Below are 55,864 nucleotides of genomic sequence, written 5' to 3' on the forward strand. Positions count from 1 at the left end.
TAAGATGGGATTTTGTATTGATTGGCCTCAGTCTTAATATGATGAGCTCACATGCTCTGTGAGGCTTTTAGGGACACATTAGAGATGTGATTGTGACATGGAAACATTGATAGCATGGTTCTTGCCAGGTGATGCCTGAGAGAGTGGTATTAGGTCAGTTTTGTTGTGGAATGGGACCTGCTGGACTTGGGTGACTTACTTTTGATTCTGAATCATCTGCATCATTATCCACTAACTGAAGAACAGACAAAGTGTGGAGTGAGGAATGCTGCATGACAATATACTAATAAGCATATTATCATAAGTAGTAGGTTAACATAGATGACCAGAACTGGGGAAACCTGGGGCATTTGGTCCAATCTCATATAAATATAAAAATTACAAACTCTGATATTTGTATCCCTGAGATGTACTTTTATGCCATCATGAAAAATATATTTATCAATACAAGGAAAAATGCTTATGATATGATCTGACATAATGATCTTGAAGCTTGAGGAATTAACAAAGTTGTATAATATCTATTTTCTAAAATAGAGATTTTTATGCTTGAAAAAAACCCCAAACCTTTTCTCTTAAAGGGAAAATAACGTAGAGACTAATAGTTCTTGAGAATGTATTGGGGCACCTAGCAGGCAGTGTCTTTGTGTATACTCTTATTTAACAAAGAAACTTGGATTATTTTATCCATTTCCCAATAGCTCTGGGGTATTGTGGTATGCCACAATGTAACAGGAAATTTTGTCCATAGCACAGGATTCTTCTAGAACATGAAGATATTCTGCTTCATTTACTTTTGTTAAAAATTTTATTGAAGTATTGTTGATTTACAGTGTTGTGTTAATTTCTGCTATACAGCAAAGTGACTCAGTTATACATATATATATATTCTTTTCATATTCTTTTCCATTATGATTTATCACAGGATATTTATAGTTCCCTGTGCTATACAGTAGGACCTTGTTGTTTATCCATCCTATATATAATAGTTTGCATCTGCTTCCTTTACTTCTTATATCATGAGCCACCAGCCTACTTGATTGCTGTATTATTGCTACTTTGTTACATTGGAACTCTTTATTTCCTCTCCTTTCATCTTGAAAACATTTTCTTTCTTTCTTTTTTTTTTATTTTTTTTTTATTTTTGCCTGCCTCGGGTCTTAGCTATGGCTACATTTCCTTTAATTTCACCAGAAATATGTGGGTTTGCAGTTTCAGGGATCAGTGACATTCAGGGATGTGGCCATAGCCTTCGCTCAGCAGGAGTGGGAGAGTCTGGATTCTGCTCAGAGGGACTTGGACAGAGATATGATGTTGGAGAACTATAGGAACTTGGTCTCTCTGGGTAAGTTTACATCTCTCAAATAAATTAGAATCTGCTCCCTGAAATACTTTCTTCGTTGTACATTTTAGGGCTGTCTTAAGAAGTGAATGTGATTTCTTCTCCCTGTTCTCAAAGAAGTAGTTTGAGCTTTGTTAGGTTGGAACTGATGAAATGGCAGGATTAGAATCCTGGGGTGTTCTATAAATATTGACAAAGGTCAGATTTCCTGTTGTGTTTATGCCCAAAATGGTGAGCCCACCTGCAGGCAAAACAGCTAGACAAAGGTTCTGATTTGTTCCATCTGAAGAGCCTGTGCAATTTATTTAGTGGTGCATTAGATAAACATAAATTATTTAAAGCTGAAATTACATCATTTTATTTCTTCCAAAACAATGTACCTGATTTTGTAGTTAAAATTTATAATCCATGAGCTTTGCATTTAGGATTAAATGAATTATAAATATAGATGTCTCAGGAAACTTTCTTTTTTCTCTTAGAAAAATAATAATAATGTTGATAACTTGCATTGTTCTAACTGTGGACCAGTCACTATTTTAAGCTCTTTATAAACATAGTACTTCATAAGGTGATTGTGGGGGGAAAAAATCAGTTGATACAAATCAAATACAAATATATGTAATCATTTTAGATGAGAATGCTGAAGCACAGTGAGTTTGAGTTATCCAAGGTCGCACAGCTAGTACATGGCAGAACCAGGAATTTGAACCCAGGTGCTCTGGGTCCACAGTCTTTGTTCTCAGTTACAATGTTTTGCTTTCTGTCAAGACACAGAAGGTAGGTAGGTAGGTAAGTAGATAGGTAGATAGATTTCACTTAAAATAAGACCTTTCCCCTCCTATCTGGATTCTTGAATCCTCTTGCCATTCTCTTCTCTGTAGTGCTTAGCAATCATTTTGACCTTTAGTTTATTACAAATTTAACACAAGCTTAAAGTATTTTTGAATTCATCTTTTATTTCTCATTATATGGCATTCTTATCTTGTAAGCACGTCATTCCTGTTCTAAACCACATGTGATTACCTTATTGGAACAATGGAAAGAGCCCTGGATGATAGTGAAGAAAGATCAAGGGAGACAATACACAGGTGAGTAAGAGTATGTTGGGTAGAGAAGCCATCACTGCTGGAAACAGCCCATGTGGTCAGGGAGTAGGCACATCTCTGAGAGGTTGTTTGGAAGACCCTTCAAAGGCCTGAGACTTGGGGGAAAGATGAATATCTCACCAAATTTTCCAACTCTTTACCAATTTTAACATTCACTCTCATCATATTTCCCAGTCACTTTATTAGGCTTATTCTCTCTCCCAGTATAATACTTCAGCTGTGTTTTTTTTAATTTTTGAGTTTTATTTTATTTATTTTTTTATACAGCAGGTTCTTATTAGTTATCCATTTTATACATATTAGTGTATAAATGTCAATCCCAGCCTCCCAGTTCATCCCACCACCACCACCACCCCAGCCACTTTCCCGCCTTGGTGTCCATACATTTGTTCTCTACATCCGTGTCTCTATTTCTGCCCTCCCAACCGGTTTCAGCTGTGTTTTTAATTTGACTGCATTCACCTCCTCTTTTGCATTTAGATTTATTTATATATTCTGAGGTGGTGGTAACTGGACAGAGATAAGAACAAGAAGTAAGGGCTTAGGCCATCTGATTATGTAGAACATTCCAGGCAGAGTGAACAGCAAATGTAAATTCCTTGAGGTGGAAGTGAGCTTTGTGTGCTTCAGAAGCAATAGCAGAGTAAAACATAACTAATGAGGAGCGAGTAACAAGAAAAAAGGTAGAACGTTAGAAAGGGCCAGGTTATATATTTGTTAATTATCAGGAATTTGGATTATTTTCTGAAAGTGACTAGAAGCCATGATCTAATTTATGTTTTTCCAACTTTAATTTTTTTAAATGTCTATTAAATACAAGATAGAAACCAAACAACCACATTAAAATATACAGCTTAATGAGTTATTATAAGGCAGATATCCACATAACCATCGCCCTGAGCAGAATAAAACATTTTTTAAAAAATAATTTCAGGCTTACAGAAAAGTTGCAAATTGTACAAAGAATGTTCACATTGCTCTTCACTCAGAATCTGCCCTTTGGAACTCAGGGAAGGTCATGGCGGCTGGAGTCTTGCCTACAAGAAATGGGGGGTAAAAAGGCTTCTGTGTTCAGGAGCCCCACAGGGCCCTCAGTTTCATTATCAGTGAATTCTTTTTGTAATAGTGTCTTTTAATAATATCTTAATTCATTTCTCTTGCCTAGGGATTTGTTTTCTGTTTTTTGTTTTTGAAATCAGTTCCTACTGTGTGCCAGAGGGTTATAGCTCTGTGCTGAATGAAACAGGGGTTGGGCTTGCTCTTGGGGAGTGTATTAGTTGTCTACTGCTGTATGATAAACTACCACAAACTTAGTAGCTTAAAACTACACTTATTTATTATCACATAGTTCTATAGATCAGAAGTTCAGCATGTGATGGCTAAATCAAGGTACCAGCTATGACTGCAGTTCTTTAGGGCATGGGGTCCTCTTCCCAGCTCCCTGGTTATTGGCAGAATTTATTTTCTTCTTACACTTTGCATGTGGCCCCCCCTCCGTCTTCAAGCCAGCAGCTGGCAAGTCTTGTCCTTCTCACACTTTGAACGTCTCTGATTCCCCTTCTGCCCTGAGCCAAGAGAAAGCTCTTTGAAGGGCCTTTCCAGAGAATCCAGGATAATCTCCTTATAGTAAATCAACTGGTTAGTAAACTTGATTATATACCATTTTCCATGTGATGTATCATCTTCATAGGCGTGGTGAGGGCAAAGGACATGAAGGCCAAAATGCTGTCTACCACAGGGAGGGTTGGGAGAAATAAAAATCATAACAAAGAGAAATAATTATGCAATTGAAAACAGGTCGGAATGGCAGGAATGAAGCGTTAGGACAGAAAATAAAGGCATGGACATCGTTAGACAAGTTCAGCAGTTTCCAGTATTCCTGATAAGTGACATTTTACCTTAAACATATACAGGATGAGAGAGTTACAGTCTGCAAACGACACGTGCCAAAGGATTTTTGGGAGTTGACGCCACCTGCAGATGGAACCAAAAGATGAGAAAATTTGTGACACATTCCAGGTGCTGAAGGGGGGAAGTGAGGTAAATAGGGAACAAAAGAAAGGAATTATGACTTGATATGAGGCCTGATAGGTAAGCAGAGACCATATTATTCATGGAAAGATACATGGATTCTATCCTAAGTGTAAAGAGAAACGACTGGGGGTGGGTGGCGGGGTGGGAGGAGGGGGATGAAATTTCATCTATACCAGAAGCATTTGTTAGAAATGTTGACAATATTAGTGCCCAGGAACGTCCCCTGTGTATTCTGATTCATGGGGCCTGGGATGGTCCTTGAACATCAATTTTTGTTTTTTTTTTTTTTTTTTTTTTGCGGTACACGGGCCTCTCACTGTTGTGAACTCTCCCGTTGCAGAGCACAGGCTCCGGACGCGCAGGCTCAGCGGCCATGGCTCACGGGCCCAGCCGCTCCGCGGCATGTGGGACCTTCCCGGACCGGGGCATGAACCCGTGTCCCCTGCATCGGCAGGCGGACTTTCAACCACTGCGCCACCAGGGAAGCCCTTAGTTCATTTCTTAATGCACATCAGAGAATTCATGCAGGGGTTAAGCCCTATGGATGCAAGAAATGTGGGAAAGCCTTTAGTTGTGCCTCATACCTTGTTCAACATGAAAGGCTTCATACGGGTGAGAAACCCTATGAGTGTAAGAAGTGTAGCAAGGCCTTTAGTACTGGCTTATACCTGGTTCAGCATCAGAGAATTCATACTGGTGAGAAATCCTATGAATGTCAGGTATGTGGCAAGGCTTTTATTAGTCGCCATCAACTTACTGTGCATCAGAGGGTTCATAGTGATGAGAAACCCTATGAATGTAAGGAATGTGGAAAAACTTTTAGTCGTGCCTCATACCTTGTACAACATGGGAGAATCCATACTGGTGAGAAACGCTGTAAGTGTAAGGAATGTGGGAAGGCCTTTAGTTCTGGCTCTTACCTCATTCAGCATCAAAGAATTCATACTGGTGAGAAATCCTATGAATGTAAGGAATGTGGGAAAGCCTTTATTGTGCATGCACAACTTATTGGGCATCAGAGCATTCATACAGGTGAGAAACCCTTTGAATGTAAGGAATGTGGAAAGACCTTTAGATATAGTTCAGCCCTTAAAGCACATCAGAGAAACCATATGGGTGTAAAGCCCTAAGAATTTAAGGAATTTAGGAAGTCCTTTTTGTATGGCTTAAACATTGTTCAGCATCAGAGAATTTGTGCTGGTGAGAAACTTTTGAATATAAAATAGAAAATATTCTCTATTTGACTGTTAGAGAAAATAGAGAAAAATATTCTCTATGACAGTCAAAAGTCTGTACAGCTGCAATTGATGTGCTGTTTTTATTTTCTTTTCTGGTGGAAGTTTAGGTTCAAATGGGTCCCCAGAGAATATGCACCCTCAATCTGGCCTCTAGCCCTTACAGAATGGGGACAATAGTGACAATCTGTAAAGACAGATTAAGGCCTGGGGCAAAAGAGAAACCCATTAGGCTCAATTTTCTGGACTAGAATTTGAATTGTCTCAAGCAGACCATTATGTCTCTCAGTCAAGCTGGCTATGTGAGACTTATCAGAAACATGAAAGTCCTATTGAAAAGCTTTACCGGACACCCAGTATTGTGTATTCTGGGAACTCAAATGTGTACCTTGATTTTTATCAGTAATGTCTATAACTCCAAAGGGAATAAAGGGAATAAGGTGTGTCCTGGCAAGGTTGCACGTGGTCTTAGTATATGTAGAGACACGTGATTTTGATTTATATTTTGGATATCTCTGAGGCAAGAGATTCCCAGAGTTTTCTTACCCTGATGGGGGCAATGGCCCAACAGTTTGTAATAAATGAAATGACTGGGCCATTTGTTGGCTGGGACATTTAGTGCTAAAATGACTGCCTGAAGTTCAGTCAATTGTATTGATCCATAGGTCCTAACCTTTATCAGGGTCATCCTGACTAAGGAATGAAAGTAGCAACATTCCACTGATTAAAAAAAACAATTAAAACCGTCGATTTTTATGATGGTTCATAGTGTCATTTGTACAGTTTATGAAATCACATTGCTGTTCATTCAGTTAATCCCAAGGGGCTCTCCAGGTAGCCAAAGGGTCTGGAGCAAGAGTGACCTCTTCCAGCACTATGGCATCTGGCAAGGGACTGAGGAAAGGTGATACCACCCCCTCCTGGAGGTAAAATATACCAGAGATTCCAGGTTTGGCTCCATCTTGTCTTAAGGAGGTCTCAGTAGCCATGCCAACCTTGTGGGGTACTGTTCCCATGACCTAATGCCTAATTGGCAGCTGGGTATGAAGGGTCACAGGCTCAAGGTCTGTGAGAACCTCTGTTTCCAGGAGAGCTCAGTATGTAGTCAGTCATTTTGTTTCAATGCTGTATAGCAGAGGCCAAGAGGGGCATCTTCTTGCTTCAGAAGCTCTTGACCAACTTATGGCCATTATAGGTGGTCCAGAAACTCCAGGACACACGAGAAGAGGTTGCCGTGGCATCAACAGTGAAATAATCTTGGAGGGCACTAACAGATATGCCTGTTGATTTAAATTTGACATATTTTAGAGTCTTTGTTGGAGGGGGTCCCATTTGAGGGGAATCATCCTACCTAGTGTTAAGGGTTACATGATGATAAGGGTTATATAGCTACAGTAAATAGGATAACATGATATTGATGCAGGGATTAAAAACATAGGTCAAGGACTTCCCTGGTGGCACAGTGGTTAAGAATCTGCCTGCCAATGCAGGGGACACAGGTTCGAGCCCTGGTCTGGGAAGATCCCACATGCCGTGGAGCAACTAAGCCCATTTACCACACTACTCACACTCTAGAGCCTGTGTGCCACAGCTACTGAAGCCCATGCACCTAGAACCTGTGCTCCACAACAAGAGAAGCCACCACAATGAGAAGCCCACGCACTGCAACGAAGAGTAGCCCCCACTCGCCACAACTAGAGAAAGCCTGTGCACAGCAATGAAGACCCAACGCAGCCATAAATAAATTAATTAATTTAAAAAATAGGTCAATAGAACTATTCTGTTCTGAACCATTCTGAGAATCCAGAAATAGACCCAAACTTACCAAGTGATTTTTGACAAACCAACTAAATCAAGTAAATGAAGGCAGGGAAGTCTTTTCAACAAATAATACTGGAGCAATTGAACATCCATAGGCAAAAGAAATTAACATCAATCTAACCTCATGCCTTAAACAAAAATGAACTCAAGGTGGATCATGACTGAAATATAAAATATAAATGTATGAATAATTTAGTAGGAAACAGAAGAAAATTGTCAGAACTGATGGCTAGGTGAAGGTGGTTTGTTTTTTTTAAACACATTAAACAAAAGAAAAGGTATCAGAAAAAGGATCTCGGTTTCCATATTTAAAAACTAGGAAAAGAGAAAAGCAAAGAAAGGAGAAGAAATAATATACTAAAGATCTAAATGGAAATCAATGAAGTAAACAGAATAAACTGCAGAGAAAGTCAGTGAAACCCAAAGCCTTAAAGAATAATAAAATAGGGACTTCCCTGGTGGTCCAGTGGGTAAGACTCCATGCTCCCAATGCAGGGGTCCTGGGTTCGATCCCTGGTCAGGGAACTAGATCCTGCATGCATGCTGCAACTAAGAGTTCGCATGCAGCAACTAAAGATCCCACATGCCACAATGAAGATCCCACATGCTGCAACAAAGACCTGGTGCAGCCAAAATAAATAAATAAATATCTATTTTTAAAAGCTATCAACAACAAATCTTTAAATAATAATAATAAAATATACAAACCTCTAGCCAAGAGTTTATCAAATTAAAAAGAGTAAATACACAAATTACAATATCAGGAATGAGAGAAGAGACACCAATACAGATGTCATCATATAAGATAACCCGTATAGCCCTACACCTATTTATGAAATTAAATTTGGAATTAGAAACCTTCACACAAAGCAAACTTCAGGCATAAATGCTTCAGTGATGAATTCTACTAAACATTTAGAGAAAAAAACATACCAATTCTACACAGACTATTCCAAAAAATTGGAAAGACATGCTTTCCAACTTACTCTGTGAAGGTAACATACCAAAACCAGACAAAAGCATTACAGGAAAACCATAGACCAATATCCTTCATTAACATAGATGCAGAACCTGAACAAAATTTTAGCAAATCAAATCCAACAATATTAAAAAAGTAACATATCAAGAAAAAGTAATTTATACAAGAAATGCAGGGTTTGGTATATGAAAATTAATGTAAAAAAGATAAAACATACAATTGTAGTTGGGGGATCTAAGATGGTCCCCCAAATTCCTACTTTCCAGTATTCTCACTCTTGTGTAGCCCTCTTACATTTTACTAGAGTTGACCTATATGAATCATAATATAGCAAAAGTGAGGGCAAATCACCTCCATTTTAGGTTATAAAAGACACTGGTTTCCTTCTTAGTGCATTCTCTTGCTCCTGGATCACTTGCTTTATTTGAGAGTATCCATCATGATCATTCCTATGGAGACCCATGTGGCAAGGAACTGAAGCCTCCTGTCAACAGAAAAAACCTTGGAATTGAATCTTGTAGCCTCAGGCAAGTCTTCAGAGACTACAACCCCAGTAGACAGCTTGCCTGCAATTTCATAGCGGATATTGAACTCTAACTGCCTACCTAAACTGCTCCCAGATTAATGTAATTTTTCTGAAAAAAATGTAAACAAATATGTAGTGACAGACAGCAGATCAGTGGTTTCCAGCAGATGGATGAGTACAGAGGGAGATTACAAAGGGCTCAAGAAAAACCTTTAATTTCATAGGTAGAAACATGTATCAAATTTTACATGTTAAATATGCGTAGTTTAGACTTGAGTAAGGCTGGATTTTTTAAGCTAAGAGATACTTAAAACTCATCATTCATTATTTTACTACGTTTTACTATTATCCATGCTTTAAGGTTATTTATATTTAATGTATCCCCATATGGTAGAAACAGAATATGATGCTGTGCTACTACACACCTTGCCCTAATTTCACATTCACAGACATCATGTTGTATCTTGAAATTGACTGTGTGGTAAACACTACAACTCAGAGCTTGATTTATTGTTTCATGTGAAGATTTAAGAAAGTAGAGAGTATGTTAATAATTCAGATTAAACTTAAAGGTGTATTGTGTCTGTCATTTTCCATTGGGTACAGCACAGAATTGCAAGGAAATATTCTTTCAGTACGCAAAAAATTTTACCCCATTAAGCAAATAAATTACTGACGTCATTGATAAATGACTGACATTCCAACAAATTTCTTTGCAGTTTCAATGTATTCCTGTTAATGAAAATAGAAATATCAACCAATGTTCATTTTAACAATAGGCAAAAGATATAAATGGACATTTCACCAAAGAAGATATATGGGTGGCAAATAAACATAAAAAAATGCTCAAAATTATGAGTCATTACAGAAATTCAAGGTAAAACCACAATGAGATTCTACTACTACATGCCTATTAGAATAGCAAACATTAAAAACACTGATTATAGCAGTTGCTGGTGAACATGTGGAAGAACTGGAACTCTTTATTCAGTGCTGGGTGAAACACATATGGTATAGCCGCTTTAGAACACAATTTGGCAGTTTGCAAAATTTTTAAATATTCACCTGCCCTGTGACAAAGGCATTGCACTCCTACATATTAACACAAGAGAAATAAAAGCATAGGCCCATATGAAGACCTGTACATTCATGGTCATAGTAGCTTAATTTGTAATAGCCAAAAACCTGTATGTCATTTAACAGAAGAAAGTGTTTAAAAATTGCAGTGCATTTGATTAAGGAATCTGGGAGGATGGTAGAGCAGGAAGCATCAGGAACTTGTCTCCCCAACTAGACAATTGTATTGACAAAATGTATCTCACATACCTATTTTGGAGCTCTGGGGTCTGTTCAAAGGCTTACAACTTCCAGACGAAAGCTGAAGACAATAAATTGCAGTTTGGTCAATCAGCCCGTAGCACTGTAACAGCTACCCGTCCCCCACACACTTGCCCCATGGCTGGCAGTTCTGCATGTGTCCCTGGAGCAGCTTGCACGCAGTTGATGGGAACCTGGGTGAAACCCTGCTCTTTAAATATTGAGGACTTGTGCTCTGATCTATTGCTGCTTCTGACTGCAGAGGTGAAGACACAGAAGTGTGCAACCATTTGTGTAAACGTCATTGCATTGTTGAAAGCCCCTCCCTCTCCAGTTGAAGCAACTTCCAGGGGATTTGCACCAGCACATATTCCCCCCTTCATTTTTCTCTTTTCTCCTTTTGGAAGCCAGATTTTTAGGGCTAAGACATTTCAAAGCAATCACATATACAGAGGAATTTAGAAAGTCATGACACATGTAAAGGCACAAGCTCAGAAAAGACCCGAGAAGACCTTAAGTTTACACCTCAGGTTGATCACCAGCAGAGACAGCCTACAACAATTAAAAAATTTTTTTAAATAAAATGGCAAACCTTGCAGGGCAGAAATTGAGACACAGATGTAGAGAACAAACGTATGGACACCAAGGGGGGAAAGCGGCTGGGGGGGATGGGGTGGGTGTGGTGGTGTGATGAATTGGGCTATTGGGATTGACATGTATACACTGATGTGTATAAAATTGATGACTAATAAGAACCTGCTGTATAAAAAAATAAATTAAAAAAAAAGGCAAACCTTGGGGAAGGTGAAGAATCTGATTTCCAAAGTTACCAAATTATTAGATTCAAATGTCTAGTGTTCAACAAAAAATTACAAGCCATACAAAGAAACAGGAAAGCACAGCCCATTCAAGGGGGAAAAAAAAGAAATCACCAGAAACTGTCTCTTAAAAAGACCTGATGGCAGATCTACTAGACAAAGACTTTAAAACAACTGTCTTGTAGATAATCAAAGAACTAAAGACATGGAAATGGAAATGAAAAATGGAAATATCACCAAAGAGTGCCAGAAGAAGAAGAAAGGGGAAGAGAGATAGCTTGAAGAATTGATGACTCAAGACTTCCCAAATTTGATGAAAGATATGAATATAAACATCCCAGAGGCTCAATGAACTCCAAGAATGAACTCAGAGACCCAAATCAAAGCACATCACAATCAAACTGTCAAAAAAGAGACAAAAAATCTTTAAAGAAATGAGGGAGCAGTGACTTGGCACATTCAAAAGATACTCGATAAAATTACCCACAGATTTTTCACCAGAAGCCTTGGAAGCCAGAAGGCAATGGGTATGTTATGTTCAAAGTGCTGAAGGAAAAAAATCTGTTAAACAAGAATCCTATATCTGGCAAAATTGTCTTTCAAATGGGAGGGAAGAATTAAGAAATTCCCAGATAAACAAAATCTAAGGGAGTTTGTTACCACCAGACCTGCCCAGCAAGAAATGCTGAAAGGAGTCCTTCACGTTGAAATAAAAGGACATTAGACTAACTCAAAGCTGTATGAAGGGATAAAGATCTCTGGTAAAGGTACATACGTTGGGCATTTTTTAAAACTACTATTATTGTAACTTTATAACTCCATTTTTTCATTTCTACATTATTTGAGAAACTAATGCATTAAAAAACAATTATTCTTTGTTTTTGGATATACAGTATATAAAGATGTAATTTTGTGACATCAATAACTGAAAGGGTTGGAGATGGAACTGTATAGGAGCAGAGTTTTTGTATGTTATTGAAGTTAGGCTGGTATAAATTCAAATTATAGTGTTATAATTTTAGGATGGTAACCACATGATAACTACAAAGAAGATAGCTATAGAATATACACAAAAGTAAATGGGAAGGGAATTAAAATATTCACGTTAAAAAATCAAAAACAGAAGAAGACAGTAATACAGGAAATAGGGGACAAAAAAAAAGCTATAAGGCATATAGAAAACAAATAGCAAATGACAGAAGTAAATCCTTTCTTATCAGTAATTACTTTAAATGTAAATGGATTAAACTCTCCAATCAAAGACAGAGATTGACAGAATGGATTTTTAAAAAATGACCCAACTAGGGCTTTACTGGTGGTGCAGTGGTTAAGAATCTGCCTGCCAATGCAGGGGACACGGGTTCAAGCCCTGGTCCGGGAAGATCCCACATGAGGCGGAGCAACTAAGCCCGTACACCACAACTACAGAGCCTTAGCTCTAGAGCCCATGAGCCAAAACTACTGAGCCTGTGACCCACAACTACTGAAGTGCACGTGCCTAGAGCCCATGCTTGGTGACAAGAGAAGCCACTGCAATGAGAAGCCCGTGCAACACAACGAAGAGTAGCCCCCACTCACCGCAACTAGAGGAACCCTGTGCAGAGCAACAAAGACCCAACACAGCCAAAAATAAATTAATTAATTAAAAAAATAAAAATGACCCAACTATATGCTGACTACAGAGACTAACTTTAGATCCAAAGACACAAGTAGGTTGAGAGTGAAAGGATGGAAAAACATATTCCATGCAAATAACTAAAGAAAGTGAGGTTGGCTATATTAATAGCAGACAAGATAGAATTTATTTAAAAAAGAAAAGTTACAAGAGCCAAAAGATATTTCATATAGCAATAAAAGGTTCTACGCAGCAAGAAGATATAACAATTATAAACATTTATGCACCTAATAACAGACCAAGAAATTATATGAAGCAAAAACTGACAGTTAAATTAAAAGAGTAAATAGACAGTTCTACAGTAATAGTTGGAGACTTTAATACTCTACTCTCAATAATGTATTGAACAACCAGACAAAAAAAATCAATAAGGAAACAGAAGACTTGACAACACAATAAATCAATTAGATCTAATAGAAATGTATGTAATACTGTACTTGACAACAGAAGAAAACACATTCTTCTCAAGTGTGCATGGGACATCTCCATAATAGACCATGTTATGCCACAAATTAAGGCTTAATTGATTTTAAAAGATAGATATTACACAAAGTATCTTCTCCAACCTCAACCAGATGAAGATAGAAATTGATAATAAGAGGTAAACTGAAAAATTCACAAATTTGTGGAAATTAAACAACATACCCTTAAACAATCAATGGAACAAAGAAGAAATCACAGAGAATGTTAGAAAATAATCAGAGATGAAAGAAAACAAAACGCACAGCACACCTAGAAAAACAATAGAGAAAAGTCAACGAGTCCAGAAGATGGTTCTTCAAAAAAGATTAACAAAATTGACAAACCTTTAGCTAGAATGACTAAAGGCATAAATTACTAAAAACAAAAATAGAAGTACAAACATTACAACTGATTCTACAGAAATAAAAAGGATTACAAAAGTACTATGAACAAGTGTATGAAAAAAAGTGGATAACTTAGATGAAATAGACAAATTCCTGGAAACACAAAATCTATCAGGACAGAGCCATGAAGAAAGAGAATATCTGAATAAAACTGTAACTACTAAGCAAAATGAATGAGAGGATTCAATGAATTCATTCATTTGAATGAGTGATCAAAAACCTCCCAACAACAAAGCTATGGACCTGAAAGCTTTATTGGTGAATTTTACCAAACATTTAAGGAAGAATTAACATTAATCCTTGTCAAAAATTTTCCAAAAACGTAAAGGATAACACATTAATTCATTTCCCTTGATATCAATGCCAGAAAAAGATACTACAAGGAAAGTATAGACCTATATCCCTTATGAATACTGATGCAAATATCCTTAGCAAAATACTAGCAGACAGAATTCAGCAGCATACTAAAAGGACTAAACACCATGTTCAAGTGGGATTTATTCCTGGAATGCAAGGATCATTCAACATATGAAAATCATCTAACACCACATTAACAGGATAAAGGGAGAAAACAACTTGATCGTCTCAATTGCTGCAGAAAAAGCATTTGACAAAATTCAACACTCTTTCACAATAAAAACACTCAACAAATTAGGAATAGAAGGAAACTACCTCAACATAATAAAAGCCATGTATAAAAAACCCACAGCTAATATCATATTCAATGGTGAAGAACTAACAGCTTTTCAATCAGGAGTAAGGAAAGAATGCCCACTCTCACCATTTCTATTCCACATAGTACTGGAAGTTCTAGCCAGAGCAATTAGGCAAGAAAAAGAAATAAAAGGCATCCAAATTGGAGAAGAATAAGTAAAATTACCTTTGTTCACAGATGAAATAATCTTAAATCTAAAAAACCCTCAAGACTCCACAAAGTTACTATTAGAACTAATAAATTAATTCAACAAAGTAGGATACAAAACCAACACAGAAAAATCAGTTGCATTTCTATACACGAACAATGAACAATCTGAGTAGAAAATTATGAAAACGATTCCTTTTACAACAGCATCAATAAGAGTAAAACACTTAAGAAGTAACTTAACCAAGGAGGTAAAAACTTTATTTTAAAACCATAAAACATTACTGAAAAAAATTAAAGAAGACAAATAAATGGAAACATATCCCACATTCATGGATTAGATGACTGAATGTTGTTAAGATGTCGATTCTACCCAAAGCAATCTAAAAATTTCATGCAATCCCTACCAAAATCCAAGTAATTTTTTTTCTGCAGAAACAAAAATCTATGCTAAAATTCATATGGATTCTCAAGGGACCCTGAATAGCTAAAACAATCTTGATAAAGAAGATCAATATTGCAGGACTCACATTTTCCAATTTCAAAACTTACTACAAAGCCACATTAATGTAAATAGTGAGGTATTGACATAAAGAAAAAAGTATAGATAAATGGAATAGAATAGAGTCCAGAAATAAACCCTCCCATATACGGTCAAATAATTTTTGACAAAATCAATCAATGGGAAAACTGAATATCCACCTGCAAAAGAACGAAGCTGGACCCTTACCTTTCACAAAAATTAACTCAAAATAGATCAAAGACCTGAATGTAAGACCCAAAACTATAAAACTCTTAGAAGAAAACATTGGAAAATTTCATAACATTGGATTTGGCAATGATTTTCTGGATATGATACCAAAGGCACAGGCAACAAAAGAAAAAAGACAACTTGGACCTCATGAAAATTTCAAACTTTTGTGTATCAAAGGACACACTATCAACATAGTAAAAAGGCAACCCACAGAATGGGAGAAATTATCTGCAAATCACAAACCTAATAAGAGATTAATATCCAGTATATAGAATTTCTAAAACTCAGCAACATCAAAACACAAACAATTCAATTCAAAAATGGAGAAAGGACCTGAATAGACATTTTCCTAAGGAAGATATACAAATGACTAGTAAGCACATGAAACAATAGTTATCATCATGAATCATTACAGAAATACAAATCAAAACAAGATACCACTTCATAGTCATCAAGATAGATACTATCCAAAACAAACAAAAAACAGAAAAAACAAGTGTTAGTGATGATGTGGAAAAAGTAGAACACTTGCTGAAAATGTAAAATGGTATAGCCACTGTGGGAAACACAACACAATTTTTTTTCCTCAAAAAATAAAATATAATTACTATATGATCCAGTAATTCCACTTTCGGGTATATACCCAAAAGAATAGAAAGCAGGGTTTCAAAGAGAGATTCGTACACCCAAGTTCACAGCAGCATTAGTTACAATAACCAAAAGGTGGAAATAAATCAAGTATCCATTGAGGGATGAATGAATAAGCAAAATATGACATATACATACAATGGCATATTATTCAGCTTAAAAAGTAATGTAATTCTGACACATGTTATAACATGGATGAAACTTAAGGACATTATGCTAAGTGAAATAAGCCAGTCACAAAAAGACAATATATAGCTCCATTTATATGCGATAACTAGAGTAGTCAAATTCCATTACAGAGAGTAGAATATTGGTTTTCAGGGGCTTGGGGAAGGGGGAAATAAGGAGTTATTGTTTAATGGGTATAGTTTCAGTTTTGCAAAATGTAAAGAACTCTGGAGATGAATAATGGTGATAGTTGCACAATATGACTGTACTTAATACCGCTGAACCGTGCACCTAACAATGGTTAAGACAGTAAATTTTATGTTGTGTATTTTATATTTTTTAATTAAAAAAAAGCATAAAAACTGTGGTATTCATTCAACAGAGCACTACTCAGCAGTAAAAGGAATGAACTACTCATACACACAGAATGGATGATTCTCAAGATGATTATGCTATATGAAAGAAAACAGACCAAAAATAGAGTACAAATACTTTATGATTCCAATTGTATAAAATTCTAGGAAAGGCAAACAAATCTATAGTGGAAAAAAAAGGTAAATCAATGGTTTCCTTGGGATGTAGGTAATGGTTCCCTGGGGAAGGCAAGGAGGGATAGTAAAGGGGCATGAGGTAGCTTTGTGGGTGATAGATAAGTTCATTATCATAATTGTGGTGTTGGTTCCCTGAGTGTATACATATTTTAAAACTTACCAAAGTGTACGCATTAAATACATACAGCCAATTATTCCATGAAAATTATATCTCAACAAAGCATTAAAAGAAATTGTTGCACATAAAAATCTGATCTCCTACTCATTTTGGAAAACTAGAAGATTTGGCAACCCCATATTGATTCTACTACCTCTCTCCTCATGTGTTGGCAGCAGAGATGGCTGGCTATGTCACAAATGCCTCATCCCTGGCGTACAGGATCTACCTTCTCTTAGTCCCCATTTTCCTGCCAACCCAGCAATGGCTTTGACATGAATAATGCAGAGAGCCTGCAGTATTCCACAAAACCTTTAGATAATTTGCTCTGCCAGTGACCTTAGTCATAAGGACAGAGGTCTGGAGGTCCTGAGAACTTCTGCAAATCCTGAATCCTGCACAGTCACATTTAAGGGAACATTTGTGGATGCACTTTTAGAACAGGTACATTCCCTCTTGTTTGCCAACTGGACCCAGTAAGTCTTACAGTAGGTGACATATACTGGAACATTAGACATCAAGGGCATATAACTCCTTGGCAGGGGCCAGGTGAACAGTGTCTACTCAACAGTGCTAAGGAATAGGAGGCATCCCCAGTAAACAAGGGGCCCAACTCAGGCTGCTTCCAGATGCACTGGAGGTTGCACAACCTCCCCTTCCTCAGAGTAATCGCTGATTCACAAAAATTCATGCCATTCAGACCACAACATTAGGCCCACAAAGCCCTACAAGCTTCCCTAGGATGCCTTGGGTAGCAACACAAACGAGGCCAAATCTGGACTGAAAACTGCGCTCTGCCATCCTGCTCTTCCCTGAGGCAATAAATTTGGAGACCCCTTTGGTTTGGTAGACCTTAATTCTGTTCTCAACCCAATCCACAGTTATCAGAACACGGAAGATTAAAGGTGGCTTTATCAATAAGGCTCTTATCATCCAAACCAGAGCAATGTAAAGTAAATAGTTGTTAAGATGGGTAAGGTGGAAGCTGGATGAATCCATCATGAGCAACATACAAGATAAACAAATGTCCTTGAAAAAGGGAAACCTCTGCAAGCTGCCAGTAGAACCCAGCTCAGGTCTTCATGGCCAAAGATGGGTCATGTCCACAGCTAAACCAGTCACAGGGGGAGGGAATGACATCTTCCCATGGCCTCAGGCTACTCATGATTCCCTCCTGGAAAGAGCAAACAGAGGCCTGTCTTTTGTGAGCACAGGAAAGTGGCTGATGCACACTCTGGAGAACTGCCAGTGGGTAGAACTGAGACGACTTCTACCACAGACATTAGCAGTGAGAAAAACTCTGGCAAAGTTTGTGGTCAGAAAATGCAACCCTGCTCCAGAAAGCTTCCAATATATCTAGCATCCATTGGGAATCTCTCCAGCATAGATATTTGGATGAACAAGGTTCAACTTCTGGCTGACAGCTCCCTCATAAAGACCACTCTCAGAGTTAATCTCTAGTGGGTGCTGTCGTGCAGAAGAAGGAGGGTGCACATTCTCTGAACTCCTTTCTCTGGTGTGAATTTTCTGATGCCGGATGAGGGTAGACCTTTGGCTGAAAGCCTTTTCACATTCATTGCACTTATATGGCTTATCTGGTTTGTGAACTTTCTGGTGCTGCCTCAGATTAGAACTTTGTCTGAAGGTTTTCCCACATTCAAGGCACTCATAAGGCCGCTCACCAGTGTGAAGTCTCCGATGGTTATTGAAGCTGGAGCGTTGGCTAAAGAATTTCCCGCATTCAGGGCACTGATAAGGCCGTTCACCAGTGTGAAGTCTCCGATGGCTATTGAGGCTGGAGCTTTGGCTAAACAGTTTCCCACATTCACTGCACTCATAAGGCCGTTCACCAGTGTGAACTCGCTGATGTTTCATGAGGTCGGAGCTTCGGCTGAAGGCTTTCCCACAAACGCTGCACCCATAGGGTCGTTCACCAGTGTGAACTATCTGATGCTGAACAAGTCCATCAAAGTGGCTAAAGAATTTCCCACATTCATTGCACTTATAAGGTTTTTCTCCAGTGTGAACTCTCCAATGTTTAATAAGGCTGGAGTTGCAGTTGAAGGATTTCCCACACTCGCTGCACTCATAAGCACTTTTACCTGTATGAACCCTCTTATGATGAATGAGATTGGAACGTTGGCTAAAGAATTTCCCACATTCACTGCACTGATAAGGCTTTTCTCCAGTGTGTACCCTCTTATGTTGAATAAGATTGGAGCTTCGGCTAAAGAATTTCCCGCATTCGCTGCACACATGAGGGCTTTCACCAGTGTGAACTCTCTGATGTTTGATGAGACTGGACTGCTGGCTAAAGAATGTCCCACATTCACCACACTCATAAGGCTTTCCTCGATTGTGATCTCTCTGGTGTTGAAAGAGGCCAGCGGCGTAGCTGAAGAATATCCCACATTTGCTGCACTCATAAGGCCTTTCTCCAGTGTGGGTCCTCTGCTGAACAAGTGAGGATTTGTCACTGAGAGCGTTCTGAAATTCACTGCGCTTCTTACGGCATTGCATAGTGGGAAAATCCACCACGCCTTCGGAGCTGTGGTGTGGCTCCACTACACGGGGAGTGACCTGGTGCTGGAGAAAACCACATCTGGACACAAAGGCCTTCCCACTCTCCCTCAGTGTGAAAGGTTTCTTTGATGTGTCATCTCTGCAGCTCTTCACAAGCGAGGCGCTGCTTTCGTTCCTTGCGATAGGCTTGTCCACGTTCTGCTGCATCTGTGGTTGGTGAAGGTTGGCATTGAACTTTAACTCTCTCCTGTATGCCTCACACACATGTGGTTTCTGCCAGGGATGTGTTGCCTGGTGTTCAGCTGGGTGCACAATGTCTTTCAGGTGTAGGCCACACAGGTCACAGGGGTAGCCTTTCTGGGTGGATGGAACCACCTTGGGATTCATGTCCTGTGACACTTCTACAGAAACACTAAGCTCAGCAGGTGACTCCTCACCCTCTGTTCCATGGCAAAAATCTGAAAGTAGAAAAATGCTGGTGACAACCCAATCACAAATGCAAGTCTGATACAGGAATGAGTCCATGGGATTATTGGCAAGATGAAAGGCCTGAGGTCAGGATAAGGAATGGTATTCTCTAATGTGCTGTGCCTGGTAAGGTCACGAAATAGGGGAGGCCTTACCAGAAGCAAGGACACAAAGATGTGCACAGTATCAGGTGGAAAGGCAAGTCTCCTCCTCACTTCTCTACAAAGGCTTTTCAGGGGAGCCCTGGCTGCTGGTAACCCATGAGGACTGTGCAGAAGGATGTGTTCAGGCCCGGGAAAATCTGATTGCAACTGGCTAGCTGGTGTTCAAGGACTATAAGAGGAAATGTGTACATCGCATGACATATTAAGTGCAGGTCCACATTGGAGAGTGCTGCAGAGGGAGCTGTGGAAACAGTGAGGGACACAGCCAGGGGCCCCAAGTCAAAGCAGAAATGACAAGTAGGCAATGTGTCAAGAACAGGAAAGGAAAGGTAGAAGAGGTATAAGGCTTTGGCACCAAAACAACGATGAACACGAGAAAAGTGGCAGGTATGATCTGAAGACAGTAGTGATGTCACATGGTCCCCCATCTCTCACTTACCTGAGCCAGGCCCTCTATATGCCCCTCTTGCCATGGCTGACGTCATGTCCACTCGGTCAGGCACCCAGGGCTCTGCCCCCATCTCCAGCTGGGCAACTACATGAGACCTGAAAGATGTAAGTCCTAAGGGAAAGACAGGACAGGTAAGGGGCCAGCACTTGTCCTGGTGAACTACCCCACAACAGACCACAGGAAAGAAAACAAAATATTACAAAAGGAACACACAAGGGAGGTCTAGCAGGAACATCTCAGTGGTCATAGCAAATAGTAACCACCAGTACCTAGAATTCCTGGCAGTCAGGCCTTAGGAAATGTTAGTTTTAAAGGAAAAGAGCAGAACAGAACTGTCATAGATCTGGACGATCACCCAGGCGGGCAGTGGCTGAGTCAGATGGGATCCACTGGTCTTCCTTCTGGGACCCTTCCCCACAAGGCTTCAGGGCAGCACGTATTGGGGCTGCTTGGGGAGAGCGTGGGACCCTGCACACAGCTGAGCTCTGGAACCCACCGCACATATACCAGAAAGGGGGGAAAGGGGGACTTCCCTGGTGGTGCAGTGGTTAAGAATCCGCCTGCCAATGCAGGGGACATGGGTTTGAGCCCTGGTCCAGGAAGATCCCACATGCCACGGAGCAACTAAGCCAGTGTGCCACAACAACTGAGCCTGCGCTCTAGAGCCTGTGAGCCACAACGACTGAGCCCACGTGCCACAACTATGGAAGCCTGTGTGCCTAGAGCCCGTGCTCCTCAACAAGAGAAGCTACTGCAAGGAGAAGCCTGCACACCTCAATGAAGAGTAACCTCCACTCTCTGCAACTAGAGAAAGCCCGCACACAGCAATGAAGACCCAACGCAGCCAAAAATAAATAAATAAAATAAATAAATTTTTTTTTTAAAAAAACGTGGGGGGGAAGGAAGCAGTGCCCACGGTCCGGCTGTGGGACGGAAAGAGCCTCTTCTTGGGAAAAGAGGATGGGCAGAGATGAGCTGAGGACACCTGGGTGGGTGTGAAAGCCTTACCCAGTGAGGCTATCAGTGCAAAGTTCTCCAGCATCACATCGCAGTACAGGAGTCTCTGAGCCTCATCAAGGAGTCCCCACTCCTCCTGGGAGAAGTAAATGGTCACGTCCTCAAAGGTCACACAGTCCTGCCATGATGGGGACAGTTCATTCCATGATCAGCTTCTCTCCTCAGGACTCCCTGTCTATCCCCTGTTCACCCTCCTCCCCAGCTTCCCAACTCAGAGGAGATCCCAGGCCCTGGTTCCATGCCTTCTATGACTGCTTTTTCAGCCCACAGCAATGCTAGCAATGCTCTGGGCCTGAAGTGCAGGGCCCCTAGTGTCGTCGATGTCATGCCTTACAGATACAAACAGACATGGGCCCATAATCCCCAGTACCAGGGCCCTGGGGGCAACAGCTCACATGCCCTCCCCACATGCATATCACTCTTTGGACTGTACATTTCCTCAAACCCTGGACCTCACCACTTCATCCCCATTGTTGCTGTACCCCCTCCCCATCCCAGCCCACATCATAGCCATCTCCATGCATTGTCACTCTTTACATGGTATTGCTGGGGCTCAGGGTAGGCCACCCCAAAATGTGCCTCAATGTCATATTGATTATTTTGAATTAAATTTACTTAAGAAACGGCCAGCACAAGGGGGACACTCCTTTCTGTCTCCCTGAAAGCAAGAAATGAATCTCTCATGTAAAAGTAAATGAATGTCTCATGTAAAAGGGTGTCTTTCTACCTCAATCTGGAGGTAGAAAGACACCCTTATCACCAAAGATAGGGATTTGGGGGACAAGAAGCCTATATAAACAAACTTTGTTACTTCTTTAATTTACTACCTGAAGCCCAAACTCTGTTTAGATTTTTCACTGATTGGGTACCCAAAACCCAAGTTTCTTTGTCTAGTCAATTCCTCACAAATTTATTGTTTTTTTGTCCAAAAAGTATAAAAGCTGCCTGCTTTGGCCACTTCTTAGGTCCCATTTCTATGAGACCTCCATGAGCAGGAATTAAAATTTGTTTCCTTTTCACCTATTAATCTGCCTTGTGTCAATCTGATTATTAGTCCAGCCACAAAATCTCAAAAGAGGGGTAGAGGGGGAAATTTCACTCTTCCTGACAGTTGGTGAGCCAGGCAGGTGGCTGGCTGGAGCCTGCTTCCCGCCCTGAGGATGCTGTAGAGCCGGGGGCATCGGACAAAGACTGCAGAAGGTAATAAGATTTCTTACCCAGTCGGCCTCCCAGGTCTCTGCCTGCAAGTTCTGGTGGGAGGGAAAGTGGTGAGACTCCCCTTTCTCTGTCTCTAAATTTAGATTAGCAGGAGAAAATATTTGTGGAGCTGGTTAGTTCCTTGTATTAGTGACTTGGGAATCCTCATCCTTCACCTCCCAGAGATGGTCACTGTTTTTCTCTGTCTCTGTCTGTCGTGTTGTTTGTCACGAGGAAGAACCAGAGGGCAGAACACAGGCATAGGCCCTATGAGCCTGCTGTTCAAGCCAGCCTCACACACTGGGGAATTAGCAGTTCTCACCAGACCGGCATCTGTTTAGACAAACTTTGCTCTGGGTTCTTATTTTTTGCTGCGTTGGGTCTTTGTTGCTGTGTGTGGTGGCTTCTCTTGGCATGGGCTCTAGGCGCACAGGCTTCAGTAGTTGTGGTGCACGGGCTTAGTTGCTCCGTGGCATGTGGGATCTTCCTGGACCAGGAATCAAACCCTTGTCCCCTACATTGGTAGGCGGATTCTTAACCACTGCGCCACCAGGGAAGTCCTGCTCTGGGCTCTTTATTAAAAAAAAAAAAAAAGACGAGGTTTTTTCCTTCCATCTTGTTTTATGTCCTCAGAGCTTGGCTTTGTGTCCAGTGAGAATACCGTCTCTGGTCTCTACCATCCAGAAGGTGCATTTACTGGGGTGCATCTGGTGGCCAAGCTCTTTGTCCGGCCATACCAGCTCTCAGGGGACTTTGTCATTAGGCGTCCCAGTCCATAAAGGCCTCTGTCATCACAACCTTCATTAGTTGTTAGTGCTGGAAAAGTCCCATTCCAGTAGCGCCTGCCGGATACCATAAATTATCGGTTTTATGGCTGGAGGCGCCCCAGATTTTTGTGGAACACTGGAGACACCATTTTCCCTACACCATTCTCACCACCTGTAGCAACAAAGGAGTTCTACCTTCTTAGACTAATTCTGGGAGTGGGCTTTTTGGATCTTGTGAGGGCTATATACTCTTCTTGTGAGATGCCTCTTGCATCTTTGGTTAAGCCATAATAAAACACTTATTGGCTTCAGTCACTATGTGAAAATATAAGATCCTACTTGTCAATGGCCAGATGATAGATCTTTAAATTGGCTATATTTAAAAGGAAAAAAACAATTGAGAGCTCTCATAATAAACAGCTGTCATACTGGTACTTATGGGAGGACCAAATTCTCTATAAAAAGAAAAAAAAAGGTATAATGACTAGTCTTAGAGAATCCCTTATTAAGATAAAAAAAACACAGAAATTAGGCTTAAAACAAAAATTCAACATAAATTCTCCTTCTTAAAAATCACCCCATCTTCTCAGCAATTTCCCAGCCTCTCCTACAAATAATCAGAAAATAAATGGGCTGGAGGCCAATATTTAAGAGTTTATAGAAACAACTGTCTTTGTCTTACAAAGCTTGTCTTATGAAGCTCTACAAAACCAGAAGTACAACTCTAGAAACAAGTCAAAGCCCATCGAACTTTACTCGTCCCAAGGTCTCACCTAGTCCTCTCAAAATGCTTGCAGATATTATAGTAGATCAGGATATTGGCGCAAACTTGTCCTGTACTTAAGAAAACCATTTAATAATAATTACCCTAAGACCTATGATAACAGACAAGTATACTCCAAAACATATTTTCTTTCTCTGTCCCTTCAAGTTATGTCATGTATTTGAATGTAAACACAGCCCACAGAGCCTGACCCTGAGCCTGGACTAATTCAATCAGTAAAACCTGAAATTAAAAGAAAAAAGAGAGAGAGGCTTTTTCAAACACCCACTGTTAAAAGGACTTTCTTGCTCAAACTCTAATAAGTCACAGCCTCCCTAGAATTGCTTGTCAAGGGCAAATACAGATCTTAAAAGTCTTCTACACAAATAATAAAAGACTAGCTAGCTGAGCAAATAACCTAATTCATTCCAACTGTTACTGATAAACTAGTGAGTTTTCTATTGTACCTGATTCATGACTAAAGTTTTAAAATAAGAACTATGAGATCTCTGATTGAGTTTATCTATATGTCCATATGTGTATGTTACCTCTGGATGGCACTGCCAAAATTAATCTGTAAAAGAGCTCTATTTAATTGGCTTAAATAAAGACTTTTTTTTATATAAAAAGTCTCAAATATGTAATAAAAAATAACCCAAACGTTTCTCATAATCTTTAGTAAATAAAAGCTACTTGTTGGTTAAATTAATACAGATATATCTTCAGAGTTACCTGAAGGTATATCCTCAGATAATCTTTAGGAAATAAAAGCTACTTGTTGGTTAAATTAATACAGGTATATCTTCAGAGTTAGCATTAAATGTAATGTAGATAAACAACCTTTGTTCTACCTGGGTGTACTAGTCAAACGGGCTAATGTTGTCTCTTTTGCAGTTTGTCAGCAAACAAACAAACAAGATAATGACTAACTGCTTTAATGTCTCATGAAATTTTCATGAGTAATCTGATTGTTAAAAATAAATTGAACAGATATAAATGTGATGAGTTTTTAGGTGAACTTTTAGACAATAAATGTTTTATGATATGTCCATTTAAATAGTTTCCTAAATCTGTTTGGTAATTTATACCCTTAGAGTTTTGCTACGTTAACTTAAACGATGGGAATTAACTGGATGTCTAAATCATTTCCAAATATGATAAAGTATTGAAACATTAGTTTCTAAACAAGTCTAAGTTTATACCTACTTGTTGCCTCTTGATAAAGAGAAACTAAGTATGTTTGGCTCTAGTAAATATATCTGTGCTTTATTGAAAGATTGTACTATGAAATAGCATGTTTCTAGAAATTATAAAATGTATTTATGTTTGTCACACCACAAAATGTTAATAAAGTTTACAATTGTTTACTTCTTTGTTTTCAATAAAAAATTAAAATTTCAAAGGATTAGGATTCCAATTAATATATGTGGTTAAAGCTGCAGATATAATAAGGGATAAGAAAAGGTATGGAGACATTTTTATTAAGGAAAAAGAAAGTGATTTTGTCCTAAAGCTGGTTAGTTCTAAATGGGAAAGAAAACAAGGGACAAACTAAAATGGACAATTTTAAGTTTGTGAATAAAGGATTCTTTGGAAAGGAATTTTATGTGTGGTCATGACGGAACAAGATTAGAATGAATTTAATTATGTAAATAAGTTTTAATATCAAAGTAAACTGGTACAAAATTGGAATTTGTTTTTCTTTCTGTTAAAAGAACAAAGTTTTTTTGGTTGTTTGTTTTTGTTTTCTATTGGTCTGCTCTTGATAATAAGAGATTATGAAAGGTTTTTCTTTACCTTTAAGTAATGTGCCTAGAAAAAAACAAAGATCTTCTGTCTTGTCAAAGTAATTACTTATGTTCTATGTCTTTATCAGGTCTTTGATTCAGTAAGCAAGCCCAGTCCTATTGCTATTAAAAGACCTGAATTTTGCTCAGAACTATATAACCTTCTATATTTGCCTAAGAAGTCTTTAATTATTACTTTGGTTAAATGGATAACAAAGCATTGCTTCACGGCAACCTACTTAAGTCAAATATTTTTTGGTATTTTTGACAAACTTCTCCCAAATCAAATTCTAAATGAAAACTTTTTGACTTAGAACTAACATTGAGACGTGAGATATTTCAGGGGCCCTCTGAAATACCCTCAAAGATTTATTCTCTCACCTTATAAAAAGATATTAAACTAATTAGGTATATTTAATATGTTAAATTATATGGAAACTGTTGTCACATAAGAAGTCATGTTAAGTCTCCTTTATGTTGTGTCTGTATAGGTATGTATTCCAAGTGTTCCAGAAATTATGTGAAATTTCTGAAGTCATATATGTCCTGGCATAAAATGTTATCTGTCATCAGAATGGAGACTCATACTAAAGGGATTGAACCCAGGTATCAGGGAAATGCACTGACTGTCATGCAAAGGCAGCAGCAACAGAATCTGTAAAGACTGTGGCACATGAAGATAAAATCCATTCTGCTTCTGCAAAAAACCTGACCCCTATTGCCAGATTTTGCCATTCTGATGTCCTTGTACCATGGCAACAGTCTACTTCTGAATAAGAGAAATTAAAATGGGTAAACAATAGCTGTAAATTAAATGAACAGTCAGGGCTATGGGAAACCCAAGATGGCTACTTGGTTCTTCCCAGCTCCCTGGCAAACCTCATTTTTTTTTTCTTGCATCCCTTCACCCACCATAGTGTCTTTAAGATGCATTTAAATAGACATTGGCAGGAAGATTTCTATAAAATTGCAAAAGCAGTCTACCAGCAATGTCTGACCTGTCAAGTCCATAACCCTGGGGAAAAACAATTTTTGTCCCCAGAAGCCTCAGACATTTTCTCTCTGGACTCTTTGAGCACCTGTAGCTGTACTTCATTCAACTGCCACTACGTATGGGTTATCAGAATGTTTTTATTATTACATGTATGTTTTCCGGATGGATTGAAGCCCTCCCTTGCTACAAAGCTGATGCCCTCACAAGGGCAAAGAAACGGTTTTTAAAAATGTGTTTTCCATTTGGGTATACCTTCCACAATCTCCAGTGATCAAGGCATCCACCTTACGGGGCAAATCACATGAGCCTTAAGAAAAAACCTCACAAACTTCATGGAAGTATCACTGTTGCTCTCATCCTCAATCATCAGGCAAAGTTGACAGAACTAATGGAAGAACTGGACTCAGAGCAGAACAAGAATTAAGTACATGGGATTGAATGAACTGATGAATATGATTATAATTTTTGTGACTTTTTGTTTAAAATATTACTGATTTTTTAACCTTTTGTTTTCCAAATACAAGGAAGTTTTTTTTAAAAGATTTACAGCAATTTGGTAAATTATACCTTTGTAAGCAAAAATGAAACATTTATCTTTTTCCCCCTACCTGATCTCTCCAGAATTCAGAAACTCTGTGAGTACTATTTTCTTAGCAATACAGTTACTTGCCTAAGTTCAATAAGAATCTGTTCTCTTCATAATAGGACACAATTAGAAACACTGGTTATCTTGCCAAGGCTTTGACTGGAAAGTCATATTTGAGAGAGGCACATGTAGACTCAGATATGACCAGACAGCTTGAAGGAACTAAGATTGCCTTTATTTTAAAATTATTATTATTTTTTTTCTTTTTGGCTGTGCGGCTTGCGGGATCGTAGTTCCCTGACCAGGGACTGAACCCGCGACCTAGGCAATGAAAGCGAGGAGTCCTAACCACTGGACCACCGGGGAATTCCCGAAATTGACTTTATGGGCCAATCAAATCCTTTGGAAAAGCATCCTGGTACCTTGCTAACAGGGTTCCCAGCGCCTTACCACATGAGTAAGGACGGTCACTTCTGACAGGCACAGGAACCTCAGGATATTTGGGGGATCTCAAGAGAGGAATTCACCCAATTCTATAGGTATCACAGGCAAGTCTGATGATAAGTCTGACGTGGCTTCCTGGCCTCGAGAGGCTATTAAGAGTTCAATCTGGAAATTCCTTATGAAAAGTTCCAGCAAAGCAGATTCAGAAGAGCCTATATGGCTAAGCCCTATTCTTGCCGGGCCTGTATAAATAATCAGGCCGAGTTTATGGAATCTAGACTTACTCTGCAAACAAATTCGTCTTAATTTGGCTATCTTTGGTAGAAATGAGAGTGATTTTAGAGAACAAAATTATGTTTCAATAGAAACTATAATGCACACTTGTATATATGATTCTAGTGCTATTAGTTTTCAGTGAGGTTTTGTCATTTACCTGAAAACTGGTCTGGATCCTGAATTATTCTAGTTTCCTCCAATATCTGGCTACAACTCTTTAATGTTTCCAATTTTTTCTCACCCTTCTGAGCTGGAATCACTAAGAACTAAAACTGAGTGTGGAATCATTGAGTTGGAATCACTGAGAACTAAAATTGCCCTTTTCCTGAAGCCCTGCAAATTGAAGCTAAATGACTTGATAAACTGCAGAGAAATTGCCACCACGGCTCATATTTAAACTATCCTCGTGCCTTTTACTGTATGAGCCACTCAGAAAGTTTTCCTGAACACCTGGTGACATCAGAGACATTTCAAACTGCAAAAGATGCTTCAACCCTGACATCTAGAAATCTTCTTGACTGACTGCATCCTGGTCTATAAACTGGTTGATAATCTGCTCTGATCATTAACCTTTGTTTTTCTTTTGATTCCCTAGAAATGTCTCCTATTAAATACTTGACTGCTTGCACCACAGGCCTAGCTTTGGGAGCTCCCCTGCATCACTGCCTCCTAAAATAAGGTATAACTGTTGAACTGAACTAATCTGTTCTCAGAACTAAGAAAATGGTTCAATGAACTGTAGGACTCCACTAACCCATTCTGTCTCTCCACAGAGGACGATTCAGAGGGAACTGTCAGACCCGAGGTAGGCCTCCCCTAAATGTTTCTCAATGGCATTATTGATTGTTTTGAATTAAAGTTACCAAAGAAACAGACAACGCAAGGGACACTCCGACCCTCCTTTCTGTCTCCCTGAAAACAGGAAATAAATTTCTCACGCAAAAAGTGCACTCCCTGCATCTGGACATAAAAAACATCCTTATTTGGACTTCCCTGGTGGTCCAGTGGTTAGGACTCCACGCTCCTCATGCAGGGGGCCCGCGTTCCATCCCTGGTCAGGGAACTAGATCCTGCATGCATGCAGCAACTAAGAGCCCGCATGCAGCAACTAAGACCCGGCGCAGCCAAATAAATAAATAAATAAACATTAAAAAAAAAAAAAAAAAGAACACCCTTATTGCCAAAGATGGGGAATTTGGGCCAAGAAACCTATGTAAATAAAACCTGTTACTTCTTTAATTTACTACCTGAAACCCGAACTTTGCTTAGCTTCTTCATTAATTGGGCACCCAAAACCTAAGTTTCTTTGTCCAGTCAGTTCCGCACAAATGTATTGTTTCCTTGTCTAATAAGTATAAAAGCTGCCTGCTGTGGCCACTTTTTAGGTCCCATTTCTGTGAGACCTTCATGTGCATTAAAATTCGTTTTTCTCCTGTTAATATTACTTTTATTATTAGTCCAGCCACAAGAACTCAAAGGAAGGGTAGAGGAGGAAGCTGCCCCCTCCCTGGCAGTCCGGAGAATTCTTGGCAAATACAGCCATGATCCCATCCTGCTCCCAGACCTTCTGTGGCTCCCACTGCCAAGGGCAACATCCACCCTTGATGTGAAGGCCTCCCCACTCAGCCCCGTTCTTGGCTTCAATCCAAGCCACCCAGGACTACATCAGATGCCCTTGGCCCTTTTCTTCTGTCCCTTCATCAGTCACTCATTCAAAAGCCAACCTCTCCGGTCCTCCTACCCCCCACCCACCAGGGTCTAATGGCTCTCTCATCTTGCCCCATTTGCCCCTGAGTTGATTCCCCAGCCCGACTGAAAATCCCCGGGCCCCCTCAAGGGTCCACAAAGCCCTGGTGAGAACGAAGATGGCTGAATGAGCACCAGCCCAGGCCTCACTGAAAAATGACCTCCAGTACTATGAAGTCTCAGCCCCCCTTCTCATACCTACGCCCCCAGGAAAATTTGGCCACCTGCCAGACCCACCTTTCCCTACACACAGCCCCCTGCCCAACCACCACCATGAACACTAACTCTCCCTCATCTGTCTTTATGATGCCAAACAAGCCAGCAAGATACCCCGTTCTCAGTTCTCAGGCCCCACCCTCCCCCTTCCCCCTAACATCACTGCCACCATGACCTGAAGTTTCACCCTCCTAAATCCGACACACCCTTGCCCACACACCAGATGCCACATCTTGGTTGTTTCTTTTTTTGTTTTCTTTCTTTTTTTTTTTCTGGCCACGCCGCACCGCTTGTGGGATCTTAGTTCCCCGACCAGGGATCAAACCCGCCCCCCCCCTGCAGTGGAAGCGTGGCGTCTTAACCACTGGACTTCCAGGGAAGTCCCTTGATGTTTCTAACTGTGAAAATAAAGACCAACCAAATGAGAACAGCAAAGGCTAATTACTCTGAGTTTGCTATAGAAAGAGCCAACCGCTTATGCGCTGGCACAGACTCAGAGGCAGGCAGAGGAGCGGGAAAGCTTTAGAAGTGGAAAAAAAGGGAAGGCTTCAGGTACGCCCTGTTGGCATGGGGAAGCTGTGGGCAGGCTAACTAGGCGCAGGGCATCCTATGTGGTTGGTTAGGGGTGCAGATTTGGCTTTCCCTGGTTGGTCCTATGTTGGAAGTAGGAACAAAAATTAGAGGAGTTGTCAGCTATTAAGCCCTGGTCTTTGGGGGCCAATTGTTACAGAAGTTACTGTTTAACTTTCTGGATTGTCACTAGAGATGGCAATCTGGCTTCCTGCGAGGCTAACTTTCAGCAGGATGGCTTCCTGGGTTGTTTATTGTAGATAAGAGGGTTGGTTGCCTGGACAGATTGCTGCAGGTTGTGGGTCAGAGTTCTATTTTATATATAGTCTTTCAATTGTCCCTTTGGATATTTGGTGTCTCATAACCTAAACTAAGTCTCCCCAGAACACCATAACTGTGTGTCTGGCTCCTCAACCTTCAGCTTCACGCAGGGGTCCCTGGAACATCAGAGTTCAACATGGCCAAAACCTAACTTCTTCTGTTTCCACTGAAAATTCCTCCTACAGCCAACTTCCCCTTCTCAGTTGATGGTTCATCCATCCTTCCAGCTGCTAAAACCCAAAACCATCACGTCACCTCTTTTCTTTGTCAGCCTCCACATCAGAAAATCTGGTCAGACTAGCTTAAAAGACACACCTAGAATCCAGTCGCTCCTTCGGCCTCCAGCCACCTGCCCTAGTCACGTGGGCTGCAGTACTGCAACAGCCTACTCCTTGCTCTCCCCGCCTTCACCCTCAGCCCGCAGTCAATTTTCCACTCAGCATCCATAGGGCCCTGCTAAGACCGAAGTCAGATCGTCTTCCTCCTCTGCTCTGAACCTTCTGTGTCTCCCAACACTCTCAGTAGAGAGCCCCAGCTCCCCACCCCGCCATTCCAGGGCTGACTTCAGCCCACCTGCTCTCTGAACACTCCCAGGTCAATCAGGCATTTGCACGTGCTGGTTCCCGTGCCTAGGAAACCCTTTCCCACCTCATCCCACTAGAGTTTAGAAATGGGAACTGCTCTCTATAATCCGTGGCCTAGATTCAGGACCCTAGGTTGGGAGGGACTGCTCGCCCTCTCAAACCCTCGGAGACCCGGGACTCAAAAGAAGAAAGATGAAAAAGAAGTGAAGTCGTAGGGCATCGCCCATCTTTGATACCCCGGCGCCGGGCACGTGAGGGTGGGGGACTGAGCGGCTGAGGGCCTGAAGCCCATCCACTCACCTTCGCCGGGTCCATCAGCGCCGCCGCCGCCGCAGCCCGTGGACGCAGGGGCCCTAAGAGGCGGGCGACCGAGGCGGGTGTCGCGGGCTCAGCCTAGCACCGCCTCGCCTTGCCCGGGGCGAGGTGGCACTTCAGTCTCCCCGGGGTCAAGGGCACCCAGAGCCCGATGCCGCCGCTGGGGCCGCGGAGAGCGCGCGGCCCGGCGGGACCCTGGCGGACACCGCGTCCCAGGGGCTCACGACTAGTTCAAAGACGCGGAGGAGGGTCCTGGTCTCCCTGTCCTTCCCCGCCCGCTTCGGAAAACCAACTGGGAAGAGCGGTACTGGCCCAGCCCCGGGCCCACGGCTCGGGGCGCACCGGCCCGGGGAAATGACTTGCTGCGCTGAAACGCAGGAAGTTCCGGCCCCCACCTCCTCGGCCCTAAGAAACGACACTCCCCGGGGCTGTCATTGGCCCAGCGCCAGCCGGTGACGCACCGGCACAGCCTAATAGACCGTGTTTTCTGTCCTGCATCCCGCCAGGCTGGTCGGGGGCGGCGGGGGAGAGGCGGGAGGGAGGCAGGCGGGGCAGGAGAGCGGACCTTGCTGGTTGACATTGGCCGAGCTGCACCGTGAGCTGCACCTCCTTAAGGGGATGTCCCCGGGCCTCTGGGGCCAAGTCCCGCCCGCCCTCAGAGGTCTGTAATATGAGACCCCCTGGTACCTGTGTGGGCGTAGCGGGCCCCTTTACCTCTCAGGCTCCCGAGGACCCTAATTCACATGGAAAAATGAAGCTAATATCTAATTTACGGGTTCTTTGTGTACTAACATTAAATGTTGCTCTAATTCAGTGCATCTCAAACCCGTAACGTCAGCATCACCTGGGAATTTGTTTAAAATGCAAGTTCTCAGGCAATAACCTAAACCTAGACACTTAGAAATCATCCTGGGGGTGGGACCCAGCCTTCTGTGTGTCAACAAGCCTTCCGGGAGATTCCAGTTTAAGGAAAAGGGACTCTCATTAACATTCAGTAAATAAAATGGGGGAAATAAGGGCTTCCCTGGTGGCGCAGTGGTTGAGAGTCCGCCTGCCGATTCAGGGGACACGGGTTCGTGCCCCGGTCCGGGAATATCCCACATGCCGCGGAGCGGCTGGGTCCGTGAGTCATGGCCGATGAGCCTGCGCGTCCGGAGCCTGTGCTCCACAACGGGAGAGGCCACAACAGTGAGAGGCCCGCGTACCGCAAAAAAAAAAGGGAGAAATAACACTATATATCTCAAGGTAGGTAACAGGGCCTAGCACATAGTTTCTGCATAGCTAAGGAATAATTTCAGTGAGCCCAGACTTGCATCTTCCCATGCATAGAAAGACACTGAAATCATTAACTTAAGATGTCTGGGGACTTCACTGGTGGTCCAGTGGCTAAGGCTCTGTGCTCCCAATGCAGGGGGCCCAGGTTCCACCCCTGGTCAGAGAACTAGATCCCACATGCCGCCTCTAAAAGATCCTGCATGCTGCAACGAAGGCCTGGTGCAGCCAAAGAAATAAATAATTTTTTTTTTTAAAAAAGATGTCTTTTTTTTGTGATTAGCAGTAATCTTTTGATGTTTGACTACTATATATATATATATTTTTTTTTTTTTTTTTTTCAGTAAAAATTTGTGTCTATCTTGGCTCCTCCATTACCTCTTCTGAACAGTTCCTCAGAGCTCTCTGAGAGGCCGCCTTCCCGGGCTATAGTCCTTGGTAATGCCCCAAATATAACATAATTCTTCAATTTTAAGTGGTGCATTTTTTTCAGTCGACACCCCAAGCTCATTTACATGGTACAAATTAAATGTAAGGGAAGCTTGGTGAACAGAAAGAGAAAAAAGGATTGGTGAGGCTATAACCAGTTTCAAGAACAATTTGTTAACCCATTTACTACTCCTACCCAGTCAATACTCTCAGCCTCTCTTTTATATGACAACCCAAACCCCATCTAGTCACTGGTTCAATCTCAGCCTTAGTATTTACGCTCCCAACCTAACCTAAGGCCAGGAGATTATAAACAAAATAAGTTACCTGTCATCTCTCATTCCCAATACATAACTGTGGTTCCGGGACACAGTGAAAGGACCTATTCAAACCACTGAAGGAATTACTACTCTGGTGCTCCAAGGACAAAGGACGAACCTGCCTGAAAAAGTGTCAGCGTTACACCCCCTACCGGACTCTTACTCGCCCTCCCCACCTTGTTGTGATGGTTACGAAATTCCTGAGCCCACCTGGGTGATGCCCACCTGGGCAGCGGGACCTGTCCCAAATAAGGAAAGGCATCTGGCCTGCCCCACTCCCACCCTATAGAAGGAAGGTATATGTGCCTCGACCAATCAGTAAACGAAATTTTCACCTCAGACCATTCCTTTGTTTTCTGGCTATAAAAACTGATCAATAGCACATGTTTGGGCTCGACTCTCCCAGACTATTAGAAGTCGGCCTGTTCTGGCAGCGACCCTTCCCTCTAATAAATTCTGTCTTCTTTACATTCTGCCTTATGTCTGGAAATTCTTTTCCAACCCGTGTTCAGACCACAACAACTACCAACCTAGATTTCTATACAGAGTCAAAGCATCTTTCAAGAATTTTCCATTTTTATGAAATAAGATTATTTCAAGCCAAAAAAAAAAAGGAAAATTAATCTGCAGAAAATGCAATTCTAAAGATTGTATTTAAGAACAATAAAAAGTGATTCCAGGTGAAAGCTCTGTATTTCTAGGAATGAGGATCTGAGAGAGGAGTGTATCTGATTAATACAGCTATTCATTATCTGTATGAAACATGAATAATATTTCCTTGTGGAGATAGAATGATGGGATTACCATGTGTCAGGGAGGAAGAAATTTATCTTTACCCTTTTAGGTTCTTCTGACTCATCTAAGAATTAAATTGACATGAGACAGATTAACAGGAGAAAATCAAACAAGGCTTAGTATCATGAATACGTGGGAGAGACCCAGAAAAATTGAGTAACTCACCAAGATGGCTGAAACCCTCACCTTAAATAACATCTTCAGCTAAAGACAAAAGAGGAGGGCTTCCCTGGTGGTGCAGTGGTTAAGAATCTGCCTGCCAATGCAGGGGACATGGGTTTGAGCCCTGGTCTAGGAAGATCCCACATGCTACAGAGCAACTAAGCCTGTGTGCCACAACTACTGAGCCTGCGCTCTAGAGCCCACGAGCCACAACTACTGAGCCCACATGCCACAACTACTGAAGCCCACGTGCCTAAAGCCTGAGCTCCACAACAAGAGAAGCCATGGCAATGAGAAGTCCGCCCACCACAACGAAGAGTAGCCCCCGCTTTCTGCAGCTAGAGGAAGCCTGTGCACAGCAACGAAAACCAAATGCAGCCAAAAATAAATTAATTTTTTAAAATCCCATTAAAAAAAAAAAGACCAAAGAGGATGTTGAGAGTAGGAAGAGTCAGTTATGGGAGGTTACCAGGAATAGCAAAGTAAACAAGGGTGATTGTGATGCACATTTAAATCTCCACCCGATAAGAGTTTCTAGAGATTTGCTCATCCTTCTCTTCCAGGGAGACACAATGGAGATTTCCCTTACAAATGGAAATGTTTGTTACACGAAGGCAACTCCTACTTTGTCTTCAGAGCCTTTCTCCTGTCTGTTTCTCAGAAAATAACCAGCTTAAAACAATATGCTGGGACTTCCCTGGCGGTCCAGTGGCTAAGACTCCATGCTTCCACAGGTTTGATCCCTGGCAGGGAACTAGAATCCTGAGCGAACTAGAATCGAACTAGCATGCTGGCCCGGCCCGGCTAAAAAAAAAAAGTGCCAAAGAGACATAATTTAGGGTGGCAAATCCTGCTCCCCTACACACGCATACCAGAAAAGTCATAGAAATTGAAATGAGACAAAGTGATTAATATTCCAAGTCCCTTTTATTGTCCAGGAGGAAGGTAAAAATATTTATAACTGTAACAGGGAAGAACCAAATCTGACTACATGTTGGATCTGTTTCTTTTACTTTAACCTTTGCTTTCCACTGCTTTTGTTCACTAAAAGGATACTGTCTGTACATAATGGCCTGCCTCGGGGAGCCCTGCCCCTCTGCCTGAATGTTAAACCGAATTGCCTTTGTTCAGGGAAACATCCAGACCTTGTCCACCTGTGGATGGCTACAAGAAAGAAGAAATTAACACATCCCCTCCCCGAGGCTGGCCATTCCAGGTGATATTTGCAAAACTTTCGGTCTTTTTACTTTACTTCCTCATCTCCTCCCCCTCTCTGTGCTATAAAAAAAACCTGGCATCCAAACTCTGATAAGATGGTTATTTTGAAACTTTACTCTGCCATCTTCTCAGTCTGCCGGCTTTCCAAATAAAGTCATACTCCTTGCCTCAGTACCTCGTCTCCGATTTATTGGCCTGTCATGAGGCGAGCTTAGCAAGCTTGTACTCGGTAACATAACTCTGTAATTTTAATAAAGTTCAATTTATCAGTTTTTTTCTTTCACTGATTGTGCCTTTGGTATTGTATATAAAAAGTCATAGCCAAACATAAGGTCATTTAAATTTCCTGTGCTATCTTCTAGGAATTTTTTAGTTTTGCATTTTTAATTTATATCTGGATCCATTTTGAGTAACTTTTGTGGATGGTGTAAAGACCTTACTTCTTTTGTTTTGTATGTGGATGCCCAGTTGTTCCAGCACCCATTTGTTGAAAAGATTATCCTTGCTCTATTGAATTGTCTTTGCTCATTTGTCAAAGACAAGTTGACTAAATTTGTATGAGTCCATTTCTGAGCTCTCTATTCCCATGACCTATTTGTCTATTCTTTTGCCACACTGCCTTGATTACTGTAGCTTTATAGTAAGTCTTGAAATCAAATAGTGTTAGTCTTCCAATTTATTTTTCTCCTTCCATATTAGGTTGGTTATTCTGGGTCTTTTGCCTCTCCATATAAATGTTAGAATCAGTTTGTTGATATTTACAAAAGAACTTCCTGGGATTTTTAAAATTTTTATTGGAATTGCCTTGAATCTGAAACAGGAGGGAAGGGGGCATGGTACAAACTCTAAAAGTATGACATAGCCCTTGAGGGTATGACATAAACTGGTTAGAACCCACCAGGTTCAAGATGGATGAAGATTCGACTTCTAGTGGGCGTTGAGCCTAATTATATGCTCATCATAATACATTAACATGATAAATGACACACCCACCAGCACCTTGACAATTTCGAGGCTGACCATAAGAGGTCAAAAAGTGGGTGGTGGCCCAATTCCTGGAAATCCCTGCCCCTTCTCCCAGAGAGTTAGAATAATCCTCCCACTCATTAGCCTATGAAATTACCCAGCCCATAGAAACTAACCACCTCCATATTTCAGGGCCTCTCACCTAAGATGGCCCACACTCTGTCTGTGGAGTATGTTCCTCCCAAAGCCATTCTCGCCTTTTGAGATGGACCATATTCTGTCTCTGGAATATGTATCTCTCTAAATAAATCCACTTCTTACCTATCACCTTGTCTCTCACTGAATTCTTTCTGTGATGAGACATAAAGAACCTGAGCTTCATTAAGTCCTGAGACCAGGTGCGATCTCAATTAAAACACAGTGGATTCAAGCCCCAATCTGAGTTATGTGGTTTCAAATCTATATATCAAGTTGGGAAGAACTGAAATCTTGACAAAATTGAGTCTTCCCATCCATGAACATGGAATATCTCTGCATTTGTTTATTTCTTCTTTGATTTCTTTCATCAGAGTTTCATAGTTTTCCTCATATAGATTTTGTACATATTTTGTTTGATTTATATTTTAATATATTTCATTTTCTTGGTGCTAATGTAAATGGTATTGTATTTTAATTTCAAATTCCAATTGTTCATTTCTAGTATATAGGAAAGCAACTGATTTTTGTATATTTTGTGTATTAACCACGTGCCTTGCTATATGGCTTATTAGATCCAGGAGGTTTTTTGTTTGTTTGTTTTGAGAGGGTTTTGGGGCCAGTTCTTTAGGATTTCTACATAAACAAACATGTAATCTGTGAACAAAGTGTTATTTCTTCCTTCTTAATCTGTATACCTTTTATTTCCTTTTCACATCTTACTGCATTATCTAGGACATCCAGTACGATGTTAAATAGGAATGATGTGAGGGGACATCCTTGTCTTGTTCCTGTCTTAGTGGGAAAGAATCTAGTTTCTCACTATTAGTAAGATGTTAGCTATAGGTTTTTAAAATGTTATTTATCAAATTGAGGAAGTTCCCCTCTATTCCTAGATTGCTGAGATTTTTAAAATCATGAATGGATGTTAGATTTTTATCAAATGCATTTTTTTTGCATCTATTGATATGATCATGTGATTTTTCTTCTTTAATCTGTTGATGAGATTGATGACCTTCATTAATTTTCCAGTGGTGAACCAGCAGTGTATGACCCACTTGACCATGGTGTATAATTCTTTTTATATATTGTTACATTCCATTTAATAATGTTTTGTTGAGAAATTTTATATCTGTGTTCATAGTAAGTATTGGTCTATAACTGGTCTTGTAATGTCTTTGTCTGGTTTTGACATTAAGGAAATGCTAGCCTCTTAGAATGGCTTAGGAGATATTCCCTCTACCTCTGTCTAATGGAATAAATTTTAGAGAATTGGTATAATTTCTTCCTTAAATGTTTGGTAGAATTCACCAGTGAACCCATCTGGACCTGGTTTTTATTATTGTTGTTTTTTCTGTTTTGAAAAGTTATTAATTATTGATTCAATTTCTTTAATGGATATAGGTCTAATTGAGTTATCTAATTTACATGTGTGAGTTTTGGAAGATTATGTCTTTCAAGAAATTGGCCCATTTCATCTAGGTTATCAAATCTGTGATAGAGTTGTTCATCATATTCCTTTATTATTCTTTTAATGACCATGGGATCAGTAGTGAATAGTCTCTCCTTTATTTCTGATATTAGTAATTTGTGTCTTTCTCTTTTTTAGTCTGTTAATTCTGATGGGCTGAATTGTGTTCCCTTGCACACAAAATTCATATGTTGATGCTCTAGACCCCAAAGCGGCTGTATTGAGAGATAGGGCCCTTAGGAAGGTAATTAAGGTTAAATGAGGTCATAAGGGTGGAGCCCTAACCTGATAGGATCAGTGTTCATATTAGAAGAGAAAGAGACACCAGAGATAACTTTCTTTCCACATGCACAGGGAAGAAATACCACGTGAGAAAACAGCAAGAAGGAAGCCATCTACAAGCCAGGAAGAGAGGTCTCACCAGAAATCAACTCTGATAGCACTTTGATCTTGGACTTCTAGCCTCCAGAGCTGTGAGAAAATTAATTTCTGTTGTTTAGGTCACCTACTCTGTTCTTTTGGTATGGCAACATGAGCAGACTAATACAGTTTGCCTGGCTAGAATTTTATCAATTTTATTAATCTTTTCAAAGCGTCAGCTTTTAGTTTTGTTGATTTTGTCTACTAATTTTCTGTTTTCAGTTTTACTGATTTCTGCTCTAATTTTTTTTTCTTCTGCTTACTTTGATTTGATTTGTTCTTTTTTCCCCCTAAGGTGGAAGCTATACTGACTTTTAAATATTTCTTTTTGTCTAATGTATAAATTCAATGCTATAAATTGTTAACAACTGCTTTTAAGCACTGCTTTCAATGCATCCCACAAATTTTGGTAAGCTATATTTTTGTTTTCATTTAGTTCAAAATATATTTTAGTTTCTCTTGAGATACCCTTGCTATCTACATGTTATTTAAAACTGCATTGTTTAATCTCTAAATATTTGAGAATTTTCCAACTATGTTTCTGTTATTGGCTTCTAGTTTAATTCTATTGTGGTCTGAAGGCATACGTTGTATGATTTCTATTCTTTTAAATTTTTAAGCTCTGCTTTATGGCCCAGGATGTGGTCTATCTTGGTTGTATGTGAGCTTGAAAAGAATGTGTACTCTACTCATGATTTTTTTTTAGGATTATCATGGTTTATTTCATTATCAGTCTTATAAGTTGCTGAGGTTGGGCAAAGCCAGGATAGTTGATAGTGTGTACCTCTAATTCTGATGTCTGTCTTCCAACACCACCAAGCAATTCGTCAGTTCTCAGCAGACTCTGATTTGATGTCCTACAAATTTAACTCAATTCTGACACTATCTACCTGGAGATAGCATCAGATCCCACAGGTTAAGAGTTCAGACCCACAAGACTGCCCCCACTTCAGGCACCAATTTGCGTGTCCAAATTGTCCCCTGTGCTTCTGACCAACTGACTATAAATCAGAAGTTACTACAACCGGGCTTCCCTGGTGGCACAGTGGTTGAGAGTCCGCCTGCCGATGCAGGGGACACGGGCTCGTGCCCCGGTCCGGGAGTATCCCACATCCAGCAGAGCGCCTAGGCTCGTGAGCCATGGTCACTGAGCCTGCGCGTCCGGAGCCTGTGCTCCACAACGGGAGAGGCCACAACAGTGCGAGCCCCGTGTACCACAAAAAAAAAAAAAAAAAAAAAAAAGCAGTTACTACAACCCCCTACTTGGATTTGATCCTCTGTTAGACTGGCTCACAGAGCTCAAGGAGACATTTACTTATGTGTACCAGTTTATTACAAAGGCTATTAGGATACGGATGAAAAGCCAGTTGAAGGGATACATAGGGTGAGGTTTGGAAAGGTCCCAAGTGCAGGAGCTTCTGTCCCCATGATATGCTGTCCCCATGGATGAGGTCACCAAATTCAACTTAGAATTTCATTATATCTTGTTGTTCAAGAGTTTTTATAGAGTTTAATCTGTACCCTCCAACCACTACCACTTTCCCTTCCCAGAGGCTGATGGAGCTGAAAGTTCCAACCTTAAATCACTTGGTCTTTTTTGGTGATGGTCCCATCCTAAGCCTATCTAGGGACCTTACCCTAAGTCACCTCATTAACATAAACTCAGGTGTGCTCAAAAGGGTCTCTATGGGGCTTCCCTGGTGGCGCAGTGGTTGAGAGTCCGCCTGCCAATGCAGGGGACACGGGTTTGTGCCCCGGTCCAGGAAGATCCTACATGCCGCAGAGCGGCTGGGCCCGTGAGCCATGGCCGCTGAGGCTACGCGTCCGGAGCCTGTGCTCCGCAACGGGAGAGGCCACAACAGTGAGAGGCCTGCGTACCGAAAAAAAAAAAAAAAAAAAGGTCTCTATGAATAACAAAGACATTTCTATCACTCAGGAAATACCAAGGGCTTTGGGAGATTTTTTCAGGAACCAGAGACAAAGACCAAATATATTTCTTGTTATACCATAGTACATTCGATATGATGTGGGGAAAATGACATTTTACCTCAATTCTCTTTTTCCCCAAATCCCATTAACCCAGTCTAATCATGAGAAAATCATGAGATAAATTCTCATAGAGGCACCTCCTACAATATACCTGACCAGTACTACTCAAAACTGTCAAGGTTATCAAAAACAAGGAAAGTGAGACACTGTCATGGCTAAGAAGAGCTTAGGGAGACATGACAACTAAATGTAATATGGCATCCTGAATGGGAGTCTGATACATAAGAGGTGCATTAGATTAAAAACTCAGGAAATCTGAGTAAACTATAGGCTTCAGTTAACAATAATGTATCAATATTGGCTCATTCATTGTAACAAACGTACCAGATAATGTAAGATGTTATGTGTGTAGGGAAGAAGTATAGAGGAAACTTCTGTACTATCTGCTCATTTTTTTTTCTGTAAATCTAAAATTATTCTAGGGATGTGCCTGGTGGCACAGTGGTTGAGACTCCGTGCTCCCAATGCAGGGGGCCTGGGTTCGATCCCTGGTCAGGGAACTAGATCCCACATCATGCTGCAACTAAGAGTTCACATGCCACAACTAAGGAGCCATAACTAAGGATCCTGCCTGCTGCAACTAAGACCCAGCACAACCAAATAAATAAACTTTAAAAATAAAATATTTTATTAATTAAATTAAATTTAATTTATTTAAATTTATTAATTAAATTAAATTAAATATTAAATATTTAAAATAAATATTTATTTAAAAATAAAATAAAATAATTCTAAAAAACATAAAGTCTATTATTAATAAAAAATAAATCAGGGCTCTCTTGGAGTTTACACGAGTGCTGTGGACAGAGGATATTCCAAGAAAAGTGTAGGGGTGGAGGATCTGATCTACAGTACTGTTGTTTGCGGGTGGGGGAGTTAGGACTTGCAGATATGAACCCTTTCAATGAGGTTCAAGGTTAATCTTTGATAATGCCATTTCCAGAGAACCAAATCTCCAATTTCTATATGTGGAGTAGTTTCGATGGGAGGACAGGAGGAAAAACAACACTAATCTGGTGATAAGTATGGATAAATTGATAAGTGATAAATATGGGTAAATTGATAAGTTAATGAGTTCATTTTAATAGTAGAGAATGTCTGAACTGACCAAATTGGAATCTTCTATAGCCCATGACATGTATGGAATTCTCATGGGTCTTCCAGTAATTATCTCATAGAGGAAGAGTTGATGTGGCCTTGTTGGTGAAGATAGTTATCGAAGCCAGGTAAAACCTTGGACCATGGAAGGCAGGTTCCTCTGAGAGTTTTGCAGTTTTAGATGTCTTTTTTCCAGTTAAAAAATTTTTTTTCCTTAAAATATGCAATTTTAGATTTAAGAGTCCACTTGCACCCTCAACAGACAGGGCAAGAGGAATTCCCAGGTGGAGAAAAATCATTCTAACAGAAATTCATCAACAGTAGTAATGGTGGTCCTCTTACATGGGAAGGCTTTGATCCAATGAGAGACATGTGAATAATGATAAGGATATATTTATAACCATAAGATATAGGGAGTTAATAAAATCTAATTCCCAATAGAGAAAGAGTCCTGCCCGAGGTGGCTCTCTTCCTTGCCCACCTTTACCATCTGTTTTTGGCAGATGAAGCAAAAGAATACCATTTGTTCCAGGGAAGGAGTAAAAATTGCTCACTGATGCCAATTGAGGAGCTGATCTAGTTTATTTTCTCATTTTGTGAAAGCTATAGACTAAATTTCAGGCAAGGAATTGAGGAGAGACCAAACGGCCATCTGGGTGACTCCAAAGTTCATCTGGGTGAATAAAACATCCAGGTGTTTCCAATTAGCCTTTTAATCTTAGGAGCTTTGAACTGGGAGACTTTCTTTTTTTTCTTTTTTTTAAAAATATATTTTATTGAAGTATCGTTGATCTACATTGTTGTGTTAATTTCTACTGTACTGGAAAGTGGTTCAGATATATATACATATACATATATATGTATTCTTTTTCATATTCTTTTCCATCATGGTTTATCACAGGATATTGAATATAGTTCCCTGTGCTATACAGTAGGACCCTGTTGTTTATTCAGTCTATATATAATAGTTTGCATCTGCCAATCCCAAACTTGCAACCCTCCCCTGCCCCACCCCCCATCCCCCTTGGCAACCACAAGTCTGTTCTCTGTGTCTGAGAGTCTGTTTCTGTTTCATAAATAAGTTTATTTGTGTTGTATTTTAGATTTCACATGTAAGTGATATCATGGTATTTGTCTTTCTCTGTCTGATTTACTTCACTTACTACGATAATCTCTAGGTCCATCCATGTTGCTGCAAATGGCATTATTTCATTCTTTAAAAAAATGTGAACATTTAAAATTTTTATGACATCATACATAGAAAGACCACTCCAAATCTGAGATTAATTTAAAAAAATACTCTTCCATACTTACAGTATTTCATGGCTTCTGTGCCTTACGGTTAGGTCTTTGCATCGTTTAGAATGGATCCTGATTTGCAATGATGGCTCTATATGTCTTATCTTCTTCCGTAGCATCACTTCCTAAGACAGTGCCTGCAACATAGTAGATACCCAATGAATTTTTGCTTGGATCAAAAAATTAGCACTCAGGTGCACCAACACATCCTCCCCTGAAACCATTATTTTCTGTTGCCTGTGGTGTTTTATTGCATCTCAGGGACCTAAGTACTGCCTGCCTCCCTTATTTCTCACGGGGAAACTCACTCAGAGTATTTCCTTGTAGCAACAAGCACTGACACTTCTCAGAGGATGAGGAAACGGCCAGCACTCTCTCTCTTCTGGCGGGAGCCTCTAGCAGAGAAGACCACCCTGGCTCTGATTGTAGCTGTCTGCAGTACGGGTATCTGTGTGGTGCTTACCTAACCAGTCTTCCTGAATCTTTTTCATAATGTGGAACGGTAACTAGGTGGTAACTAGAGTATTCCTAGCTCCAGAAGATAGAAAACATCCTCTTCTGTGTCTGGTCCTGAAAACCATTGTAGATGTGAAGCCAAAAGTCCTGGGAAAACGCTCTTTCCTCTAGTATTTGAGATCCAAAGCAGATGGGCTTTTCTTTCTTGGTCTGCAGTGCTTGGTTCTGATTTACAGAATGTAAATGTAATGTGTGAAGACAAAAGGAAAGATCGGGGGTACAAAGGTAGGGAAAATAATTTATGTTGTCACATGATATAAGTAGGTAGATGTGGGACCAGAGACCACGGAGAAATACCCAGGTGGCCCCAGCTTTCCCTGTTTTGCTTCAATTGTTCTTCTTCCAATAAAGCTTAGCCCAGAAATCCACCTCTGCTCCTCCGGCCCTCTGGTCCGCTCCAGTCAAGAATTCCTCAATCAGGGATTTCCCTGGCGGTCCAGTGGTTAAGACTCCGCACTCTTCCACTGCAGGGGGCACGGGTTCTATCCCTGGTCAGGGAATTAAGATCTCGCATGCCGCATGGCCAAAAAAAATCCTCAATCTGGGGGAGGGGTAAAGTAGGAGGTTGTGATTAACATATACCCACTACTATATATAAGATAGATAATCAACAAGGACCTACTATAGAGCACAGAGAACTCTACTCAATATTCTGTAATAACCTATATGGGAAAAGAATCTGAAAAAGAATGGTCATATATACGTATATGTATAACTGAATCACTTTGCTGTACACCTGAGACTAACACAACATTGTAAATCAGCTATACTCCAATATAAAATAAAAATTAAATTAAAAAAGAAAGAATTCCTCAATCAGTTGTACTGGGTAAGGGCTTCCCTGATGGTGCAGTGGTTACGAGTCCGCCTGCCGATGCAGGGGACACTGGGTCAAGCCCTGGTCCGGGAAGATCCCACATGCCACAGAGCAACTAAGCCTGCGCGCCACAACTACTGAGCCTGAGCTCTAGAGCCCATGTGCCATAACTACTGAAGTCCGCGCGCCTAGAGCCCGTGCTCCACAACAAGAGAAGCCACCACAATGAGAAACCCACACACCGCAACAAAGAGTAGCCCCTGCTCGCTGCAAATAGAGGAAGCCCGCACGCAGCAACAAAGACCCAACGCAGCGAAAAATTTAAAAATAAAAATAATAATTGTACTGGGTAAGACCTCTCCTCAGATTCCAACATTGGGAAGCAAAAAAACGGCTTCTGGCCTGGGGATCCCAGTTCAGAACGGCCAGAGAACAAGAGGCAGGAACTCAAATGAGAGAAAGTTCATGACTTGGAGGAAATGGTTCTTCCTGCTACAGGAAGAGCCAGTATATCCTGAGGAAACCACAGGTTTTGCAGAGCCTGAGCTCAGCCTGGCCCAGAGGTAGAAGATGCGAATTTGCAGTATTCAGGGGCGCAGCGTGAATCTGAGGTTTTACCCGATTCAGACAGAATCTGACCCAGGCTCCGGGGAGGAGATTTGTAGGATGGTGCATGGAGTCAAGTTAGGCTCAGCAAACACAGGTACAGACAGCAGGAAAGAAGCCAGGGGCCCGTGTGGAACTAAAATATTGCCTTCACGTGGACACAGGCTGGCCCCCCGGGGTGAGAACCCTGGTGTGTGGAGGGGGGCGGGAGGGGGGAGTATGGGCACACATTCAGCCTGTGCGTGACTGGGGATCCTGATAAAGAAATGAAACACGAGCAGCTATTCGTTTTCTGTTGCTGCATAACAAGTTATCCTTAAACTTAGCGGCTTAGAGCAGCACACGTTTATTACGTCCCAGTTTCTGTGGATCAGGCATCCAGGCACAGCTTAGCTGGGTCCCCTGCTCAGGGTCTCTCCCCAGGCTGCCGTCAAGGTGTCAGCCAGGACTGGTGTCTCATCTCATGGCGCAACTGGGAAGGAGACACTTCCAAGTTCATGTCTTCTCTCACAGGCTGTTGGACTGACAGCCTCAGTTCCTTACTGGCTGTTGGCCAGAGCCTGCCTTTGGGTCCTCCTCTTCCTTTCCCCAGCCTCCCTTCCCCCCACCCCCCCACCCCCGGCAGCTTGCGTCATCAATGTGTGCAAGTCAAGGGGGCCATTGGGAAAGTCTGCTACCAAGACAGAAGTCAAAATCTTTTGTAATCCAACCATTCCATCACCTTTGCCATACTCTATTGGTAAGCAAGTCATGAAATCTAGCCCAAACTCAAAGAAGGAGATTACACAAGGTCACAGATAACAGGAGGTGAGGGTCATTGGAGGCCCTTGTAGAAGTCTGCTTCCCACAGGTGAGGAAGTACCTGCAGAAAAATACCTAAAACTATACTTCCCTCTGGGTCTAGACTGTTCTTGAGAAGTACTCAAGGAGACAGCCTTTTAAATGAATTAAATGGCAAAGAAGAAAAGTCATAAAAATGTCAACATTTCTAAAAAAATTTAAGGGCTGATTTCCTAATAGTTTATAAGAACTGAACTTAATTTCTAATGAGACTGCCTTTTAAATATAGTAACTAGGGGGACTTCCCTGGTAGCACAGTGGTTAAAAATCCGCCTGCCAATGCAGGGGACACAGGTTCGAGCCCTGGTCCGGGAAGATCCCACATGCCACGGAGCAACTAAGTCTGTGCACCGCAACTACTGAGCCTTCGCTCTAGAGCCCGCGAGACACAACTACTGAGCCCTCATGCCACAACTACTGAAGCCCACGCGCCTAGAGCCTGTGCTCTGCAATGAGAGAAGCCACCGCAATGAGAAGCCCACACACTGCAATGAAGAGTAGCCCCCACTCACCACAACTAGAGAAAGCCCGGGCACAACAGCGAAGACGCAATGCAGCCAAATAAATAAATTTATAAATAGTAACTAATGGAAAATAGCTAACTCACCTGTAATTAATCAAAACCAGAGGTTCCTCTTCCCCAACCTGACCCCCAGTCAAATTCAATGTATTGTCCTCAGGAGAGTCTGAGGGTGTTTCAGTCACCTATTGCCAAATAACAATAAGCTAAAGTTTAGTGGTTTAAAACAACATTTATTTTGCTCCCAGACCTGCAATCTGGACAGGGCTCAGTGGGAGCAGCTCATGTCTGGAGCAACTTGAAGACGGGGAGCTGGAATCTTCTGAAGGCTATCTTTTTTATTATTATTATTTTTTTTTTGCGGTACACAGGCCTCTCACTGCTGTGGGCTCTCCCGTTTCAGAGCACAGGCTCCGGACGCGCAGACTCAGCGGCCATGGCTCACGGGCCCAGCCGCTCCACGGCATGTGGGATCTTCCCGGACCGGGGCACGAACCCGTGTCCCCTGCATCGGCAGGCGGACTCTCAACCACTGCGCCACCAGGGAAGCCCTGAAGGCTATCTTACATGTCTGCAATAGATGCTGGCTCTCAGCTGGGGTGGTGGCCAGGACACCTACAGGGGGCCCTTCTAGGTGGCTGCTTGGGCTTCCTCACAGCATGATGCCTGGCTTCCAAGGATGAGCATCCTGAGAGAACAAGCCAGGCAGGTATATCTCCTTTTATGACTTAGCCTCGAAATCCACCTAGCGTCACTCCCACCATAGTCTCAGCCCTGCTAGATTCAAGGGAAGGGAACTTAGATCCCATATCTTTTTTTTTTTTTGCGGTATGCAGGCCTCTCACTGTTGTGGCCTCTCCCGTTGCGGAGCACAGGCTCCGGACGCGCAGACTCAGCGGCCATGGCTCACGGGCCCAGCCGCTCCACGGCATGTGGGATCTTCCCGGACCAGGGCACGAACCCGTGTCCCCTGCATCGGCAGGCGGACTCTCAACCACTGTGCCACCAGGGAAGCCCTAGATCCCATATCTTGTTGGAGGAACCTCAAGATCTTATCATAAGAAGGGCACATGGGATGGGATTCATCTTTGGAAAAATGCAATCTGCCACAGAGAGCAAACTAGTCCCCTATCCCGTCCCTGAGCTTTCATGAGTGTCAGTGACAACACACATCATAAGGTGAAATGAAGTGTGCAGTCTGGAAGAAATAAGACAGCAGGTATAATCTTGATAGATGAGAAGTACAATCCTTTCTGCCTCTTCTGCAATTAAATTGGAGGTTAGGAACGGATCCGTCTGCCTGCACTAGAAAAGAAACATTGTGCAGAACTGCTGGGCCAACACTGTGGGTTTGGGATTTTCATTTGGCCTGTTATGGTAAAGCCTATAAAACTCTCTGTATTAGTTTTGTATTGCTGCTAACATATTACCACAAATTCAGCAGCTTAAACGATACCCATTTAGTACTTCACAGTTTTGTAGGTCAGGAGTCCAGGGTGAGTAGTATAGGCAGGCTTGTATTCAAGTTACTAAAAGGCTGAAATGAAGATGTCAGTGGTCGGGCTCTGGGGAAGAATCTGAAAAACTCCAGAAATTGTATCTATTAGGCAGGTTTCCACCGTCAGTTCTTCTCCGCTGGGTGCTGCTAGGGAGGTTCTGACCACCAGAGGGCGCTAGAACCACAATCCCTGTGGCAGGGGAGAGACGCCCGAGTCGCAGTTCTTTTTTGCCACCTTGATACAGTTACCAGTAGCATCTACATCACCTGGGAACTTAGAAAAGCAGACTCTCAGGCAAAAAACTCAGACCCACTGACTCAAAATCTTCATTCTGTCAGACCCCCAGGCAATTTGTGTTCACATGGACGTTTGAGGGGCACTCCAGCACAGTGCTTCTCAACCCTGGCTGCGTGTTAGAATCCCCCAGGAGCTTTAAAAATCGCTTGATGCAAGGGGACCACTCCCCGGGAATTCTGATTATAACGGTCCTGAGGTCCGGACTGTTAAAAGCTCCTCTGAGGATTTTAACGTGCAGCCAAGGTTGAGAATCGCTGCGAGTGTAGCTCATTCCACACTGGAAGAACCCAGTGCATAAGCTATAGTTCGTCCACCTGGGTGTAGACACGGAGAAGGACATAAAGTCCCACCCCTGGACATAAAGCCCCAGACCTCAGGGGCCTCCAAGTTCTAGTGAAGTCAGGGCAACATGAAAATGTGAAACACTGAGGCAGTGTTATCTTGTTTTCAAAGTGCTTCAAAGACCTAGGTCAAACACCGGCTCCTCAGACAGAAATTCTACCCCACCCCCCAACATGCTTGGCGATGATACTCCCCGATAGGTGCTCCCTGACCCGTGACGGTGCCTCCTGATCTCCACCGGGGACTCCTGGAGAGCAAGAAATGTGTTGATTCGTTCCTGCAGTGTGTTTGCTCAATGAAGCACCCTCCACAATTACTACAGTAACCTGGGCAGTCTCCCCGGCTGGTGGTGGGACCCGTGAGCTGAACTTCAAGGAATAAGGTACCTGGAGGATAGAGGAACTTGGCAGTGTTAGGACAGACTTTTAAAAATCTTTGTTCTTCCCTATTTATATAGCGCTTTACAGTCCGATGCACTTTTATGTACATTCTTTCGTTTTCACAATATCGATCTGTGTTAAGTTATAGTAGGTTAACCCTTCAGTAGTGGAAAACTGAGTGACAGAGAGGTGACCAGACATGATGAAATTTGCAGGATGAGTCAGGAAGAATTAGAAGAAGAAATTGCTTTCCTAAATTTTCTGATTTTCTAAGTGCTATTTCCAAGATGTAGCAATATCCAACTTCTGACCTCTCTTTCCTCACTGTTTGGGAGCATTTCTGGAAACTTTGTTTTTCCTTCTTCATTCTCCTCCCCCAGGTGGAGGGTTTGTTTTGTCATTCTGGAATTTTTGGTTTATCTCCTACCTAATCTCCACGAAGTTATATGACTTCTCTTTTTCGATAGAGGATTCACCAGGTGTGGAGTAAATTCTCAGGATGTGCTAGCAATAATGATAATGTTTCATTGTATGATTCTTCAATGCAAAGAACTTATTTCTCATTGTGCCTCTAGCACTTTAACAAAATATTTGTGGAATGAATGAATCACAAATGAAGTGAGAAGATTTGCGAAGTTAAATCTGAGAAACGGAAGAAGATGCAGAAGATTAATCCAGCCATGAGTCTGAGGTGGGGTGGTGGGGTGTGCTTCTAACCTCTGAACCAAGAGCTGTGAAGAATGATGTATGTAGAAATACTGCCGGCACCATGGGAGGGAGCTGGTTTTATCTTCTCAAATAATGGCCAACTCTCTCATCAGTGCTCTCTATGGTACAGGAAAAAGATGTTAAAGTCTGGACGTATTTCCCGCTCAAATGAAATGCTGTAAATTTCTTTGAAGAATTCAATGAGCCTCCAGATACTGACCCTTTCGATAAAGGCCTCCCTGCTCCCCTTCCTTCTGTCAAGTGTTCTTTCTCCTCTGGGGTAGAAACACTTCTCCTTCCTGGCTCCCCAAACAACCCTTCTCCTGCAAACATTTGAAGTGTAGGAAGGATATGAAAGGTTGTGCTCTGGCTTCATCCCGTGTTTCTGCCCCATCAGGATGCTCTGAGGCCCCACAGCCCAGGCCCACCCCTCCCTGATAAGCTACCCTTGACTTTCTCCCCTTGCTCTCCTTCCACCATCTCCCACTTTCTTCCTGGAGACTTGGCCATCCAAGGGCTGCAGTGCCTGTCCAGGGTGGTGCTGTGGCCAAGACATGGGTCCTGCTCAGCCCCACTCTGCCCTTGGCACCAAGAATCAGTGTTGGTGTCGTAGGCCTTCTGTTCACTCCTGGTCCCATACTTAGGGGCTCATGAGGGCCAGGTGATGGTGGGAGAGAGGCTACTGCTGGTGGACACTCAGGAATGGCAGCTTCGCTGCTGCGCCCAGGCTTTCTCTAGCTATGGTGAGCGGGGGCTGCTCTTCATTGCGGTGCGTGGGCTCCTCATTGCAGCGGCTTCTCTCATTGCGGAGCACAGGCTCTAGGCGTGTGGGCTTCAGTAGTTGTGGCACACGGGCTCAGTAGTTGTGCCTCGTGGGCTCTAGAGCGCAGGCTCAGTAGTTGTGGCACACGGGCTTAGTTGCTCCGTGGTATGTGGGATCTTCTCGGACCAGGGCTCGAACCTGTGTCCCCTGCATTGGAAGGCAGATTTTTAACCACTGGACCACCAGGGAAGTCCCAGTGGGTCCTTGTCATTTATCTATTTTATATACAGTAGTGTGTATATGTTAATCCCAAATTCCTAATATATCCCTTCTTTCCCCTTTGGTAACCATTAGTTTGCTTTCTATGTCCAAAACAGTTATTTTCTACAGAAAATCTTGTATTTGGTCCTGAGAAATCCTTGTAGAAATGAACCCAAATGGAGAAAAAATGCGGTTAGGTTTTAGAACAGGCCATCCTTTCTTAGACTATGTCTCGGGTCCCTCCTTCCAGTTTTTAGGGTGAGAATAAAGTTTATAAAATCAGAAGACAGAACAGAAAAATAGGTGCTAGGAAGGAAGCTGGGGAGAAGAAGGAAACCCTTGGGAGGGAGGCCCAGTCCTTAATGCTCTAGTTGACAAAATGTAAAAAATCCATCTTCATCCCTCCTACCTTGTCCTTGTCAAGGTGCTGATTCCTTGGGAACTCAAGGTACACTACGCCTCCTCCCCAGATAGTCCCAAGTTTAAGGGCAGGAAATGGTCTTGGACTGGGTGCCTTTGCTCTGAGAGCGGCAGCACAAACAATTCAACCCGAGATGGTGAAGAGACAAAGCAGAAGTTCAAGAGAAACAGATGCCCCAGTGATACGGTATGGGAGGTCGAGGCAGAGGGTGGCTGGGAGGCACTGTCCAGCTTGCCCCACAGACAGCCAGTGAGCACCTGTTCTGTAGAAATGGAGCTCCGTCTAGCCCAAAGGCAGAACTCTCAATATGCAAACAAAGAACTGAAGGGGAGGACGCCAGGCAATTTGGGACTTTTCAGGGTGGAGGGTGTGGGAAGGGATTTGCTAAAATCAGACACACTTGGGGGAAGAAACCTTGCACAGAGAGCGTGGGTGAGATTAGGTAAGAAGTCAAAACTTACCAGACCACGTGAATACACTCAGAGAAGAAATCAGAAGGCACAGTTCATTGGAAACAGATAGATAACAGTCGGGAAATCTTGAAGTATCTGGGGAGCGCAAATATCTCATTATTGCTTATTATTTGTCAGAAACACACAAGCCCACGCTCTCTTGAGCACCCGCACAGGAGTGAAGGATGGAAGTAGCACTGACTCTCTCATCAACTCTTCATGTGGAAAAATGCTCCAGAAATGGCACACAATCAGGACCCCCTCAACTCACCCCCACCCCAGCTGGGAGGAGACTCCAGTGGGAGTTTCGTGACCCTGCTACTCTCCTGAACGAGGGAAAGCAGAAATAATGGAATAAGAGGCAGGTGGTTTTCAACCCACAGAGCTTTTCCGATGGGGGAACATGGGGATCTTCACGTGGGAGCCTCACGTGCGGTGTTCTTAGGTAGCCCTGCTCCGTTTGAGATTTCGTTACGGCACACCAGCCCTTCCTGTGTTTCCAAGGACATTAAGTGCTAAAGAGTTTCCTTCTCTCCACAGTCCTGAGGCCAGCCACGAACTTCCCTCAGAGATCTGTCTGCAAAAGCCGAGATCAGAAAAGGTAAAGACGACACTGGCTGTAAGCCCAGGTCCCCCACATCACTCAGCCCCTAAGAGGGAATCTGAGTCAAGCTCGATGTCTCCTGAAGACATTAATCTTGTGCAGGAAGAGAAGGGTGGGTTCTGGGAAAAGATATGCCAGGGGAGGGGAGGGACATCTTGACTCCAGGCCTCTTGGGGGGGTTGATCACGTCAACATGCTGGGGACTCCCGGGGCCAGCCCTGACCTCTGTTTGCCAGCTGCCCACTGGACCTCTCCACCTGGAGCATGCACGGGCATCACCAACAAGTTATCCTAAATAGAACTCTTGAGGTTTTTCTGCAAAACATTTTCTCATTTCTGTCTTCCTTTGCCCCCTCAGTGAAACCACAGGCTGGGCCCCACTTCTAAATACGGACCAAGGATCATGAATATTTGAGGAAAGCCTCTAACGTGAAAAGCCAAGAGATTCCTAAAGAAAAGCAAAGTGGGAAGACTTTCCATCCCAGATATCAGACTAGTTATGAAACTACACATAGGTATATTATACTTATGTGTATATATGTATAAAGTACATACCTGTTTATATCTGCGTTTATACATATGGTGATTAGGGAGGTATAACTAGCATAGTGTGGTTTCTGCACAGGGATAGACAAATGAAGCTCTGAAACACGCATGGATGGATGGATAGATGGGTGGATGGATGGGTAGATGGATAGACAGATACTTGATGCGTGACAGAAGGAACACAAAGACGCATGTAAAGGAATGTTCACGCCAGCACTATTTTCAACAGTCCAAACTGGGAAGCCCTCAAATATCCATCAACATAGTCAATAAGTACATAGCGGTATTCATCTACAATTTATTTCAGCAGTGGACTGCTATACGACATTAAAAATGAAGACGTTTCAGCCACACACAATAAAGTCGATGATTCACAAACAGAATGTTAGAGGGAAAAAGCCAAGTACAAAAGACTTCAAGGTGTGTTACTCTATTTCTATGAAGTTCAGAAGCAGGGGCTTCCCTGGTGGCGCAGTGGGTGAGAGTCCGCCTGCCGATGCAGGGGACACGGGTTCGTGTCCCCATCCAGGAGGATCCCACATGCCGCGGAGCGGCTGGGCCCGTAAGCCATGGCCGCTGAGCCTGTGCGTCCGGAGCCTGTGCTCCGCAACGGGAGAGGCCACAACAGTGAGAGGCCCACATACCCCCCCCCCAAAAAAACAAAACAAAACACTAAACTGGGCTGTTGGGAAACATATGCTCAGGTAGTGAAACACTAAAGAAACGCAAAGGAAGTCATTAACATAGAAGTCGGAGTGTACTTGTCTTTGGAGGGGAGGAGGGTTTGCCTGGGAAGCGTCGCTTGGTGGCATCTGGCGGAGGGTAGGGGGCGGGTTGGGCAGCAACATGCTTTTTCTTGACTTGGGCGGTGGGTCTAATGGGAGCTCTTTTTATGATTATATATTAAGCTATTTACATTTTATGCCTTTTTTGGTGTGTATTATCTGTCACAAAAAGCTTTTTGAAAACATAAAATACCAAAGGGAAAACGAATCTAAGAAAAGATATGAAAGAACTTGGTAAGGAACATTATTTTTCAAAAGTAACTTAGCACATGGTGGTGGCAGCTGAGGAACAATGAATGAACTTAATGCTCCTGAACTGTACACTTAAAAAGGTTGAGACAGTAACTTTTATGTTATGTGCATTTCGCCGCGACTTAAAAAAAAAAAAAACCTAAACTCTCAGAGAGGACATTAACACACACCTAAATATGTGGAGTGTGACCCCATGTGGACGTTTTGGAAAACTCAGTATTGTAAAGATATCAATTGTTTGCTAGAGCATAACAATGAAACTCTCATTGTTGATTTTCCCCCCTTGGAACTTGACAAACTGACGCTGGTAGAACAGGAACAACACAGAAAGACTTGCTTCACCAGATATCAAGACTTACTTAAAGATAAAGTAATTGAGGAGATACCTTATAGACTCAGAGTCAGGCAGATCCACAGATCCAGCCTGGGCGCTTAGAGACAGAGCCCACAGGTGAGGCACAGACGGCCGGTCAATCAGGCGGACGCTGGCTAACCCAGGAGTCACCCAGGAAGCACATCCAGGAACATTCAGGGCAGCTCCGCTGTTCATCAGAGCAGAGAGCCGGAAACAACCCAGGGTCTATGGGCAAGAAAAATGGATAAATAAATCGTGGTGTTCATTTCACAAAGGAATATTGTGCAGCAGCAAAAATAGGTGAAGTGTAACTACCTGCTCCCCTAGGGATGAATCTTAGAAATAATGCTGAGTGAGAAAAGCTAGACACAGAAGATGACACATGGAATGACTCCATTTTATAAAGCTCAAAAGCAAGTAAAGCTAAAAATGATCATGGTTAGGAAGGCATACCAATCTGATTTCAAAACAGCAATTAAAAGACGTGAAGCGGGCTTCCCTGGTGGCGCAGTGGTTGGGAGTCCGCCTGCCGATGCAGAGGACACGGGTTCGTGCCCCGGTCTGGGAAGATCCCACATGCCGCGAAGCGGCTGGGCCCGTGGGCCATGGCCGCTGGGTCTGCGCGTCCGGAGCCTGTGCTCCGCAGCGGGAGAGGCCACAGCAGTGAGAGGCCCGCGTAGCGCAAAAACAAAACAAAACAAAACAAGACAGCAATTAAAAGACGTGAAGGAATGATAACTGACAAATGAGGGGTGATGGAGGCTTTTGGAAGGGAGGCAGGGGTGGGATAAGGCAGTCACAGGGGGACTCACAGTATGTGCTGGCTCTCAGATTGGGTGTGGAGGATCATGGGGTTCATTTTACTGTTAAACTTGGTAACTCACAAGTAGGGTGCAGACGTCCTTTACCATGTGTCAATTATTACATAATAAAATTGGAAAAGAGCTAAGCCACGGGGAATGCCAGCTTTTACAGAGCAGGTGGAGGAGACAGAGCTGTGTACAAAAGTGAGGTGGAGCTGTCAGCGGGATGCCCTTGAGGCCAAGAGAACCCACCAGAAAGAAGAGGGGACTCCCAGGCTCCCGCCTCTAGGAGCAGGGCTGGAAGATGCGGACTGGAGAGAGTCTCAGATTTGGCCACCGGGGGGTGATGTCTGGG

General features: G+C 42.1%; 1 protein-coding gene across 5 annotated transcripts; it reads right to left on the reverse strand.

Moving 5' to 3' along the window:
* Nucleotides 1-1,106: 1,106 nt before the first annotated feature.
* On the reverse strand, nucleotides 1,107-32,444 carry ZNF792 (zinc finger protein 792). Of its 5 annotated transcripts, none has more exons than XM_049702943.1 (6): nucleotides 32,034-32,444; nucleotides 21,474-21,600; nucleotides 20,454-20,576; nucleotides 18,542-19,840; nucleotides 10,370-10,421; nucleotides 1,107-4,422 (listed from the first exon to the last, which is right to left on the reverse strand). In XM_049702943.1, the coding sequence occupies exons 1-5, from the start codon at nucleotides 32,046-32,048 to the stop codon at nucleotides 10,402-10,404; spliced, it is 1,584 nt and encodes a 527-aa protein (XP_049558900.1). In that variant the 5' UTR covers nucleotides 32,049-32,444; the 3' UTR covers nucleotides 1,107-4,422; nucleotides 10,370-10,401. The 5 variants fall into 5 exon arrangements, with proteins under 5 accessions (XP_049558900.1, XP_033269740.1, XP_049558899.1 ...); XM_033413849.2 differs by lacking the exon at nucleotides 1,107-4,422 and adding an exon at nucleotides 7,460-9,001; XM_049702942.1 differs by lacking the exons at nucleotides 1,107-4,422; nucleotides 10,370-10,421 and adding an exon at nucleotides 22,700-23,521 and having other exon boundaries at nucleotides 16,630-19,840; nucleotides 32,034-32,442.
* Nucleotides 32,445-55,864: the final 23,420 nt, after the last annotated feature.

This window comes from Orcinus orca, chromosome 20 (genome assembly GCF_937001465.1).
Source record: "Orcinus orca chromosome 20, mOrcOrc1.1, whole genome shotgun sequence".
Taxonomy (NCBI): domain Eukaryota; kingdom Metazoa; phylum Chordata; class Mammalia; order Artiodactyla; family Delphinidae; genus Orcinus; species Orcinus orca.

Bases quoted from the DNA above. Each gene is read 5' to 3' on its own strand.
- ZNF792 (XM_033413845.2), bottom strand. The intron at 20,577-21,473 runs GTAAGGCTTTCA...TCTTTCCCTTAG, and splicing joins TGCACTGATAGCCTCACTGG to GACTTACATCTTTCAGGTCT. The intron at 19,841-20,453 runs GTAAGTGAGAGA...TTCTACTTTCAG, and splicing joins ATATAGAGGGCCTGGCTCAG to ATTTTTGCCATGGAACAGAG.